This window comes from Cnephaeus nilssonii, assembly GCF_951640355.1.
Source record: "Cnephaeus nilssonii genome assembly, chromosome: 19".
NCBI lineage: Eukaryota > Metazoa > Chordata > Mammalia > Chiroptera > Vespertilionidae > Cnephaeus > Cnephaeus nilssonii.
Genome location: NC_137090.1, coordinates 11,402,247 through 11,473,603, shown reverse-complemented (window position 1 = coordinate 11,473,603; position 71,357 = coordinate 11,402,247). Strand labels below are relative to the sequence as shown.

Genomic DNA, 71,357 nt, shown 5'->3' with positions numbered 1-71,357 from the left:
TTCCAGTTTGCTGTCTTGAAACCTTGGCTGAACAGAGCTTCCAGGAGGCAGAGGGAAGTGGGTTAGGCGGTCTTCTCCCCTGCCCCACCCCACGAGAACCATGGTGTTCTCCCACGGGCCCTGCCTGGGAGGACAAGATGGTGCGCTGGCTGTCACCATCTCCTCCTTCCCCACCCACACACCCACCCAGGGGCCTCCGAGGGAAGCCATCACACCCCCCGCCCCTGCAGGAGTTTCTCGTCCCACCTGCCACCTTCCTCCCCAGCCTCATTAAGGAAGGCGGTTAACCTCAAACAACAGGCAAATTAAAGTCCTGAAGACTTCATAGAGGAGGAGGCCAGAGGGGGGATGGAAGGCAACGTGCCCGGGCCTCAGAGTTACCCTGTTCCCGATTCCAGGGCTCCCCTCGCTCCCAGGTTCAGAAAAGGCCGGAGGCTGGGGCAGAGCATGGCATCTCTGGGACTCTGGAGTAGACACGCCTGGGAAAGATCCCCGACCCCTGCCTCATGTCTCAATGCCCCCACCCCCCGCCGCCCCCATCCCCAGCCCCATCCCCATTCCTGCCAAGGAGCTGGGTCCTGGCATTGGGTCATAACAGAAGCCATAGAATTCACATTCTTAGCTCTGCTTATGAAGTCAAATAATTATTAAATCCCTACTACATGTCAGGCACAGTGCTCAGTGCTAGAAAAAGAATAAAAGGCAGGAGGGGGGGGGGGGGGGGAGGAGGAAAGGGGTGGGAGGGAAGGACCAGGCAACTTTGCTATGGATTCCCACCAGGAGATGCCCCCTCTTTCTGCAGCTGAGGAGGCCGGCCTTCCCCACCCCCCCCCCCCACCATCAGGAATAGCCATGTGCTCCTAAGCCCTGGGACACCCCTCCAGCCCCGCTCACCCAGGAGACCAGCCCCTTGATCTGTGAGCTCTGTCTGCCTCTTGTCCACAGCCCCAGTCCTGGCTCCAGTGGGGGTGGGTGGGGCATGTTCCTGAGAGGTAGAGGGGGCCGGCGAGGGAGCCATGAGCTCTGGGGAGAGTGCCCCAGCCCCTGGAGGAGCCATCGGGGATTAGGGGACACGACAGGTGGCGCGGGAGCGTCTCCAGACACTTTCATCTCCCCACCTGGGCTGGGGCGCTGTCTCTGCCTTTCAGCCTGCCAAGCCTCCTCTGCCTGCAGGCCTGCCCTCAGCCTCCCCGCTGGGTGGGTTTCATCCCCTCCCACCCACCCCCTCATTCCATTGCCCCCCCCCCATACCCGCCCCCCTTCTCAGCCAGCTCCTCCTGCCCTCCTGCTGGAGGCTGGCCCCAACTCCCCTCGCCCCAACTCCCCTCGCCCCACCGCCTGGACAAGGAGACATCTTCACGCCTCTTCACATGGAGGGCCACGTGCACGCCTTAGGAAGCCTGTTTCACATCACTTCGCCATTTTCCATTTTGCCTTCCTTCCCCCAGGTGACTCAAATGCATCTTCTGCCCCCAGGCACCGACCAGACAAAAGATGGGCAGGGGCTTCAGGCAGCTCGCAGGGCACAGGGTGGCCTCTGCCCACAGCAGGTGACCGGCTCCGTTACTCAGGGCAGCATCTTTCATTCCTCAAAGAGAGAAGGGGGGGCGGGGGGGAAGGGAGGTGTCTAGTTAGGAGCCACCAGCACTAATGCAAGCATAAAGTGCTCAGTGTGTGTCATGCACTTTGCCCAAAGTGCCTTAGGCCCATTAACTCACCTAATCCTAATAGCAATCTAGGAGGTAGACACTATTACCATTCCCTTTTTACAGACGAGAATACGAGGCACAGAGAGGTTAAGTCACTTGCCCAAGGTCACACAGCTAGGTGATCAGGGCAGGATTTGGACCTAGGCAGTCTGGCTCTCTGTTCTTGCTATGTAACTTGCTTGTTTAAAAACTCTTCACCGCCCAGCCGTCATGGCTCCGTGGTTGAGCGTCAACATATGAAGCAGAAGGTCATGGTTGGATTCCCGGTCAAGGTACATGCCCGGGTTTCGGGCTCGATCCCCAGTGTGGGGCATGCAGGAGGCAGCTGATCAATGAATCTCTCTCATCATCTCTCTCTCTCTCTCTCTCCATTCCTTTGTGAAATCAATAAAAAAATTAATTTTTTTTAAAATTTAAAAACCTTCACCTACAAAATCAAGCGGAAGCTCCTTGGCAGGACATTCAAAGCCCTCCCCGTGCTCCAGGCTTCCTCTGCAGCGTCCCCTCCCCCTGCACCTCCTTGGGCCTGACTGGCGGAATCCCACCTCTGCCAGATCCCTGGCTGTGTGACCGTGGTAAGCTCAGCGATGTACCAAACCCGCCGGTGTGTTTGTCTTGGCCTTCATCGCTGTCCCTGTCCCTGGGGTGTGATCTATACAATTTATATGATCTTGGCGGGAAGCGGGAGGCAGTCTCAGAGGCTTCCATTTGCCATGATGCTCGCACCTCACAGGCCAGGAGAACAGTGTGAAACGAAAGACTTGCCAACCCCTAAGAATGTCCCTTCCAGATATCCACGCAGGGGCCATTGACGTGACCAGCGGCTGGGTCTGTGGACCCAGAATCCCACTGATCACCTCCCTCCCAGACATGACAGCGGGGCCATGGCACTTCAGGTTCCCCGCTAACAAAGTCAACTTGGAGTCCGAGTCCACTCGTCCTCAAAATGTCTGAGTATTTCCTTCCCCCAGCGTTAGCGACCTGAGTAACGCAGGTCCCTTTCGGAGGCAGGGGCCATCGCTCCCTTATACACTGTCCATGTGCCTCAGAATCCCTCTACCTCCCTGGGCCTCAGCCCCTCGGCCCTGAAATGGGGGGTGATGGTACCTACGCTCAGCAGATGTAATGAGATCACCTGAGTCCAGTACCCACCAGGTGCCTGGAATTAGTAGGAGCTCCAAACAGGGCAGGGAGGGAGAAGATGGAGTTCTCAGGTGGGGAGGGGAGGTGTCTGGGTTGTTGGGTGGGCGTGGAGGGGAATGGTCTCTTGCCAGGGGTCAGCGTGGGGAGGAGGCTGTCACCCAGAGGAAAATGTGTTCTGGAGTGGCCTGGCCAGCCGCCAGCAGGGGTTCACGCTGGCACTCGGCTCCCAGGGTAACTGGCACCAGATCCTATCTCCCATTCCCATCTCCCATCCACCCATGGAGGGCTGCCTGGGACCAGACCAGGACCCCATGCCTCCCACCAGCCCCCAGGAGGCCCCAGACAAAGTGGGGAAACACTTCACCAGAGGCAGGGTGCCCCCCACTCCCCCACAAGATGCTGGCTGGGGCTGCCGGGCCCTGCCCCTGGAGGAGAGAGGGCAGCTCGCCTGTGGGTCCTCCCCAGGAGGAAGTCTGTGTGCAGAGGCCGCTGCGGCCCCAGCTCTGAGGGGCTGACCGCTGCGTTAGGATGGGGAGAGGCCTGGGCTCAGCCCAGGACGATCCCACTCGCTCCTCGCTGGCCCTGTCCCCTAGTCTGAACCAGACACACAGCCTCCCCCCGAGGGCCCCGCGGTGTTTCTGGCTCTGAGGACCAAACCGAACTGTTTCCCAATGTGATCAACACCAAGACAAAGTGAGAAAGAAGGGGCCTGGGGTCGCGGACCTGGCACCGGGCCTGGACCGCAGGTGCTCCCTTCCGCTTCCTCCCCGACAGAGTGGGGACACACTCCCCACGCTCCTGCCTGCGCCCCAGGGTTGTCGGGTCGAAGTGGAATCAGGTGTGTGCGTGGGTCAGCTGTAAAGTGCTCACAAACTCAAGCAGCCCCTCTTTGAGGTGAAGGGTGTCAATCAACCGCACATGCGGCCATGGGAGCAATTGCTCCGCCTGCTGATCTGGGTCGGATGGGCCTTCCTCACCCAGCAGCTGGCCCGCCCCCTCCAGCCTTCCAGAGCCTCCATCTTCCTTCCACCCAGGAGGGGAGGAGCCCTCCCACCATCAGGATTTAATTCTAGATCGTCTGTCCTTGCTCACACCCACCACCTCCCTCTTCCTTGAAGCTGGAACCAGTCAGATGGAGAGACAAATAGGAGAGAACCAGCCTCTGATTTGGGGACCCACTGGTCCCCCCTTCCCCCCCTTTGATTGCAAGATAAGGCCCAGGGCACAGGGAGGCAGAGCAGGTCTGAGATGCTGGAACCATCAAGAGGGAGTGGCCTGGAGCCTGCTCCCCACCCACCCGCTCACCCTGGGGGTTCTCTGAGCCTGGCTTTTGAGGCTGCAGCCAAGCAGGCTACCTGGGAATGGCTGGATCCCAGACACACCCCAGGGGCTCCCTCCTCCTGATTCCCGCACAGCAGCCCCCAGCCCAGCGCCGGGGCCTGGGGTCAGATGCAGGGATGATGGGGTGGCTCTCCCCACGGTCATCATCCAGCTCTGCCCTCCTCCCTGTGCCGAGGACCAGGATGGTGTGGGGAGGAGACAGCCTGGCAGGCCACCATTTCCTGGACCTGGGGAGGGGAGGAGGGGGCCAGATATTGAGAAGTAGGGGGGCTCTGGCTACCCCCCACCCCCCACTGAGGACCCTGCTTCCTCCTCAAAAGCCAAGTAAGCTCTTGGGGTGGGGGGGGGGGGGCAGAGAAAGAGTCCCTCACAGCCCTTGGCTGCTAGGAGAGAGTCTCCCCAAAATATTAGTGGGAGACTGAGGCAGGTAGAAGTAAGCTGGCGTCTCAGAGGGGCTGGGCCCAGGGTCCCGGAGAGACGGTCGAAAGAAACGCCAGAGGCCTTGAGCGTCCAGAGTCCCAGGGTGAGTGAAGGTCCTTGCATCCCGGAGCCTTCCGGAAGCTGCCCAGGGCCTCACGGCTCCATCCCCTCTGTCCCCTCTGTCCCCTCGAGCTCCGTGTCCTCCTTTCTCCCTTCCCTCCCTCCTTCCTTCTTTCCTTCTCTCCTCTTTTCTTCCAGTTATTCAAAGCATCGAGCAGCTCCTTGCAGCCCAGCCTTGGTAAGAGCTGGGGATCTCTGGTTCTGTCTGGCCCGGAATGGTCCTGTGTTGCTGTGCGGATCCAGCTCTCTGGGTTTCCATTATCTCTCATCTCTCCATCAAACTGAGGGGTCCCCAAGCCATCGCTGCTCCTCCCCCCTCAGATTAGGGTTCCCCAGAATCAGCGCTGCATGTCCCGCTCAGAGGGTCTCCCCCAGGGCAAGGGGGCAGGAGGCCCTGTCCCTCCCGCAGCAGAGGTGTGCTCAGACAAGTCTGTCTGGGGTGAGCGCCCCAGCCTCAGCCCAGATCCCCAGTTTCTAAAGGCAAAACAGTTCCCTCACTCCTCCAGGCTCCTCCAGCCAAGGACCTCAGCTGGGGCCCCTGCCAAGCTGGCAGAGCTGGGAATCAGGCCGCAGTGCTGGGTGGGGGAGAGGGTGCGAACCGGGAGCCAGTTGGTAGAACCTGGAGGAGCAGCCTTCCCAGGTGAGGCTCTGAGGCCCAGAGGGACAGGAGCCAGCGAGGCCCAGGCCACACAGCAGGGCAGAGGCCAGAGCCAGCGCCCAGGCCACTGGAGCCTCCTGCTGACCTGACGGGACTGAGACGCTGACGCTGAACAACCCCCCTCTCTCATCCCCAGTCCCACACTGGGCCTCAGGACAGTGGGGGAGGAGGAGACCAGGAGGCCACTGTCCCTCCATTCCTCCTCCGTACCCAGGCTTCGGAGGTGGAGGCCACCCTGCCCTTCCCTCTGAACCAATTGCCCCCCCCCCCAACCTGGGCTCTGGGGACCAGCAAAGAAGTGTCCCAGGGTGCCTCCAGAATCGGGGAATGGTCCCCAAAGGGTGGCTGAGCAGGGAGGGGAGAAAGAAGGAAAAAGGGGAGGAATACAGGAGGGAAGGATAGAGGAGGGAAGGGACCCCATGAGCACCCTCACATTCTCATGGCCGTTCGCTCCCTCCCACTTTTTATATTAATGTGTGTAAACATTCTCTCGCCATCAGAGACCCCAGTCCAATCAGGACTCACACTCCAACACACTATCATTCACTTTCAGAAACCATCTGGCAGGCTTGCATGCACTCACATAAACACCTTCTCACACACTTCTACATAGTCATGAGCTCTCACCCACATGCACACTAAGTGTGCATGCACACACAGCACACATGCCCACACACAGCACCCCCACAGGCACTCATGCTCATGTACACACACACACACACTCATCCTTCGGCTGCCAGGCCAAGCCCCCTATGCCCCAGGTCTGGCCAGCTCGGGGGTGCCCCTCCAGCGCATCAAGTACCTGATCCCTTGTGCATCCCCCAGGCCTGGTCTCCAGAAACATCCAATATTGGGGACCCTGCTTTAGCCCTTCGATTCCTGAGCTCCCATCTACCCAGTCAGCACCCAACTTTGCCTAGAATCTAGAACTGGCCAGAACCACCTAGGCCTGAGGGGCAGGAGGCTCCAACCTGGCACATATGTCCTGCCTGCCCCCCACTGTCTTGAGCCTGAGCCCCCAGCCCCGCCTGTCCACCCTCCCCCTATAGGAGGGGCCCTGGAGAGAGCACCTGGGGACACCTGTGCTCAGTGTCCTCATCTGTATAAAGAATGTGGTCATCCCATTCCACGCCCAGGATGGAGGTCAGGAGGCTCCCACGTGATGAGGGAAGGGCACGGTCAGCTGGAAAACATTGTGTCCAGCCTGGGGGTTAGTCATGCCTTCCCCATGGTCACCCTCCTCATAGCGTCCTTGGGAGCAGACCCAGGGCGGCCACGTCAGAACTGCAGCATCAGGGGAGACTCCAACCGGCTCTCAGCCCTGGGACTCCATCCACATACAACCCACCCACTGCCAAGGTTCGCCCCTCAAGGCCTGTCTCTCCAGGAGAGCCTGGGTCCGGGCTCCAGGTACCCTGGGCGTGGCAGGGAGGGAATTGGGAGCCTCTTCTGTTTGGGATGAAACTCCTCCACCTGACTGGCAGGCCCTCTAGAGACACCGGGGCCCCAAGTCCAGCTAGATCCCCACTGCCTTAGGGGGCAGGGGTAGGATTCTTGATCCCCTATTTCCCACATCAAGCCATGGAGGGGCTCCTGCAAGGCCCCCTTTCTCCTGGGAGCAAGATAGACATGGCTCCACCAGCCAGAGGCCACTGAGGCGGCCCGCTGGGTGGGAGGTCAGTCTGGCCCGAAAAACCAGACTCGGGGAGGGCCTGAAGGCAGCCCAGGGAGAAGTGGGAGGCACAGAGGCAGTGCCCAGAGCCCAGAGCCCAGAGCCCAGAGGGCACCAACCAGGGAGGAGGCACTAGCCAGAAGCTGGCTCAGCTTGTTGCCTGCAGACCGCCCCAGGGGCAATCTCAACTGGGAGCCTGGGGACGGGTGGAGGCCCCAAGTCCAGGTTCAGGGTGGAAAAGGCACAGATGAGGGCAGCCTTCAATGTAGGGAGGGGGGCAGATCACAGCCAGAGGAAGGGAGAAAGAAAAGGAGACAGACAGGGCTTGGTAGAGAGAGATGGAGAGAAAATATGGCGATAAAGACAGAAAAGTCAAGTCCACAGTCAGACAGAGAGCAGACCAAAGAAGAGAAGGGGAAGGAACGGCAGCCTGGGGAGGCAAAGGACCCGTCTGGAGCTGGTCCCTGACCCAGACAGAGCATCAGAGAGAGATGCAGAGCCAGGGGACCAGGAACAGAGGGAAGAGAGGGGAGACAGGGAGAGAAAGGCTGCGACAGTGGAGAGAGAAAGGCAGGACGGAGAGCCAGAGCTGGAGCCAGCGCAGGGAAGGGAGTGAGGGTGAGCGGCAGCCTGTGAGGCTCTAATTATGGGCGGGTGGCGGGTGGGAGCAGAGGGCAGCCTGTTTGAAGTCTGTGGTGAGAGGCATCAAAGCGAGAGGAGGGAGGCCAGCAGGGCGAGGGAGACAAAGGAAGGGCCACCCTCTGCTCAGGCCCACCTGGACCTCCGGTTCCCACCCCGCCCCGCCCCCAGCCTTCCTCCGCCCGGCTGCTCGGGACTGGCCAGCGGTCTGAGCCACCTCATCGTGAGCCCGGGACTCGGGGTCAGTTGGCCCTGCTGCCCTCCCGGCATCCCCAGGGGCATGACAGGCTGCTGGCCTCAGGGACTGCCTAGCTTGGGGACCAGCGCGGACTTCCCTCAGGGTGCCTATAGCTACAACCTTCCTGTCTCCCCGAAAATATGTCCTGGCATCTCCCAGCCCCCACTCTTGGGGTCCGGAGGTGGGCTCCAAACAGCCCCAGCACCAGTCTTGATTTGCCTTTCCTTGGTTCCAGAAAAGTCCAGCTGGATCCCCGACTCCCACCCAAGCAGGGGATTGCAGGCTCTGGGCTGCAAGCAATGTCCCAGGGTGACCTCTAACCGCCTCCTGCCTCAGGCCAGCAAGTCAGCTGCGCTTGGATCACCACAGGATGGCTCTGGCTTCTGCAAAGGACTTCTCTTTGCGCCCTCCCTCCTCAGCCTACTCCAGCCTACACCCCTCCAGGCCAGAAAGTCCTTCTGGTGGTCTTGCCCAAATCCTGCATGCGGCCTCTTCTTTCAGATAAAGGCCAGTGAGCCTCCACACAACAGCCCTAGAAACACTCACAGGTCCCTACTAGGGCCCTTCTCCTTGTTCTTGAGCTTTCTCCTTCCAGCTGCTGCTCCTTGGACCCATTCTCCCCAGCTGGATCTGCCATTGCGGGCGGGGGTGGAATGGGGCAAAGAAGCCAGGCTGACTTGAATAGGAATCCTGATTTTATGACCTCCTAGATGGATAATACTGGCATATTCTTTAAATGTTCTGAGCCTCCGTTTCCTCATCTGTAAAGTGGGTGCATTCTCCCGACCTTGAAAGGACATTGGCATCCAGCAGTCACTCAATGCAAGAGACCTAGAATTGTCCTGGAAAGCAGTCCCACGGGGGAAGGTTTTCCCCAAGGGAAAGACAAAAGAGCGTCCTCTTGGAGCAAAGAATAAACCCAGCACCTGGGAAGGGGCAGAGAGATGATTCCACAGCCCACCCCACCCTCCCCACACCAAGCACACCCTGTCCCTGGCATCTCACCTCCACGTGTCCTGTTACCGCTTCCGTTTGCCCCTCAAGTTTGGAGGACCAGGTCAGAGGTTTCCTCCAGTGTCCACCCTCTGTTGTCAGGGCAGTGGGGCTGCTGTCCGTTTGTTATATTGTCAGCATCACACCACCTGGAAGATGCCGGCTAGTCTCTGTGACTTTGGGTCCCTCCAGTATTGACTGAATCTCAGGGAAGCTGAAGGAACAGCCCCGCGTCCTCAGAGAGCTCAGTCACTTTCCCCGACCCCAGGGAAGGAGTGAGCCCTCCAGGGAACCACAGCTGCTCCGTCTGCGCTCTGTATCCGACGAGGAGGAGACACTGCGCCGCCCAGCCTGGGAGGAAGGTGACGGCAGGCTCGGGAGAGTCAGAGATGGACACCCAGGATGAGCCATGTCCAAGTGCTCTGACCCTCAGACTTCATGGGTGTGAGCCAAAACCCACCGTTGAATGTGACATAAATCAGGTTGCAACCAGGCAGTGTCTTCTAGATGTTTCCATAACATGGTCTCTCTCCATCAATCCAGAAAACAGAGAGCTGACCAAAACCATTCTTTTCTAAAGGCTCCTCCAGATTCCCAAATCTCTGCCACAAATCCACTCACACACCTACTCACCCACTCTCTCATCCATCTCCACCCTTCCACTCATCCTTCCAGCCTTTCTTCCTTCCACCTGTCCATCCTTCCTTACATCCAGCCAGCCAGCCAGCCATCTGCAACCACCTTACAGTTTATCCATTCAACCACTCATGCATATATCCGTTTACCTAAATACCCACCCCCTCCATTCGCCCACCCATCCAAACGCTGCCCACTCTCCCATCCACGTGTCCACCTGCTCACTTACCCACCTACCCACTCACCTACCAACCCACACATGCATCCTCTGCCCACTCACCCGGGCATTCTCCCTCTGCTCCATACATATGCACCCCCTCACGTCCATAGGTCCATGTCCATGTATTGACCTCTTCCATTGAAGGCAGCAGCCAGACCCCTGCCCTCCGTGGCCTCTTCCAGTCACTGGGAAGCCCAGCATATCCATGGGACGGACGGGGCCGGTGCTTCCCTGCCTCCACCGGAGACTGAACCGAAGGAGACAGGCCTCACTAAACCTACAGAAGAACGTTTTGCTGGAAAAGATTAAAATGGAGGGATCTGCAAGAACAAAGCAGATGCTAACCCATTTGGCAGGAAGAGAAGGGAGTTCCCACACATAACCCCCAAAGCACAGGATGGACTACAGGAACTGTGTATGGAATGGGGCCCTGGTTGCTTAAGGATGGGGTGTGACTCAGGGAGGGGCCAGGTCATCTCACCCAGCTCCCACTGGCCTGTCTCCATTCCGGAGTTTCCCAAGACGGCAGACTCTTCAGGGGTGGCAGGGGTGGGTACTGAGGGGGTAGAGGCCCAGCCACGGGAATTCTGAGGGGCTCACAGAGTGGTCCAAAGAGATCCCGGGAAGGGCAATGAATGGGACACGGCCCTCAGCAGGAGCAGGCCTTGTTTGCCGTGGCGGGTGGCTGGGTGCCCAGCTCACGTTCACATGCCCTGTCACACCCAGAATCACACACACACACACACACACACACACACACACACACACACACACACAGAGTTCCATCCTGGATCTATTACTCGCCAGCTGTGTGACTTTGGGGAACTTCTCAGAGCCCCGGTCTGAGCACCTCTGGAACGGGAGAAGTAGCTATGCCTGCCCTCCCTGCTGAGGAAATCCAATGAGCATCAACATGGAAGAACTCGGAGAACCATTCCTAGGTTTGCACAAGACAAAGAAAGCACGAGTCTCAAAGCCTCCGAGTCCTGGGGCGGTGACGCTCACCGTCCTAGTCTCGCTTCCTGATGGCAGCAAAGCCCCAGGTGGCTCTGCAGAAACACAATGAACAACCTAGACCCAATGTCATTCCCAAGTCTCCTCTGACCCCACACTGAGACCCACAGCCTCCCTCTCCAGGCGGGGCTGAGCCCTCACCAGAGGGGAGCCCCTCCCTCCCACCTGCTCTCAGTGCTCATGGGCCTGACTCGTCCTCCCCCAGGAAGGCAAAGGGAAGGAATGGAAGGTCAGGGCTGCAGTCAACGGTGTGGGAGGCGTGCAAGGGCCAGGAATAAAATATCCAAAGACAGGGGTGCCCACAAAGATGCCAGCCTGCCAAGCACATGCTGCAGGGACCCAGGGGAGACCTGGCCAGCAGTGGAAGGTGTGTGTCTGGAAGGTGTGGGTCCCAGGATCCACTTTTCAATGGGCTGCATCTCTGACTCCACCACAGTGCTGGGGGCAGGGGACACACACACACACACACACACACACACACACACACACACACACGGGGCGGGGGGGCTGGACAGGCTGTGATGAGGGCACCAACTCTGAGCTCGGAGGTGTTGGTGCCAGCCGGGTGGGCTGGCAAGAGGTGGGGAGAGGGCGGTGCGGGCAGCTAATCCCCCCAGCGTCTCCCAGACGCCCACAGAGACCAGGGTGAGCTCTTTGTCTGAGCAGAGACGACAGAGGGGCGGCGGGCAGGCGGCGGGCTCCTCCTTCTCTCCCCTGCCGCCAGCCCAGGACAGGTAGAAGCCTGCCTTCTGTGGGGATGGTCGGAGGGAGTGGGGCTGAGAGGATTAGAGGAGAGACAGGCGCTTACAACTGTAGGGTTCCCTCCTTCAATCTCAGAGGGCCTGTGGCTTTGGGTGGGGGGTCCCCGGAAGGGCAATGGGGCACGACCCTCAGCAGGAGCAGGCCTTGTTTGCAGTGGCGGGTGGCTGGGGGCCCGGCTGCATTCACATGCCCCGTCACACCCAGAATGACAGCACACACACAGCCAGAGCCCCAACTGTGCATCCACGTGTGTGTTTACTCACAGCCTCACACAGAGGCTACATCCAGGTGGATAATCACAGCACCCTGCGAGCTCACAGCTGTACCGTTTAAAACAGCTCTGGGCCCTCATCTACCACCACAGGCTGCCCCCAGACACAGCGTGCTGGGGCCACACGATGCCCTCATCCCCCACCACGGAGCAATGCCACGGTCACCCGTGTCCGTGGGCCGTCTCACACCTGCATTCCACCAGAATCCCGCCACACGGCCACGCCACGGTGCGAGGCCACCGGAGCAGGTCCCGGCACTGGCCCCGTCTCACAGCACCCAGTGGGTGCCTACCGCCCAGCAGCACACGGCGCAGGTGCGCCCCGCACACCTGAATGCAGCGCGTCGCACCCCTCGGCATCCCTCGGCACCCTCTCTGTGCGCCTGTTTCTTTTTCTCTTGTGTGATCTGTCCCCCAACCCTCCCACCTTCTCCAAACACCGATGCCCAAACATGTCACTCTCCTTAGAGAGCACAGAAAGGTCACCCCTTACTTCCTTAGAACTCTGCCCCCGGCCTACCCCTCTTGATTAAGAACAGGTCCCCAGACTCCCAGGCCAGGGCCAAGCCCCAAGAATAGCCCCATGCCACGGACATGCTGCGCCCAGGCCACGCCTGGGCAGGAGGAGGCAGACAGAGGTCTCCCCCGGGCCTGCCCTCCCGTACCTGCAGGAGCCCTCAAGCCCACAGAGTCTGTCAGACCTCGGGTGCCCTGGCTGGCATCGACACTCCCCGCCCCCGCCCCCAGCCCTAGAGATGGGCAGGGTCACATTTGCCCCTTCTCCTCCCTGACCCCATTCCCTGCCCCGAAGCCTGTCTGCCCTGCAACCCATGAGCCCGGCGTTGGCAAGCTGAGTCCCACTGTGGCCAGCGCCTCCAAGGATGAAAGACCTCTGGCTCCTCCAGAAACCAGGGCTAAATATACCCCTCATCAGCTTTCTTGTGCCTAACTAGAACCAGCTGGGCAAGACCCACCCTTCCGCCTGCAGGACAGGCCGTGGACCGTAAGAAGATGGACAGATCATCCATCCGTAGGCAGCTGCCTGGGAGCCATGCCCGAGAAGCGGAGCCTGGAGGTAGATGGAGAAGAAAGCCGTGTCTCTCAGCACCCCCCTCCCCAACCTCCCATCGCAGATGCTCCCTGAAACAGGCCACGTGAGAACAAGCCCGGCCCGTGAAAAACGGGCTACTTCGGAGCCTCGGTTTTTCTATCTGCAAAATAGGAATAAAACAGCACTGACACATAGTGCTGTTGTACCCGGTCAATGCATTAGCATAGGTCAAGTGCTGGGACGGTACCTGGCACACAGTAAGCACCCAATACATGCTGGTCGTTATTATGAAGATTTGGGATGCACTTCCCAGGGGGCCGCGCTGTCCTGAAGGTGCCGGGGCTGCACAATCTTGGACACACAGAGCTAGAGGCTCAGGGCTAGCCAGCCACCTCAAGTCAGCAGGGCTGGGGGCACGGGGCAGAGGGATGGGCCAGTGTGAGGCTGATCAGTGAGGGGCACAGGGAGGGGTTGGATGAGCCCAGGCACGGCCCCCACCGGCCGGCCCAAGGCCCGGCCACGTCCCGGCTCCCCTCCCCCGCCAGGACTCCGCCCCAGGCTGTGGTCTGCACTGTGGCTGCAGCTCCCACGCTGCGGCCCAGTTTAGCGGCTCCAGCCCTCGGCCCCAGGACAGCCCACTCTCCGGCCCAGTCCAGAGGCCTGAAATAGGAAGGAAGAGGGGCCTAAAAATAGCCCTAATTACAGAGGGGCCCCAGGGGGGTGGGGGGCGGAGGCTCCTCTCTGGCTCCTGGGCACTGCCACAGCCGGCTCAGGATCCTGCTCAGGCCCTGGGGAAGGGACCCCACCCTGGGCCTCCTGTCCCCAGCCCACAGCAGGCCTCCCAGTGGGACAGAGAGTGAGGGGGTGGGGTGGGGGGGAGGGATGGGTCAGGAGGAGAGCTTAGCCCAAGTTGATCCCCTCCACTCCTCCGGGGCTGAAACCGCCCACCCTCTCTGCTCCCCGTTCATGAGGGTCACTGAGCAGCTCCTGGCCTGAGAGCATCCAGAGAGGGCATTGCCCTCACTCAGCCTACCTTCCCTCAGCCCTAGCTCCTGCCCTGCCCCCCGCCCCACTCCCCTCAGGAAGCCTGCCTGGACCACCTCCACCTAGCTCTGGCTCAACACCAGGAGGGGCTCCCAGAAGTGGCATCTCTGTCTCCCCCATTCATTTGGCTCCTGAGGCCCCGGGGTTGTGTTGACCCATCAGCCTGGGGGCTCCCAGAGGGCAGAGAGGGGCCGCCTTTTCTACGTTTCAGAGGAGACAGAACACGAAGATGCCCAGAGAACCCGGTCCCACCTTGGGCAAGTGACTATTCTCCGGGTTTCCGTCTCCTCCTGTGTGAAGTGGGGATGCTAACCAGGACCTCCGCGTGCCGAGGAGGAAATGCTGTCCTGTGTCTGAACACCCTTGTCGAGATGTTCCCCCGAGGAGATACCAGAGCATCCACAGGGAGCTGGGCGCTCCTGGCCCCCTCCCTGGCCCTGCCCATATTTTGCTACTTGTTTTCCTCTATGTTTAAACTCACAGGAAGGCGTTGGACAGGGTGTGGGTGTTGTGAGGGTTAAAGGTGATTAATCATCCAGGGCTTTTGGGGAGGGTAACCCCTGCATGGAGGGACACATGAGACACTGGTGCCACCTGGTGGCTACAAATAGCAATGCGGCCACTGTGTTGAGAGGGAGGGAAAACTGGGACAGGGGTGTAAAAGGGAAGGAGGGAGAAAGAGAAAGGCGTGAGGGAGAGAGGCGGGGAGGAGGGAGTGCGACAGGAGAGAAGGGGTCATGGGCCTCCAGCAAGAGGGGAGATGCTGAAGATGGGGTCCTCTCACGTGTTGCCGCGGACCAGGGAGGCTGGCACACACCCCCAAACACTCGACGACAGCCTTTCAGAGGCTCCCAGAGGCCATAGAGGCCCCTTAGAACATGGCTCTGAGCTGTGAGGCCTGAAGGCCAGGAGGCCGAGATCCAACAGGTCAAACCAGGTGTTACCCCATAGGGACACCCCAGCCCTCAGGCCTAGACTTTGACTGTTGGCCCCGACTCCAGGGATGGGGTGAAGGGGTCCCCGTGAACCCTGGCCAGCTTGGCCCCATAGCTCCCCGAGGACATGCGGGAAGACAAACACACTCTGCATACATCGCCCACAGCACACACCTGGCAAGCCCCATCCATGGTGGACACCCATGATAGGCAGCTACGTGATGCAGATGGTTTGGGCCAGGTAGGTGGCGTGCTGGGGGGCCCCCCACCTCACCCTCTTCCCTGCTTCCTCTCAGGGGCGGGAGGCAGAGGGTGAGCTTGTTTACCACTTCTGCTCCAGGCAGTGGTGATGAGCTCAGACTGGCCCATTGCCCTCCACGGGCAGGGCCAGGCCTGAGTCATAGGGGTCAAATGACTGCGGAGGCTAAATGGCTCCCATCCCGCAGCCCCCGGGAGCTGCTGGACACCCCACCCTTCCCCCCAAGGTGGGCTGCCCTTCCGAAGCAGTCAGGCAAACAGGGAGTGGTGAGGGTCCCCAGGTTCAGCCGCTACTGGCCCCCTCCCCTGACCAGAGGACAGCAGGGCAGGTGCCCACCCCTCTGTCTCTGCCCAGCCAGACCCGCTCCCCTGACCACCCATCCAGGCGCATTCCCAGCCCTCTGGGGCATCCTAGTTCGGGCCAACACCCTCCCAGAAGGCCAAGCACTTCGTCAGTCACATGCAAGGCCCCAAATGCATCTTAGAAATAAATGAAATATTGAGGGAAAAAATGGTTGCATTGGAGATTATGGTACTTCCCCCAGGACCTCCATCTGCTCCACTGTAAAATGAGGCGGGGGTTCCATGTTCTGCAGGCCACTTCCCAATGACCTCTGCCCTTGGCCTGCAGTACCTGTGCCTGGGCTGCAGCTGATGGAGCTAAGAGAACCCCTGGCTCTGTGCCCCAACAGACCTATGGGCCTCGGGATTCTCTGCTGATCAGGAGACTCACATCCTGACCCCCTAGGACCGTGGTCGGCAAACCGCGGCTCGCGAGCCACATGCGGCTCTTTGGCCCCTTGAGTGTGGCTCTTCCACAAAATACCACGGCCTGGGCGAGTCTATTTTGAAGAAGTGGCGTGAGAAGAAGTTTAAGTTTAACACATTTGGCTCTCAAAAGAAATTTCAATCGTTGTCCTGTTGATATTTGGCTCTGTTGACTAATGAGTTTGCCGACCACTGCCCTAAGACAACTGGGTAGGACACATGGCAGTAATTCCATGTTTGTGGTGTATTTTCATCTTTTAAGTCTCTGCTAGTACTGTGGGACATTGGATTTGAAAGTCAATTCTTAATGAATTCAAATGCCCCCCATTTACTAGTATTTGAGCTTTGCCAAAGTGACAGCTCCCATGGGACCCTTGCATCCCCCGAAGGCCCCGACTCACAGAGCATCTCCCAGTGGTGCAGTGCATGCAGCCTTCCGCCGCTGGCTGGGTTTGGGTTGTTAGCCTTGTCTCTCACCAGGACCCCTGGCTCCCTTGCCAAGACTGGAGTCCTTCACTCTTTAAAAAAAAAATACATATACGGTGTGTGTGTGTGTTTTTATTGATTTCAGAGAGGAAGGGAGAGGGAGAGAGAGATAGAAACATCAATGATGAGAGAGAATCATTGACCGGCTGTCTTCTGCACGTCCCATACTGGGGATCGAGCCCGCCATCCAGGCATGTGCCCTGACCAGGAATCGAACTGTGACCTCCTGGTTCATAGGTTGATGCTCAACCACTGAGCCACACCAGCTGGGCTGGAGCCCCTCATTCTTGACACCCTCTCACCTCCCAGCTCTCAACCCTACACGGCCAGGTGTGGCACAGGCCTGTACACACAGGCAGGTTTGCCCCAGGTCCGTCCTGACTGGCATTGGGAAGGCCAGTCCCCAAGTGGGCATCACTGCCCCCACCTGTAGAAAAAAAGGGATTGGAAAAGATGACCCCCGAGAGCCCTCTGAACCTGAAACTCTTGGGTTTTACAACTTAACAACAGAAGCATCTGCTTTTGTTGCAAAACAGAGTGAGACCTGGGGAAAGAAAAAGGGCGAGAGCTCCCCCCCCTGAACACCACCCTCCCAGTCCCAAGCTGGCACTGGCTCTTTCCCATTGCTCCTTTGGCACTGCCCACTTCCTCCCGGCCACCCCCTGGCTTCACTGATCCCTCCCCCTCCCCCCTGCCAGTCCTCCCCACCCCCCTCCCGCAGCCTCCTGCTTCAAGCCCTGACAGTGCCCAGCCCTCCCCCATCCGCTCCTCTGATCTCCAGCCCTGGCAGCCCCTCTCCCCAGCTTGGCACTGCATCTTTCAGCCCGCTTTCTGTCTGCCAAGCCCGGGCATCGCCCACTCTCCTTGCCTGGGCACTGGGGTTTGGCTTTTGCCTCCTCTAACCTTCAAGCCTCAACACCGTCCTCGCCCACCTGCCCTCTGGGTGCCAGAGACTCACTGGCTCCTGTCAGTCAGCATGGCCACCTTCCCGCCTCAGGGCCCATCGGCACTTCCGGCAGTGCTGATGGTGGGGCCACTGTCACCCTTTGGGTCCCGAAGCGTCTCTCTCAGGGCGACGACTCCATTTACTCCTGGTGAGACCCTTGATGCTCCCTCAGGGGTCCAGGGGCCGTGGGAGTACAGATCACAGTGGGAGATCCCCAGGAGGACCCCTGGCTGATAATGGGGTTCAGGGCCCTCTTGTCAGGACTCTGAGCAGGAAAACCGAAAGCAGATCCTCGGCTGTGGGCCCAAAACACCCCAGGGCAACCGGCTTCTGCCCCAGCCCCTCACACACTGCAGGACCTGCTGCCGCGTTTCATACTGTTGACCTTCTCTTTCTTAAAACCCCTCTGCGTTGGGGGACATCTGTAATACTGTCCATATATATTTATTTTTATTTTTAAGGTCTTGCTAAGATCAGTGCCAAACTAAATAGATAAAAATAACGTTTCTCTTGATCATGAAAAACAAAACAAAACCCTCTGTCCCATGGTTTTTCATATGTCTCTTCTAGTCTTTTTTTTCCCAAAATGTATTAATTATCTCAGGTATATAGAAGTGCATAGATAATAGTACAGCAAACCTGAATCCTCACTACCCAGCTAAGAAACAGATTTTTACAGAGGAAATTGAAGTGACCTGTGCCCTCCTCCCCCCACAGGTAAGCTCGCTCCTGAATTTATCACTTATTCCTGTGAGTATTTTATCCGTTCACTACATGTACATGCATCCATCTGTAACGTCGATTTTTTTAAATGTTTTTTCCATTCTACATAGATGGAATCACATGATAGGTGTCCTGCTGCCACTTGCCTCTTTTGCTCAACATTGAGTTTTATCCTTGATGCATGTCCTCTAATTCCTTCATTTTCACAGCTGTGCAGTATTCCACTGTCACAACTGAGTTATCCATTCTCTTGTTAATGTTAATGGACCTTTAGATTACTTCTTATCTTGTTTTAAATTGTGAGAGCAATACATGCACATATTCTCACTGTAAAATATTCAAATAATATGGGACATCGAATAGATCAGTGGTCGCCAAACTGCGGCTCGCGAGCCACATGTGGCTCTTTGGCCCCTTGAGTGTGGCTCTTCCACAAAATACCACGGCCTGGGCAAGTCTATTTTGAAGAAGTGGCATTAGAAGAAGTTTAAGTTAAAAAAAATTTGGCTCTCAAAAGAAATTTCAATCGTCATACTGTTGATATTTGGCTCTGTTGACTAATGAGTTTGCCGACCACTGGAATAGATTATGGAACCCTGTCTTTACCTACTGACCATCTTGAAGTAGCCACTGCCGACCACCCGTGTGTGTTCTGCTAGTGCTTTTCCCAGTCTCTACAACAGACGTGTTTGTTCATATATGTGTGTATCGTTATAAGCATCTCCCTCATGGATGTCTGCACTTGGTCCCCTCTCCTGGGCACCCATCCTTCTAATTTCTCCCTTTCAGTTGCTCTCACCCCAACCCCTTGTCCATCATCTGCCTCTTCAATATTCAGGCTGCTCAGATCTGCAGCTTCAACCCTTTTATTCTCAATTTCCCTGGGATAGCTTGGTCTCCCCTCACTTCATCATCCGGCCCACTGACCTCCTTAAAGCTCTATGACCTTGTCCCTGAGCTTCAAGCACCTCCTTGTCCACCCCTTGGACAGTAAGACCTTCAAACTATCAGATTGTCCAAATTGGCCCCTTACCAGCTCCTCCTTGCCTTCCCAGAGCCTCCCTCTCTCCATCCCTCCAGCTCTCAGACCTGCTGACACCCTCTTCCCACCACCCCAGGCCTGCATGTCACCTCCAGACTATCACTATCACCTCCTAAAAGGCTCCCCTGTCTCCAGCGCCTCCTCACCATCGCCTTGTTGAGGGGAAGAGAGTTTGGGAACCGTTGAAGGGGGAAATCCCACATGACTCCCTTGTTCTAAAACCTCCAGTGACGCCCCAGTGTCTGTTGGATAAAACCCGCACACCCCAGCCAGGCACTCAAGGCCTCGTCTCCTCCCTCCCCAGGTCCCAGCAGCCTGCACAGGGCCTCACTGAACTCAGCGTTCCTCTGGGAGCTCCGTCAGCTCAAGGGCTCCAGACAATGGTCAGGGAGAGGGGGACAGGAGTTAATCCCGAGCCTCATGCCCAGCCCAGCCGGCTCAGCAGGCCCCGCGACCCAACCCGTGGGAGCTGTCTCTGCGTGGCTGGCTCCAGACTCCTCTGGACACGAGAAACAAACTGTTCTGCAGACGGTGGGGTCTGGAAGCTCCACTTGGTAGACAAAGGACAGTGCATTCTAATTATACTTCAATTAGCAGTTCACTCTTCTCCCACACTCCAGAAAGAAAAGGCAGGTTTTCGTCATGAGCGTCTCCCGCACTAATGGATGGGGTCAGACTCTGGTGCCTTGATTGCACACAGGCCCCGGGAGAAACTTCTTCACCTCCACATTTCCGGAAGGGGCAGGACCAGAGCCCACATTCCCCAGCAAGAGGGGCTCCACACGCCTTCCTTGGCCCTCAGGCCTGAAGCTCCTGAACCCTACCTTTGAGGTCCCGCACGCTGAGCCTTGTCTAAGAGACGTGGCCGCAGGGAGCTCCTAGTCTGATGGAGAGACCAGTTCGTCTCCTTGGGAAACACTCAGCCGATGGCAACATATCAAGGAATGCCTAAAATGATTTTCCTTCATCTGGGCTTTCCTGTAAAATATGGATGAGGGTTATTGTTTAACTAAACAGCAATAATAATCGCTATCATCTATTAAGAGCCTACAACGTGCTAGATGCTGCCCTAAGTCCTTTTATACATTATCTCAACAGTCTTTAAACGTCTCAACAGCCTTTTGAAGTGAGGCTATTATAACCCCTCTCTTCTGGATGAGGTAAGTGAAGTTCAGAAAGCCTGAGGTCACACAGATGGTACGTGGTGGGCTCAGAACTTGAACCCAGGGTCTTACTTGCAGAGAGTGGCTCCCAGGTGGCTGAGTGGTACAGGCTGCGGGCGGTGCAGCAAGTAAACAAAGCTTGATCAGGTGCATGTAACTGAGTAGATTCGAAACCCAGGAGAACGTTGTAACCAACCCCTTCGTTTGCCTCATGGAAACTGGCCATAAAATAAAGACTCGGCTTGAGGGCCGTGGCGCTGTCTCTCCATCAGAGAGGGCAGCATCCCACCTAGCCCCAGCTTTCCTCTCTTGTCTGTCTTTTCTTAGTCCTTCGCCCCCTCTCAGGCTCACCGAACCTGGCTGTGCTGGTGAGGCACACTGACTCTTAGCCACTGTGCTCTGCCTCCTTTCTGTTGACTTAAATCCTTTTTGTGGACAAATACCCCCAACTGTGCACGCTTAGTCTTTCCCTATAGAGCCTAATGGCAAAAAGGGCGGTGTGGGTGGGTCCAGGGCCATATGGAGGAAGGTGATGGAGAAGGGAGACAGGGTGAGTGGCTCCCAGGGCCCTTTGATGGTGGGGGAGGTGCCTGATGACAAAGGCAAGGTCAGGGACTGTTTTGAATCATTCTCAGGACAGAGAATTTCTTTCTGAAACTGGTTGATTCCTTCAGACCCGCCCAGAGATAGCCCGGGCATAACTGAGGGGCCAGAAAAGGCAAAAGCAAGGCCCAGTCAATCTGCCCACACAATGTCTGGGCACAGAGGGCAAGCGCTCCCTGCGCCCCCTCCGCACTCTGGGTGCAGAGACCCACTTCCCCAACTCAAGGGTTCTCTGTCCAGGACAAGCGTGGGCAGTGTCCCTGCAATGCAGACGTGGGTAAAGGTAGGACTCTTCGTTTCTCCCCAAACGCCCCGCCGCGCACTTTCCACCCCTTGTTAACACGGTTACCATGCGTGTCTGTTTCTTTCATCTCTGTTCTCGGGCAACTCCCATGATGTCAAGTGCTCAGGAAATCCAGAATCACTGAATAAATGCATGAATGTGACCTCAAAGATGGGGGAGGGAGCTGCTGCCTTTTTCGGAGAAGTCTTAGCCACTGCAGCGGGAAGGGTCCGAGCACAGGGGGCAAAGGCTATTGTGCCAATCCCTCACCCCAGGCCACGTTTATCCCTCCCTCTAGGGGGGACCGCGGCGGCCCACCCCCAAAAGGCTACCCACCCTACCAACCCCTCGCACCCGGCGTCCTGATGGCCCAGCCCCCTCCCGCCCCTCTATCCAAGGGACAGGCCACCCGGCTCTAGCCCCGCCTGGATCCGCCAACTCCGAGTTCTAGGAGGGGAACCGGGCTCCGGAGCTCCCACGTGGGGGCGCTGAAAGGGCGCGGGAGGAGGGAAGCGGGGCCCCTGCAGCGCCCTCTGGGTGGTGGAACCCAGACGGTCGGCCAGACTGCTGCTCCCTCCCCTCAAGGGTCTCCACCCAGCAGCCACGACCCCTCCCAGGCGCCCCGCCCTCCTGCGCCCCCCTCCGGCTCCCCTACTTCCTCCGTCCTGCCCCGCCGCGTCCCCCTCGCTCCCGTCGGCGTCTCTCCAGGTGAAAGACCCTCCGGTGGGAGGCAGAAGGTTCGCATCCCACCTCGGCCACTTCAGAGCTGGTGGCCGCCTCCGAGGCGCGCGCCCTCCCCACGCCGGCCGGGGCAATGGGCCGAGCACCCCACCTCCTCGGGGCAGAGTGGGCGCCCAGGAAACGTCAGCTTCCTGCCCGCATCCCGCCCTCGCTCCTCGCCCCTCTTCTCTGTTCTCTCCCCGCTTTTAAAAAAGATCCTTTCCTCCTGCGCCCGTTCTCCCCTCGGCTCCGCAGTCTTGGCCAAACCGCAGCCTGGAGCTATCCAGAGCGCCCACCCAGCGCCCGGGGCGCCCCGCGGACAGACCCAGCGCCTCCCAGGCGCACCCGCCTCGAAGGACCAGCCTACCCGGGGTCTCATCACCCCCTCCCGCGCCCGCCAGCACCCAGCGAAGGGCCACCTCCCTCCCTGGCTGCGGGGGGCCCCCGAGCCACCCCGCCAGGGCTGCGTGGACGGAGCGAGGCGGGGCGCGCCGGCCAGGGCCATGCCCGGGTGGCCGAGGGCACCGGGCGGGGCGGCGGGCTCCAATGCCAAGGCCGCGAACGCCAGCCGACCGACCGCAGCCCCAGGACAGCGCTGTAAATAGCTGCGGTTTCCATCCTGGGCCGCGCGTCCCTCCCGGCCTTCCGGATCTTTGGGATTTTCTCTCCCTTCTTCCCGCCTCCCTTTCCTCTGCCCCACGGCCCCTGCCACCTCCCCTCTGTGCACCCACCACATCCTGTCCCCACGCGGGATGGCTCCTTCGCTGGCGGGGCCAGGAACCCGGCTCTGAGGCCCAGGGTTCCAGAGGTCAAATAATCACCAACATGAAGTTCGGATGAATGGAGCACATGCTCTGTGCCGAGCTATTTACGCGTGAGAATTCATGAAATCTTGACCACCACCCAGTGAAGGGTGGCCCCAATTTGCAAATGGAGAAGCGGGCTCCGAGGTACTCCTTGGGTGCAAAGGTCACCCGGTTTGGACGTGTAGCCATCTCCCCCAGCAGAGAGGAAGGCTGTTACTCTGCCCGGTGTTGCTCTTGTGGGCAGAGGCCTCCGTGGGCGGTGGGAGGCTTGCCCACTGGGGCCTCTCGTCCGCCGCCAGTTCTCAGTGTCACCGAGGGCCAGCCCAGCCTGCCTCGGTTTCCACATCTGTAAAATGAAGGTGGTGAGCCCTAACCGGTTTGGCTCAGTGGATAGAGCGTCGGCCTGTGCACTGAAGGGTCCCAGGTTCGATTCCGGTCAAGGGCATGTACCTTGGTTGCGGGCACATCCCCAGTGGGGAGTGTGCAGGAGGCAGCTGATCAATGTTTCTCTCTCATCGATGTTTCTAACTCTCTATCCCTCTCCCTTCCTCTCTGTAAAAAAATCAATAAAATATATTAAAAAAATAAAAATAAAGGTGGTGAAAAGTAAAACCATCAGAGTGGAACGTGAGGGAGTAAGCGCACCGCCTCTGGGGAGTTCTCTGGGAGGCTGAGGGACTGCCACCTGGCATGTTGAGACCAACCCGCAGACCAGGGCTGGCTGTGTCAGCAGAGGGCCAGGCCGGGGACTCTGCATTTTAGCAAACGAAACCACCAGGTTTGGGATCCGCCAAAGAAGTTCCTGGAAGGGAGGAAGGTGGTGTGTGTGTGGCTGTCCTCCCTCAGACCTCCACACTTGCCCTAATTCATCGATGCCTTCACTGGCCTGAGCTCAGAAAGGCGGCATGTTTCTTAAGGACCTACTGTGTGCCAGGCACCCATATATGACAGCCCACTCTCAGAGAGCTCTTGGCGTGATCGCCTCCCCATCTGGCAGACCCGCTGGCCCTCTGGGAGAAACAGAGCAAAGCACCTTCTTCCGGGGGCCTGCAGGCTGGCACCAGGCCGTGCAGCTCGGTGAGCAGAGCAGGGGCTGGATCCGCCTCCGTTCTTGCTCTCGGCACCTACCTCTGCTCAGGACACAGCCTGAGAGTAGAGGAGGGCTGCGAGGTACATACAAATCATAGATACTTGGGAAAGCCCACCAGGAAAACTCGACGGAGGAGGTGGCCATTAAGCTGGACCTTTAAGGCTGGGTGGGAGCTCTCCAGGTGGAAAGGGAGGTCCAAGCAGAGCAACAGCCAAGGCCAAAGCATGGGGGTGAGAACTCAGCCTGTCCGGGGGCAGGGAATGGCTATGGAGCAAACCGGGAGGGGACACCCCTGCCCCCCTTCCCGTGGTCCCATCGCTATGCCGGCACTAACTGGACACAGCTTAGCTGCCGGCCAGCGGTTCCGTCTCCTGGCCTGTGAGATGCTGTAGGACAGAGGAGGCGGCCTATTCCTCTCCTGTGGCCGAGTGCCTCACCCAGTGTCCGTGATTACAAGAGTAATAATAGTTAGCAGGTATTAAATATTTACCATCACACACTGTGCTAAGTGCTGCGCATGCATTAGCTCATGTCATCCTCGAACAACTTTGGAAGTAAGTGCTATTATTAATCTCGTTTTACAGAGGAGGACTCTAAGGGTTGAAGGGGCTAAGTAATGTGCCTAAGGTCGCACAGCTACTTAGTGGTGGAGCTAGGACTGGAATTCAGGTCTCTCTGACCGCAGGTCCCTTGTTCTACACGGATGGATGGATGGATGGATGGATGGATGGATGGATGGATGGGAGGCGGGGCAGAACTAAGTGAAGAAGGGCCTTGAGTGCCATATTAGGGAACTTGAACTTTATGCCGAGGGCAACGGGGAGACATTGGAAATTTGTAAGCAGGAAGAAACAGGGGGGGGAGGGTAGGGCTTTAGAAAGATCACGTTGGCAACAGTGGGAAGGTAGCTTAGAGCCGATGACACAAGCAGGAAGCCATTTCTCTGGCAAATCCCAGTTACCACTTTGAGGAGCCTCCTTATTCCTCTTAGGGCAAGTCCTGTGTTTCTATGGGGTCTATTGGCAGAGGGGGAACATTAAGGAAGTGGGGCTCAGTGACGGGAAGGGGAGACAAGTTCCAGGGAGAGGCCTCTCTCAGGGCGGGGCAGAGCACCTGGAAGGGAGGAGCCATCCAGTTCCCCTCCCATTTCCAAGATGACAAGGCCCCTGGGCTTCCTGTCAGGCAGCTGGAAGCACCGGGTCCCACACACTGCCCCATTGTGCACCTGCCGCCAGAGGGCAAGCAGCCAATGGCGAGGCGGCTGTTGCATCAGAGCGATAAGCCCTGGGATCATGCTGGGGGCGGTGGTGTGAGAGGTCGGGTCCCTCCTCTGATATCAGTGGCCTTTCCCGCTGGGAGGGAGGGAGGGAGGGAGGGAGGGAGGGAGGGAGGGAGGGAGGGAGGGAGGGGAGTCTCAGGAAATGTCCCTGGGAGGTCCGATAAGCGGAAGGCAGAAGCGGGGCAGCTGAGCCTCCCTCACCTACAAAGGAGCCAGAGAGAGGACGGGCCTGCTGGAGGCGGCTGTTCAGGCTGCGAGGGACTCCCAGAGGGTCCCAGCTCAGAGCCGCACGCACCATGCTGCCCTGCCTCACCCTGCTTCTCCTGACGGGGTTGCCTGCCTGCACTGTGGCAGGTGACAAGAAACTGGCGCTCGGTGGCACTAAAGCAGGGTCTTTGGTCACCGTGACCCTGGAGGTAACTTTGGGGAAAGGCAGGGGGTGGTCTGTGGTGGAGGGCTAGGAGATCCCCTCCGTGGCTGCAGGAGAGCAGGCTGTCGCTGCAAGGCAGGTGGTCTGATTTCCCCCTGTAGGTAGGTTCAAGGCCATGGGCCCTCGCCTGACTGAGCTCTAAAGGGACCCATGCCTATGGGGGAGGGGGAATGGGGGCGGGGGAGAGAGAGAGTGGACCTATTTAACACCTGTTTAACATATATGTCCTAAATGCCTCGTGGACATTAACCCATTTAATTCTCATACCCACTTGATGGGGAAAGTACCATTTTCTAGATAAGAAAACTTGGACACAGAAAGGTCAAGTCGTTTGTCCAAGGGCACGCACCTTCAAAAGCACAACTGCACCCCTTGCCCAAGGTCTGCCTATGTGTCTGGGCATCAGAGGACATTTTCAGAATTTCAAAGGAAGCAACTTGGGCAGGATCTCACAAGGAGAACTCTCCTTCCCTGACAAATGCTGGGGAGAAATCAAGAGGTTTGGGACCCAGCACCTGCGTCCCACCCCATGGGGTAGGGGAGTCAAAGATCCTGACCTTGGGGAGCTTCTAGTCAGATGGGGGAGAGGGGCCACCAGACGGGAAGGCAGGACTGGTGCTCAGGGAAGACTTCCAGGAGGATGGACAGTGGGACAAGGCCAAGCCTGGCTCCTCCTAGTCCCAGGATGGTGAGGCCACGGGGCCACGGGAACAGCCATCGAATGAACAGCCATTCGTGGTGGGTTTCCTTCCTGGTTTGTCTGAGCGTGGAAGTGTGTGCCGTTGAGAAGACAAAAGGACGGGGAGGCCTGGGTTCAAGTCTCAGCTTCTCCACGGACTTCGTGTGACCTTGGGAAGGTCACTGCTGCTCTCTGGAGATCAGTTTCCTCACCGGAAAGATGGGGGGAAATACCTTACCCTCCCGGTATTTTTCACGCTTTACGGAGTCTGTGCCAAACATCAGGGGACCTGGCCCAGGCGAAGGGCAGCCGAGCTGTGACGGGGGCTCCCTCTGCAGCCACATGGAACATCACCAACTTCAACTGGTGCTGCTGGGCTTTCCCCCCCCGCCAGCACCTCCCTGGGCAGCTGGCCTACTGCTTCTTCTCCTTTATTCTCAACACCCCCTCCCCCTGCTTCCCGGGACACAGGGCTTGGAATATGGGAACCATTAAGACGAGTGAGGTGACGGGAGGGAGGGAGGCACTGCCAGGGACCATCCGATCCCCTCCCTAGCTCCCAGGCTCCCTGCCTGCCGTTTCCCTCAGCGATTGGGTTACATGGATAAGGAGAGGGCTTAGAGGGGGGCAGGAGTCCTTCCCGAGTGAAAGAGAAGGATGTCTCCTACAAAACCCGCCCCCCCAAACCCAGTGGGTGAGAAAGGTGAGTGTTACTTAATTTATAAATAGCCGTTCTCCCCAGCTTGTACTTGATGGCCGCCTTTTACCAGGGCACAGTGGTTTTCAGGAGCTTTCCAGAAATGGCTCCAAATCTCCAAAGAGACTTTTCCGGTTCCTGGCCAGGCGAGGCGACTCCAGTCCGAGAAGCTGCCCCAGCCACTGACGTCCTGCCGAGGAGACAGATGGGAAGTGACTGAATTGGTCCAAGTCTTAGAAAAAAATCCACTTCTGGTCCTAAAAGTTGGGACGAAAAGAACTATGAGGGGAATAGGGGTTTTCTGCACAGGTCCCTGCTGGTTCCTGGAGCTCAGGGCACGGGGGGGGGGGGGGGGGGAAGCGGGGGGGAATGGGGATGGAAGAGGGAGCCCCCAGTCCCCCTACTCCCCCAGCTCCCAGCCTCCTGGCAGGTGCTTCATCACTTTGCTCGCTCGCCCCGTCTTCAGCCTTCCTGGCAAAGGAGACCCCATCCTCTTCCCGCTGTCAGAGAAAGACCCTTTCAGCATTCTTTAACCCACACAGGCTGAGCCTCTGTCTGCCAGGCGCTGTGCCAGGCACCGGGGATGCAGAGACGTGAAGAAGGTCTAATGAATGTCACCCACTGTCACTCTCCCACCAGTGAGTCTCTCCCCCTCTAAGCAGGGGCCACAGAAGGAGAGAATTTTGGCCAAGGCGAATGGAGGAATGACTTCAATCCATAGCCCTGGGTCCAGAACTTTCACCGCATTAGCTCAAGAAAGAAAATGTCTTTGCCCAAAGTAGTGGCTCTACCCCAGGCCTCAGGCCACGGTCCTCATGGGAGGCCCAGGCTCTAGGGCAGGGTGAATCGGGGACAAGGGGGGGGTTGCCCGAGGAAGAAAGGAGACCAGGCTGGGGTTGGGAGGAGAAGCAGTCTCGCCTTGCCTACGGGGTACCCACCCTGAGTCCCTCAGCTGATCCCTCCTTGTCTATGTTGGAGAGGTGTCCCAAGGTGGAGCAGAATCCAGGCTCTGGAGCCAGACTGCCTGAGTTTAAATCCTGGCTCTACCACTTCCTGTGTGATCTTGGACAAATCACTTAACCTCCATAACGCTCAGTTTCCCATCTACAAAATGGGAATAACTCATAGTCCCTACTTCATGTGGTGGCTGTGAAGAGGAAATGAAATTATGACTGCTGTGTTTGAGCCTCTGAGGCAGGTGACGGCTTCAAGGCCTGGAGCCGCTCTCACTTCCTAGCTGGTGACCTTGGACAAATGATTTAATCTCTCTGCGCTTTCACCTGTAACATGGTGACAATGCCTGGCTGGCGTGGCTCAGTGGTTGAGCGTGGATCGATGAACCAGGAGGTCACGGTTCAATTCCCGGTCAGGACACATGCCCAGGTTGCGGGCTCCATCCCCAGGATGGGGTACACAGGAGACAGCTGATCAAGGATTCGCTCTCATCATTGATGTTTCTCTCTCTCTCTCTCTCTCTCTCTCTCTCCATCTCCCTTTCTCTCTGAAATCAATAAAAATATTTTAAAAAATAAATAAATAAAATGGTGACCATAATAGTACTTACATCATGGGGTTTTGGTGAGGATCAAGTAGAATTAATGTTAAAGTGCTTAGAGCAGAGCCAGGAACACAGTGGGTGAAATGTTGACTATAAATTATTATTACTGCATAATATTGTGTAATATATGCACAAGAGCCCAGTGCCAGCACAGAGCTTAGCTGCCCTTCCTATCTCCCCGCCAGCCTTCCTCTCGCTCTAACAAACTCTACTTTTTCAGGAAGGCGTTGTCCCCAGCATTCAGCTCCAGCTGCAGGAGGTGAAGAGGGACAAAGCCAGCCAGTTCTTTCCGCTGATGGGGAAGCAGGCGGGAGGTGAGTGACAAAGGTGGGCAGCCCATGGAGTGATTCTGAGTGGGTTGTTTCACCAAGCCCGCGCCTAGCTTCCAGGCCAGTAGGGGTCGCTCATGCGATGGGGTGGGGTAGAGTGTCCACATAAATTATCCAAACCAGGACACGGGAAGAGTGTTAACTACACCAGGTAAACTTGGGATATGTCTGGCATATGGGAATATAGTCACCCTAAGGGTAGAGGGCAATGTTTTGCACATTTGGTGTCATTACCTTCGATACTGTGGATGGATTTGGAGCTACAGATCAGCAACTAGATGTGACCCAAGCCACAGTCCAAGCTTTCTAGTTCTATTTGTTTCCAATAGAATTAATTTTTTTAAAATACTAGTATATTTTTATTAATTTCAGAGAGGAAGGGAGAGGGAAAGAGAGATAGAAATATCAATGATGACAGAAAACCATTGATCAGCTGCCTCTTGCACACCCCACGCTGGGGATCGAGCCTGCAACCCTGGCATGTGCCATGACTGGGAATTGAACCGTGGCCTCCTGGTTCATAGGTTGATGCTCAACCACTGAGCCACGCCGCCCGGACTCCAATAGAATTATTAAAATGAACCTGCGTTTCCTGAGAGGGCCCTCAATGTGGGGGCCCTCATCCAGACAAGGATATAATAGTCTGGACAGAGAGCAGTTTTTTTTTCTTATTGTTAACATTATATATATATATATATATATATATATATATATATATATATATATATATATATTTTTTTTTTTTTTTTTTTTTTGCACTTTTATAACCTGTCTATTTAGAGGAAATGTTCACAATAGTCCTCAAAGTTGGAATGCGCTTCAGGGAATCTATCAAGTAGAAATATGTAGCCCTGAGGTTGTACCTGAGCATTCATTGACGTGTCTGCAATAGCAAGAATTTAGAAATACATAAAAGCCTTCAGTAGGGAAATATAGTCACCCTAAGGGTAGAGGCAAATGCTTTGGATCCTCTGGAGCCAGATTTCCTGAGCCAGAACCCTAGCTTCCTGGTCAAAATATATTAGGCGCATCCATATATAGCCTTTGTGGCCATTGAAAAGGATGCGGCAGATCTGTGGAAAGTTACAGAAAGTTCTCCAAGATACTGGTTAAGTGGAAAAAGCAAGTTATATAACAACATGTATGACAGGAACCTACTTGTTTTTTAAAAAACGACATACTCACAAACATACATACACATGCATAGAGAAAGTTCTAGGAGGATGATTATCAAATTGTCAACAGTGATTATATCTAGGACAGGAAGTGGAGATGAGGGGGAGAGAGTAGACAGGGACTTTAATTTTTACTGTACAAGCCTCTACATTATTACATAATTCTTTTTATAGTGGGCAAGTATTCAAAGACTGCTTTTATAATAAAAAAATATAAAAATAGAGAAAACCAACTTGTGTTACCAAACACTTTTGGCCTTAGTTTCCTCCTTGACAAAATGAGTTTTAGACCGGGCCATTTCAGAGTTCTCTTCCAAATCCAACCACCCCTGGGAAGCAAGGGGTAGGAATATGAGAGGAACATTTATTGAGCACCTACTATGCTCACATGTGATTAAATCTCACCATAGTCCCTTCACCAGGGGTGAGGAAACTAAGGTTCAGATAAGGTCAATGTGTCTGCAAGGATGCCCAGGCGGTGCCAGGTGCCAATGACTCCCCACTCCTCCACACTGCCTCCCCGCAGGAGCAGCCAAGAAGCTCAGCCACACGAGGGCAATGGGGAGTGCCTGCAGTTCCACTGAAGACCCAACTCAGGCATCGGGCCCCGAAGAGCCCTGAGCCCTTCCCGCCTCACCCAGCCCCCAGGGAAGCGGTGCGGCCCTCATTCCTGCTTCCCTTTTTTCCAGGAATACCTCCTGTCCAGCCAAAGAGAAAAGTGGGTGAGTGTGGGCCAGACCTTTCCCTCAACATGCTCCCTGGGGAGGGTTGAGTCGTCCTGGCCTCTAACAAGTCAGGGAGGTGGGGGAGGATCTCTGGCCAGGGGCACACATGCCAGGCTGGCATTGCCAAGGGTGGGGCCAGCTGTGGTTTGGCCACATGCTCAGCTTCCTGGTTGTTTCCTCGGGCCTGGTGGTCTGTGCATGCCTAGGGAGTAGGTGCAGGGATAAGGAAGCTGGGATGAATTCGGTTCTGCCAAAGGTTCAAAATTACCTTGGGGAATTTTTACCTAAAGCCTAGAATTGGAAAAACGAATCTATTTCCCACCTTGCACCCTCAAGGACCTTAAAAGTGCAGATCTGAGCAGCCTAGGACTCTTTGGTGAAAAGGAAAAACAAAACCAAAAGAAAACTAACCAGCATTTACCCACCTTCTACCTTCCCACCCCTCACCCCCCCCCCCCCCCCCCCCCCCGTGCTCTCAGGATCAAGACCAATGCCCTAAGGACTCCACATCCTTCGAGGCTGCCCTCACTCACTTAACTTCCAGCCCATCTCTCCTTTCCTGACCACCTGCCCTGCCCAGACGGAGCTGGTCTCCCTGGCCTGGGCATGATGCTATCCTTGGCACACCACACTGTCCTCCTGGGTCACATGGCTGGGGTCCCTAGAGTGGAAACCCTCCCACCGTCAGGTAGCAGGTCTCCCACTTTCCTAACAGAACACCTGCTCCTTCCAACATAGGCTCTTGGGGATAAAGATGGGGGGAATCTTCTATTTTCCTCCAAGATTTTCTTCCTAAGTGTTTGGGCCATTCCATTTGAAGGGCCATGGGAGTCCCCCCAATACTAAAATGGAAATGAATGTCCCTCCTGCAGAATGTGGGCAGGAATGCTAAGTCATCCTTCAGTGAGCCGGTAACAGAGCCAGAGCTGAAAGCTGTGTCTCCTGTTTCCCTGTCCAAGGCACTTTCCACACCCCCAGGAGGGCCTTTGGGATTTTAAATACTGGCTCTCCACTTCCCTTCCTTTACAGAGGATACCTGAGGGTTGGCTCTGTCCATGCTCTTGAGGCACGTACGACTGAATAACGGAAGATGTGGCAGATGAGTCTGTAATTGGATCACCCTAGACGTCTACAGCCAGAAACATGAATTCGGGAAATGAAGGGCCTTGTGTGGAGTGACTAGGGAAGGCTCCAAGGGTGGAGGAGCCCGGCAACACCCCCTTAACCACCGTCCATGTACGAAACTCTTCCCAGCAGAGGATGAGGACGCGGGCCAGAGTGAGAGCAGAGCCCCCATCCATGCTTCCCAGAGATGAAAACCCTTCTCCATACCTGGATGCTATAGCTGACCAGCCGGCCAGGCCAGCTCTCTTCTCTGTGGGTCTGTCCTGTGCTCAACACTGGCACGTCCCACCAGGCTCGCAGTGAACACCGCGGGGTTCCTTCCAGGACTCTCGGTCTCAAGAAGCGGTCATGCACACACTGGCACTGTTGTCACAGTCTCATGCTGGAGGGACCTTGTCCTCCCTCAGCACTCTTATTTCATTGGATGAGTCTGCCCCCCCCCCCGCCCTTCTCTATCTCCTGTGCCCAGAACATAGTAGGGGCTCAATAAAGGAAGGAACAGTGATGGCTTCTTCTCCAGTACAGGGCAGAGGGCAGAAGTGGCCTGGGCTCTGCATCAGCAGTTTGTCACATCAGCAGGCCAGGAGGCCTTTCCCAGAATTGCAAAGGGCAATACTAACAGCCCTGGTCCCCACCCTTGAAGGGGAAAACGGGTTTGCAACACAGGTAAGGCCAAGAGCCCCAGCCTGAATGCAGACATACTCTCCCTACTCAGTCATGATCTCAAGGACCCAAATCCATGTGGCTTCTGAGTTGGAGAATTGGATCCCAGGTCCTTCATCAACTCTCTTGTATAGGGTAACTGCGTGACTATGGGGACACAGGCAATCAGTCATCCCTGGGCATTCAAAAGAGCTCCAGAGGAATGAAACACTTCCCACCCTCAGGGAGCCCAGCCTGATGGGGAGACCATTGTCCCTGCCCAGTGCTTTATAGGCAGATGAGGACCCCAGGATGCTTAGAAAGGGGTGTATCAACCAAAATAAAATCCTAGAGGGCAAACTTAGGTAATAAACATCAAACACCAAGGTGTTGAATGAATTGGGAGCTCTGTGGGTTCAGCGGTAAAGGAGGTTCATCAATTCACTAGGCTACATAACATTGACCATCTCTGTGTCCCTCTCCAAAGAGAAGGAACTGGGTGATGTTTTAGTGCATCTGATTCTTGGGGGGACAGGGTGGCACTAAGCTATTTAAAAGGAAGGGAAGAGGAGCCCTGGCCGGTGTGGCTCAGTTGGTTGATTAGGTAAGTAAGTTCCAAATGTCTGCCGCCACCCACCCCCACGCCCAACCCCAGCATCCTGGTCTCTCAAGAGGCTCCTTCCAGGGCACATGCCCTGGTTGTGGGCTCAATCCCCAGTAGGGGGCATGCAGAAGGCAGCTGCTCAATGATTTTTCTCTCACCGTTGATGTCTTTCTCTCCATCTCCCTTCCTCTCTGAAATCAATAAAAAATATTTTTTTAAAAAGTATATCCCAAAAGGAAACTCCACACCCATTAAAGAGTATGGAGTCCCCCTGGGAGTGAGGAAAATGTTTGGGAACTAGATAGAGGCCAGTATTGGACGACATTGGGATGTACTAAATGCTACTGAATTGTTTACCTTAAAATGGTTACTTGTATGTTATGTGAATTTTACCTCAATAAAAAAACTCATCACTTAAAAAAGAGAGGCTCCTTCCAGATCAAATCACTCCAGGAAATGTTACATTCTGTCTCTTCCTCACGGAAATCCCAAGAGGGAGGCTATGAAAAACCATGAAGTCAAGAAACATAACCTTATCCAACTTAAACTCGGTGTTTTCCAAGTATCCCTTTTGCCCTTAGTACTACTTTGTGTTTAATGGGACACACTTTGGGGGATGTTGGAGGCTTTCCCAGTAGAAACAGGAAGGGGTCTAGAGACTAATCTGGTTGCGCAGGGACTGTGTGTAGGGGAGAGATGAAAGAACACTATTCGATTGAGCCAGCTCATGGGGAAACCTGAAAGCCAGAATGTGAACTTAATCCACTGAGCGATGGGAAGCCATGTCAGTTCTTGAGCAGGAAAGTGACAAGCCATGTCTTTGACAGTAGAATAGTCACTTTTCCTGATCCCTTCCATAAGGCGGTAGCCAAGAATTCCAAGGCCAGGCAGGGGGTTCAGAAGCAATGTGACTGACAAGCTGAGATATGCTGAATGAGTAAACGGGTTGCAGTGGCTCCGAGGGCCATCATATGGAATATGAACAGTGCCCCCCTGGAGTTACACAAGGTGGTGTCCCTTTTCTGGGCACATCTGGCTTCCAATCACAGGCAAGCAGTTAATGGAACCAACAAGGCCAAACTGAGTCCCAGCCCTTTAGTTTCAACAGTCCTCTTCTTTGACTTTGCTGTTATCAAACCATCCTAAGACAATTAATGGCTTAAAACAGTGTTTCTCACAATTCTCCAGGTCGGCAGGACTCAGCTGGATGTTTCTGTACCATAAGGTATCAGCAGGGAGGCTGTGTTCAGCTGGGAGGATGTCATTTGAATTTTTGGTGCTGTTGGCTGTAGCATTCAGTTCTACACGTGGTCTGTTTAGTTCCTCACAAAACATTCAGTTCAACTCAACCTTCCAGTTTGGGAATACTGTATGTCAGCTGGTTTCCAAGAATATTCTGGAAGCTGCCAGAACATTCTGCCACATTTTTAAAAAATGTTTTTATTGATTTCAGAGAGGGAGAGATAGAAACATCCATTATGAGAGAGAATCACTGATTGGCTGCCTCCTGCACACTGCCCTCCCCCACCCCCCCAGGAGCCCACAACAGGGGCATGTGCCCTTGACTGGAATCGGACCCAGGACCCTTCAGTTCACAGGCTGATGTTGTATCCACTGAGCCAAACCAGCTAGGGCTTTTCTGCCACATTTAATTAGTCAGAAGTCCAGCCCACACATGAGATGGGACAAACTGGCCATCTCTGGAGGTGATGTACTACACCTCTTTTGTGAGATGAGTGTAGGTTTCTAATAACATCGGAACAGAGTAAATATAAAGTGAGCTCTTCCCAGAAACAAATACCCAGTTAAGACGAATTTCTTGGAATGAACATGATTTGTCAAGAACAAAGGTGTTTATCTCTCACCGATCATCTGGGGGCAATGGAGCCGAAGTTGTGCAATGGCTCAGGTTATTTTCTCCACTCCTGGGCACAAGTAAACAAACCCCAAGCCCCGAAGCAGTGGTGGCATGACCCGCATCTGTAAGGATTGCACAAGACGCAACTGATAGTTCAGCACCAGGGACACTATTCATCACTGGACAGTCCTTTGTTTCTTTCTTAGTAATGTTTATTGGTATTTGTTGAAGATGCCACAAAGAAAGGCAAAGATACTGCCCCCAACACTAGGAAGCAGTCTGAAAGAGGATGTCACACAAATTTGTATCAAAAAGTGCTGAGGTAAAACCAGTGATCCAACTGTCACTGCATGATCCCAATGCATAGCTAAAATAGTTTCTAAAATTCTACAACTCCTAGCACACATCATATGTAGTTTTTCATTAACAAGCAAAACCCCGGTAGTTTTCTACATATGTGTACCTGCAAGGCTGCAGGAAACTAATGTTCAAAGCCAGCGAGCCAGGCCTCCCCCTCGTTGTCATTTTCCCTCACTGAATGAGTTATCGGAGCCTGCACACACCAAGAACTATGTTTTTCGGTTTGTGAAGGCAGGCAGGAAGCCAGATCCCTGCTTTCTCAAACCAGGGTACCTGAATTCCTAACCCCCGTCCAGGAAAGGGCTCAATTTTTCAGCTATACGTAAACGTGTGCAGTTTCATTATGTGAATTTTAAAGAAGACTCAATACCTGTATTTTCAAAAGCAAGGATCACTGCTGAGCTGAGGTGCTTGATCTTAGCACCTCTCATAAACAGTCTCTTTAATGTCATTTGGCAGGCATGTGTAGGACCACCCTGAAAGTCACTTAGGTCCAAAAAGCCACTTCTCACTTGTTTCATATTCCAGAAGGAATGTGTACTGTAAGCAAGCTGTAGTCTATTTCCCTATACTGGCTTTTCATATGTAGTTCCAATCTTGACCTTGAACTTCATTTGAGGACATTCCTAACCCCAGCTAGGCCTGCCCAGAACTAAAGAGATAAACCAAAGCTGAGGACAAGTCAAAGCATCATGTTGCTTTATCAAGGGTACACCATGTTAAAAATTAAATGACTCATTATTCCCTGGTGAGAAATGGGAAGCCAGGGACAGAGGCTACCAGATAGCACTGTCAAGTATGGAACTTGGAATCTGAGAAGCAGGGCTCTCATTCCATTCCTGCATCTCAGCAGCAAGACCTGAGCCGCAAATTTTCTCATGTGGAAAAGGGATAGAATACCCACCTTGCAGTGATGACGTGTGAGGACTGAAGGAAACCACTAAGTAAAGGGACGATGCTTACTAAACAGTTTATTCCTAAATCAGCAGCAGAGCCAGAATGGGCACAGCTTTTACTTCCTGGGTTAGGTCTCTGGCCCCCACCTGTTGCTTATAGAATCAACTACAATCCTTTGTCCAAAAGTTTTCACCAGTTCCATTATTTTTCCTGCAGTGGAAGCCACTAGAAGCATGGGAGCCTGTGGCTAACGCAAGGAAATCTAAGTAGGAGAGGAGGATTAGTCAGGAGCCGGATCCAGGAATAACGCCAGACTTGCTCTTCTAATGAAGGAGCCTAAGCAGCCGAGATTCTTTCGTGCCGATAAAAAGGGAGCCAGAGGGGATAGACCGTTTTCCTGAAAGTTGACAAGAAAGTTTAACACTGTTCCTGTGACTTAAACCAGAGAAATCTTCCTTTTACAGTAGGTGCTTGAATAACACCATTTCGTTCAATGTCATTTTGTTCTAAGTTGACGAGATGCGGCAGGAACTTAACTCTGTTTATATCAACTAGCTATGGTACAACTGGTTTTGGTAACATAATTTCACTTAAAGACGCAGAACCTATTGATGTTAAGTGAGGACTTACTGAATCCTTATGTAAAGAAAGGGGGGTGGCAATCAGTAGAGGTTGGGGACCGGACTGTGCACAAAGCTTCAGGTGCCGTGACCTCTCACCATTCCATTCCCATGGTCAATATTACCGACTTCAATTGGCTCAAAATGTGAAAGCATAATTTCCCTTTGATGCAAATATCTAGAACAGTGAGATTTGGGCACACATCATATACTAAGAAAAATATTAAGCGTCATTTTATTTAAGCTTCTCTTCCTGCCACCTCCCACCCCCCATAAGTGACACACAGGACTCTAACTTTGCAGAGGAGGACCCTTAGCTGCCCGCAGGGATGGGTTCTCACCACTACTGGCCATGGTGAGCAAAACCACCCCAGCAAATACAAATCCCACCCTCCTCCTTCCCATCATATAGATAAGTGCCCAACCTCCCTTCCCCTGCACTGGGTAAACACTGCAGGAAAATAGAGCTACTCTCAGGAATCAGGCAACCCGAGAGAGTCAATGATGAGAAGTGATACAGCTCACTATTGGCTAATGAGCCTGGAGATGAGAAGGGATACACCTATTCCCACCTTCCCACAAGCATCAATTAATTGTAGCCCATCTATCCTAACTCCCTACTGATTCATTTGCCCTTGAAATCAGAGGAAAATGAACTTAATGAAAAAATGAATAATACTGACTAGTCCTTGCTCCACATACCTATTAGTTGGGACCAAAGGAAGGCAGAGAATTTATTCCACCACCTGGACAAGTTCAGAGTAAGCATACCCTCTGCAGATAGGCTGCATCACAGAGAAAAGATATCCCACAGCCACAAACCACATCCCTTGATAGTTTACCGTTAGAGAAAACAGATCCCAAGTGCATTTCCTATTAGTAGCAGATGAACTGCACCATCTTTGTAATAAGAGCTCCTGGGTGAAACAGACTTAAGCAGAGAACATGCTTTATTGAGTAGATATAGAACAGCACATTCTACCCCATGTGGGGAAGGGTTAGCTTCAATAAAAGGCCTTTACCCTTTAAGAAAACCCCCAGTGAAGTTGCTTTTGGATAAATTTTAACAGTGACACTGAAACTGGCAGGGAGCTGCCACTGAACATGCTTAAAATTAGCTCCCCCCAACCCACAGTGAATATTAAGTAGTGTACAGAGATGACAAGAGAAAGGCACAAATGACCAGAGTCGGGATTGTGGTGAGGGCTCCGCATGAAGACAGCAGTGTTATAGGCGATCAAGTTGGGGAGGGTGACATGTCATACATCAAAAGCTGCCCCAAAATAGCAGGTTATAATGGGCTAGAGAGAAATTAGAGGGAGCATTTCTTCCTTCACTTAAATACCACCAAAGAGAGGAGATCAGAGGAGAGGGGGACGGTGGCAAATCCCGAAAAGGAAATGGAGGAGTTCTTGGATGAGCACAAGCACTTTAGCCTAGAGGGAGGGTGAGGCACTGTTGAAGAGAAGCAAACCTTGGCGGGGTGGCCCTTTTGCCTGGTTGAGTCATGGGTGGAGATACTTTTCAATTAGTTTCCACTTCTCCGAGGATGTTCAGACAAAAATCAGTGCAACTTATGTGGAAGTAAAGGTGTGTATATCGACTGGTACTGGTGAAAATGGTTTTGCAGTTAATGAACCAGTTAACATGCAGCATAAAAGGGAGAACTGGAAATTATTTTGGCACCTGCAAACATAAAAAGGGGCATGGAGTCAAGAAAACCTTTACTATTGGGCACTTTCTGGTGAGGCAAAAGCATTCATTCCCTTCCACCAAGTAGTGGCCCACTGCCCACAGGTGAACTCAGCACAGAATCACCACCTCTCCCCTCTCCATCTCATTCAGATAGATGATATGCTGTTCTCAAGACTAATCCCTGGGTGAAGCTTCAAAAGTATTTGGCTCTGGTCAGCCTGATACTGATCAAAACAAGTCTTTCCATAAAAATGGAGGAAAATATTTAAAGTGAGATGAAATCCAAAAGGAATGGACCCCTCCCAGCACACATACTCAGAAGTGTTACCTCTTCCCTGCCCGTCCAAAAAACACATGTAAGGAATAACTGGAAAGGTCCCGGCAGTGGCAACTATATTTGGAGGTCTGGCGACCAGGCGGCAAGAAGCACTAGTACAAGTTTAGAAGACACAACACAACCTCATGGGGCTAGAGAACATGAGGAGAGAACCGGTGACTGGACAGGTACAGTACCAAACAGAACACCTTGGGTCAGTGCTATGAGGGACCTGCACTCAAGTCTAATATAGATCCCATCCGGGCAACCTCACTGAGGCCGAAACAACAGTTCCTCAGAACCAGCGTCTGCAGTGTACATGAAGGTCGGAGCCAGGACAGTCCTGAGGGGGATGGCCTTCCCAAAGGATACTGTACTTGCCAATCACAAGAGCAACAGAAATGACAGACAGATCCCTAGGGTACGGATTCCTACTGCTGGGGTTCGCTGGCTCAGAGCAAGAGGTCACTTTAAGTGCCCTTGGGAGGGGTCCATTTTAAACAGCTGGGATCCATGGTTTTATTGGAATTGGATCTCTTGGCCTCTTTGGCTATCCACTCATCAATCAGGTCCTAGAGGAGAAAAATGGGAAAAATTACACACATTAAACTAAAATGCCATTATATATGAATTCCAACATGATTGTCAGCAAAGGAATCACCAAGGTTTAATAATATACTAAGGTGTAAAAAATTATCTTTAACTTACAAAAGGCTTTACTACCTAATCCATTTCTTCCTACTACAGCCTTAGTAATAGCTGAAAATCATTATTCATCTTCCCTAATGATATATTTATAAATATGAGTCAACTAAAAATATTTTAAATGGCCCAGACTATGTGGCTCAGTGGATAAGCATCAACCTATGAACCAGGAGGTCACAGTTCCGTTTCCCATCAGGGCACATGCCGAGATGCAGGCTCGATCCTCAATGGGGGACAAGCAGGAGGCAGCCAATCAATGATTCTCTATCATTGATGTTTCTATCTTTCTCTCCCTCTCCCTTTCTCTCTGAAATCAATAAAAAAATATTTTTAAAAAATTAAAAATGGATTTGAGATGGCTTTCTGGAAGGAATTTAAAACCACTTTCACAAGCCCTGGAGTTTATTCATTCCCCTCTACAGATGAGTAATTTTCTCCAATCTAAGAAAATTATTGAATAATAGAAGTGTTGTACAACATACAGCTGCTTAACTAGTGCCATCCAAATGAGACAGGAGCTTACCAAAAGCTTCTGACAGGATAAGCCAATGGAGGCATCACTGCACACTAAAGAAATGAGTCCATATAAAAAGGTTCACATAGTCAAACTCCTTTAAGAAGGGACGGTTACCTTCCCTTAGGGCAGTGGTCGGCAAACCGCGGCTCACGAGCCACATGCGGCTCTTTGGCCCCTTGAGTGTGGCTCTTCCACAAAATACCACGTGCGGGCGCGCACGTACAGTGCGATTGAAACTTCATGGCCCATGCACAGAAGTCGGTTTTCGGCCTGGGCGAGTCTATTTAGAAGAAGTGGCGTTAGAACATTCAAGGGGCCAAAGAGCCGCATGTGGCTCTCGAGCCTCGGTTTGCCAACCACTCCCTTAGGGTGATTAAGGCCCCACTTTGCTCTTTAGGCTTCCAGGAACATTCATTAATGAGCAAGCAGGTGATAAAAACTTACCTGTCTCTTTAAAACTAGGTGTTTTCCTTTCCAATACTTGAGCATCTGAAGGGCTTGCAGAGTGCTGACAATGTCCACAGGATTCACAGCTGTCTCCTGGCTAATTTCTGAAACAGAAGATCTACTAAGAACCTTGCCAAATGCAGACTCCCCAATCAAGCCCCCTCCGAAAGCCCTCCCCCTTACAGGATGTGCAAATGGCCTCCAGATGGTTGGAGCATTTGATACTCAACCCAACCTGCTCAGAAAGTTTATGAAGCATTCATTTGACCAGTCCAAATAACTACACAAGAGAGACATTACAGCAAGAAACCACTCTTGGCCCCTACAGAAATCAAGTTCAAAGACCCATATTCAGTGGGCCTTCTGTTAGGTCCAGATAAAACACAGAATGGGGCGTTATCATTGCAGGTTACAAAGCATGAATAGAGCCAAGTGGAAAAGTTAAAATATTCAGTGGAGTTAACATCTTGGGTAACAACCATTCTAGAGTAAAAAACCAACCTTTGATAGAAATCTCTTTGCCTTGGAAATTATGCAGGTAACGAAGAAGCACTTCTTTCCAGTAACTGCGATAGCTTATGAGCCCCAGATCTGAGAGGGGACGTTCTGGGGACCCAACTTTTTCTTCCACTTTGGAAAGCAAATAACCTGCCAGGGACAAACACAGGCTTTTTTTAAGCAACACCATATCTCATCCTAATAGAAAAGAACAATGTGCCAATATGGAAGAAGTTGTATGGAAGTACTCTGCAGTATCAATTAGATTCAGACAATTTCAGTCATTCAATGGAATACTATATAGCTGTTGTAGAGTATGCTGCCTTTGTATAAGCAAAAGGGGAATAATGTGTATTTGCATTTACTATAATAGACATTGAAAAATTCTGAAAGGCTAATAGAAACTTTAATAGCAATTGTTATCTGTAGGTGTGAGTTGGGAACAGGATACATAAGAATTGGGATGGAAAGCCATTTCATTATATAGCTTTTATTTTTCAAATTTTGAACTTTAATAGATTATCGGAACTATACCTGAAGAGGGCATGAAAGCTCTACACTCTTTCCTCATACCTTGCCCTGTGCATCTCTTTCACATGGAGGTTTATACTGGTATATATGCCTATCATATCCTTCAATAAACTGGTAAAAGCCCTGATGAATTTTTCTAGTCCTGATATTGCCTTCCCCTAATGTAATCCAATTATCTTAAAAAGATTTTCAGTGAGAAACCTCTAAAGATGAAGAGCTAAAAAAGAAAGTTTCTCATCAGTCCTTCATGCTTTCTCTTTCAATGCTATAAAAAGTCTTTGCAACAAAGTACTAATACATGCTACAACATGGATGAATCTCGAGAAACTGATACTACATGAAAGAAGCCACACAGACAAGAGCACATACTATATGCTACCATTTATATGAAATGTCCAGAATGGGAAAATTCATGGAGACAAAAAGTAGATTAGCCCATAACACTGTAATAACTATGTATGGTATCACATGAGTACTAAACTTACTGAGATAATCATTTCATAGTTATATAAATGTCTAATAACTATGCTTTACACCTGAACCTACTATGTCAACTGTAATGGAAAAAATATTTAAAGTATTTTAAAAAAAGATTAGCCCTGGCTGGCCATTCAGTTGGTTGGAGCGTCATCCCATATAGCAAAGATTGCAGGTTCGATTCCCAGTCAGGTCACATACCTAGGTTGCAGGTTTGACCCCTGGTTGGGACATGTATAGGAGACAACCAATTGATGTTTCTCTCTCTCTCCCCCCCATTTGCTCCCTTTCTCTAAATCACATTAAAAAAAAAAAAAAAACAACAACAACAACAAAAAAAACATATCCTTGGGTAAGGATTTAAAAAAGTAGATTAGGCCAAAACCGGTTTGGCTCAGTGGATAGAGCGTCGGCCTTCGGACTCAAGGGTCCCAGGTCCGATTCCGGTCAAGGGCATGTACCTTGGTTGCAGGCACATCCCCAGTAGGGGGTGTGCAGGAGGCAGCTGATCGATGTTTCTCTCTCATCGATGTTTCTAACTCTCCCTCTCTCTTCCTCTCTGTAAAAAATCAATAAAATATATTTAAAATAAAAATAAAAATAAAATAAAAAAGTAGATTAGTAGATGCTAGAACTGGTGAGATGGGGAAATGGGAAATTAATCATTGCTAATAAATATGAGATTTTTTGGAGGGGAAGATGGAAATCTAAACCTGGATTGTGAAGATTATCGCACAACTCTAAATGTAGTAAAAAAAAATCACTGAATTATACATTTAAAATGGATGAATGTGTGGTATGTAAATAACACCTCAGTAAAGTTGTTTTAAAAAAATAGATTATCTCAGTACTACCTATGAAGTAGGTGGGGGAGACCCTAATCTCAAAAAGCCTCTATCTAAACATTTACCATTTAACACTATGGGGATACAGTCAGCAAAATTCAGTCTGGAAAATACTGGAAAATGAACCTGCTTTCTGCAACAACTAAATAGCAAAGAAAAAAAAGAGATGGAACTTTCAGATTAAAAATGTTTTACAAGCCACATCTATCAATTCCAATATATCAAATCTATCTGGATCTGAGAAACAATAAGATTTTTCCCCTAAAGAACAAAAATCACAATATAAGGGTATTTTGAATACTGTAATTTATAATATTAAGAACTTTTTTGGGTGTTTTTATATGTAAGAGACCTTATCTTTTAGCAATTATTAAAATAACTGAGGATGAGAATATAGGTAAACCAAGATTCCTGCACCGGCAGGGTCCCTCAGCCTGTCCTGCCTGCACCCTCTCGCAACCTGGGACCCCTCAGGGGATGTTGCAGTGCCCGAAGTGGCAGGCGGTGGGGAGGAGCCCCAGCAGGGTGGGCACCGCGTAGCTCCCGCTTATCCCAGCCTGCCACCGCTGCTGCCATTAAAGACACGTAATTTCCCCCCGCCTACAATTCTAATTTTGATTAAAGTATGTGGAATGGCAGTGAACGCAGTAAGATACAATTGATTTTCGTTATTCACTGTACTTATGTTCTAAAAAGTCCCTTCGAACACTAAGTTATAAAATACTGAATCATTGCTCCTAGGAAAATAGAATTAGGTTCCTACAAGCCTCTAGTCACATTTTCGTCAACCAATCAATATGTAACCTTTTTATGTATTTCTGTTTAACAACACTTCGTTTAATATATATTGTTGATACAGTAACTTTGAACTACAGCACAATAACCTATCCCGAATGAAGTGTAATACATATTTCTCTGTAATGAACATCAAAGCCTTTCTAGACAGTATTTCAGCACTACGTTAGGTGCCATTTAAAATCAGCAACAAAAACATGAAAAAGTGACACTAATAGACCGTAGAAAGAACACTTGATTATACTGAGAGAAACAAGGCACCTTGTTTGACCTCAGGTGGAAATGCATGGTGACTTTTTTGCTGCTACACACATATCCACAAATGACAGCAAAAGTATTGCTGCCAATAATCTGCCAAGAGTATTGATTTTTGGGGTTACAAATAAAGTTCTAGTCAGTAGACAAATTCCCAAATACAGAAGCCACAATTAATGAGGCCCAAAGCCTCTATCAGGTATACAGGCTGCCTCTAGAAAAGCCCTTACAAAACTGAAATCCCCAACGCTCACGAACAGATTTGATGTCTTATGCATGTATGGTCTGTTCATAAATCTCAAGCTTGGATCATCCTAACAACCTTACTTTATTCTCCTCTATATCTCCTACTATCAGCTACCAAGCTCAGGGTCCTGTATTCAATGTGTACCAGGCCAACTGATGATATTCAGGTTTTGCCGACTTGCTCCTTCACTTAGTATCAGTATACATAGGCTACACACCAGGAATTGTAGAGACCACAGGACAAAAAGACAATATTCACATGTTCCCTGCCATACGGAGCTTAGCAGTTTCACTTACTGAAATCAATGAGCATCTTGCCATAGCCCTGCCTCATGTACTGAGGCATAGTAAGGATACAGGATACATTGTAGTTGAGGAATGAATTCTTCTCCTAAAATCAAGAACAAACAGATGAGCAGGTCATACGGGTTTAAAACTAAAGGTGTCAGCAGTCCCACAGATACAAAATAAGGCTGCCTGCAAAGTATCTGGCTAACCGGTCCTGGGAGTGGCTGTCCGGCTCACAGCTGTTCCTCTCTTTAGGATGGCCAAAGCCATTAATCCCAGGGATTCCCCAGCTCTGAGACCTCCAGGCTCATCTTAAGGGGGCTGACTCTGGGCTCTTCATAGGCACAGAGCAGGGCCAAAAGGGTTAGACTGCAGAGTCAGGCTAGAGCAGCTCCCTTCAAAAGCAATTTTTCAAAAGGGGGCTGACTGCCTACTGGTGAAGGGAGAGATCCCCAACAGTAAGTCCCCATTCTGGAAGGAGGTCAAAAACAATCCAATCATATATTGTAGGATTCCATTTATGCAAAATGTCTACAACAGAGACAGAAGGGCTGGGAGGGATTGAGTGGAAATGGAGAGTGTTGCTTATGGGTACAGGCTTCCTTACTGAGGTAATGAAAATTGCACAACTCTGTGACTACACTAAAAATCACTGTACACTTGAAATGAGTGAATTGTACGGTATGGGAGTTATATTTTTAATAAATTTGTTATCTTAAAAAGTCATAAACACATTCTGGCTTTGAGTCTTTAAAGGCACTGTGGCATTATCATAGGAAGAACCCAATTTTTTTGTGTTTTGTTTTTTTCCAAAAAATATGGCAAAAGAAATATACTCCTGGTTTCGAGCTAATAACATGGAAGAGGGCAAAGCCAGGAGAGTTGGCTTGACTACAAGTTGTGGGTTGTGGGTTAGTAGGCAGGGCTCTGGCTGGTAATTAATAGGCATCTCCAACCCACAAGTCCAGAAATGAATAAACCAGAAGCTTTTAATAAAGAATGGCACATTTTCATTAAACAATCTTTGATATGGATTTTCCTTTTTTTAAAAAAGGGAAGGGCTGTCATCATTATCCAGAATATGACCTTTTCCTGTCAGTGATTTGCGTTCCCATGTGCCAACATCAATCACCCTGCTCCAACCATTAGCTTCTTAATCTCCAGATCCTGCTGACCTTGGAAAAATATCCAATCAGGTGACAGCCAGTGTTGTCCGCTTCTGTCATAACATAGAACAGGAAGGGCTCCACATCGTAATATAATGTTTTGTGGTCCAGAAAAAGCTTGGCCAACAGGCACAGGTTTTGGCAATAGATCTGGAAGCAGAAAAACAGAGTTCAAGTGTGGGCCAGTGACTCCTGAACTTATCAGATAAAGGCCTAAAATTAAAGATCAGACCATTATAGTTAATGAAGCAGAAAGTGTGTGTTTTGGCCAACAGAAGAGTTCTATCTTCTTTACAAGGTGAGATGGACACAAAACAAATTCCTTCTGAAACCTGTCAATGTACAACCACCCCACTTTCTTAGGTCACCACTTTTTACCTTGTTTTTCTTGCCATCCACTTCAAACACGGATATTGAACCTTTGCGATATATCTCATCACCAGGTGGGTGTTTCCACACACACTTAGCCTGCAAGAGAATGGAACTGACATCAGGGAAACAAGCCTTCCCAGCAAGATTGCTGCTCAGAAGCGAAAAGAACTACAATTTTAGTCAGCTGAGATGACAGATAGCTGAACACACTTGAGAACATGCAGCAAAACGATTTTTCAGTATAACAATTTAAGGCTTCTAAATCACTGTAATATATTTATGATATTTTCTAGCAGTTTGGAATAAGTTTTCTGGATTATATTCTGGCATCGTTTCAATCCAGGAGATTAAAACCATCTACTACATGAAAGCCAGATAAATAAAAATAGCTTTGCTTATTAGAAAATGCCTCGCAACAACAGGAAATCCTTAAGCAGCTTATTTCAAGCAGCTTAGAGTTGTTAAGATAGAAGTACTTTACTCTCACCTTTACCAATAACTTCTCTGGTTGCCCCCAAGTGTCCCCTTTGTTACGTAAGGAAATAGGAGCAAATCCTTCTGTGCAAAAAAAAAAAAAAAAGGTGGGGGGGAAAAGCAAGGCAGCCTGGTTGAGCAGCAGGAAGCTGGGACAGGCTGGGGTGGAGGGTGGCCCCCAGCAGCGCCAGCAGGGCACTTGGCCACAAGGGGGCACACGGTACCCCTTTCCTTACTCTCAATCGTTTATTTAAAGCAGTCAGCCAGCCATTGCTGTAAATCAGCAATTTTCAACCTTTTTCATCTCATGCACACATAAACTAATTACTAAAATTCTGCAGCACACCAAAAAGTATATTTTTTACCAATCTGACAAAAAAAGGTATAGTTTTGATTGATTTACAAAAAAAAAAATATATAGTAATTACCTATCTTTTTTGTTCCAAGGTTACTTTTTTAAAAAATCAGGCCTACACTTGTTTATAAGAATTTCTGGTACCAAGAATTAACCAATCAGCTCCGGCTGGTGTGGCTCAGTTGGTTGTGCGCTGTCCCATGCACCAAAAAGGCTCCCCATTCAATTCTGGTCAAGTCACATGCCGAGGTTGCTCATATGCTCAGGTTGTGGGCTCACTCCCTCGTTGGGGGTGTTCAGGAGGCAGCTGATCAATGTTATACTCTCACATTTCTCTCTCACCCCCCCACTTAAAAATCAATAACTATTCTTAAAAAAGAACCAACTAATCAGATGCAAACTTATTATGCAACCTGACCAATAAGATGCAGCTCTATTATATGACCTATATATCTATGGTTCAAGACAGGACATTCACACTGCACAGACGGCTATTGTGTTGCCTGTCTTTTTTGTATTTGACAATCTAAGGGGAAAGATGTCAGTGCCTCTGACTAAACAGTCTATTATTGTATGTTTTAAAAAGTTCTTGCAGCACACCAGTTGAAAATCACTGCTGTAAATAAGTGAATTCTTGAAAGGTTTGATGTAAATACATTTAGAAAGCATATGTACATATCCAGAACATTTTCCATTATATTTTATTGTGACTTTTGGTCAACTTAAGAATCATGACCCGCCCTAACACGTTTGGCTCCGTGGATAGAGCGCCAGTCTGTGGACTGAAAGGTCCCGGGTTCAATTCCGGTCAAGGGCACATGCCTGGGTTGCGGGCTCGATCCCCAGCATGCAGGAGGCAGCCAGCCAATGATTCTCTCTCATCATTGATGTTTCCATCTCTCTCTCTCCCTCTCCCTTCCTCCCTGAAATCAATAAAAATATATTTTTTAAAAAAAGAATCATGACCTAATTTGTCACATGCAAATCCAAATATTAACTGGAATTGCTTTGAGAAAGTTCCATCTATAGTTTGTCCCTATCACCACCACCCCTTTACTCATGTGGCTTTTCCTAAAAAACAGACAAACTAACACATTTGTTTAGAAACAGAAGCCAAACTGGGCCCAATTCAATGATTATGCCTGAAGCAATAGGAATCAGAAATATGGCTTAAAGTAGGTTTTTATTTCCAAATTTGGTTTTTGTAATTCATATAATACAGTAGAGATCCTCAAAAATTCAGAATGTTTACCTGACCTTCAGATTTATCTAGACCCTGTTTTCTCCACCTATTACTAGTTCTTGCCCTCTTTGGCTGTTTTACTGGTTAGTGCCACTAAATAACCAGAAACAAACAGAAAAAGTGGCAAAAATGGTAAGCAGTTCACATCAATAAAAATATCAGTCTTACTTTCACATAGCAACACCATATTTTAGGTTATCTCCATGGTCTACAATCACGGAGATGAGTCCTTCTGATACCATCATCCCCTGTGCCCTAGTGTCCCCTCCCCACCAGTCTTTGCCCATCACCTCCCCTCCAGCACTCCAGTCTCACCCCAAGTCGGGCATGCCAGAGTCTGAAGGGCCTCATTCATAGGAGTGGTTCTGGGCCACAATGTTATAGATTGTGTGCTTCAGAGCTGGAAACACACACCAAGAAACTATCACCAAACTGGGGAGAAGAATGTAAGAACAGAAACCATGGGAAGCCTGGATTATGGAGGTTCACCAGATGGAAACCTTGGAAAATAAAGATGGAAGGGGAAGGAGAGACACCCTAAAAGGCCTAGAGCCAAATTATGTCATGACTATAGAAACAAGGTAAAAGAAAGGTTTTCCTGTCTGAAAGAGTCATCTCTGTCCCTTACTCTTTCCTCGTTCCTACCTACTCCATGGCAGAAAGTCCCTTTAAGACTTTAATTCCACAAGTAGGGAAAGAAAGGTGGCTTAAAGCTGCAAAATAGCTAATAAGCATATTTGTCAACAATAAAATCAGATTCAAGTCTTTATTCCTAAAAGAAGGATGTTCAGAAACCAAAAAAAGAACTCAACAACTTCAGAAGGCACCAAAGGACCCATTCTGTTAATGAAGTCTATTTTCATCTAATTCGGAACACTTAAAAACTAAGGGCAGAGGTCATCCATACGCAAAGGAACAATGGAAAAGAGCGAACAGCAAGAAAAAAAGACAGGGAGATGTGTATGATGGGATGTGGATAAAGGCCATTGGCTGCTTTAAGTGCCACCCAGCACCAGCCAAGCCACAGGCTGTGTACCCTAAATGTGGCTTTTGATTTCCTATGCCTTCATCCCATTACTGTGGACCACTGAGAGATGCTTAGATAATTGTCCATTAAGATAGATGTCAAAATTTAGAGATCCTATTGCTTATTGCCAACATGATCATGAAACCCCAGGCAACTTACCATGTGTCGGCGGAGTATCGTTTGGCTCTTCATGTACTTCAAACAGAATTCACACATATAGAGCCGTCCCAGTCGTGCATATTCTTCAGGATAGGGAGAATGGTACCAAGTATCAAGCTCATAGCGACCGAAAGCTATTGTTTTAATCATGTTGCTCCCCTCTGTGATCTGGCCTTGCAGCCTTAACTTCTCCTGTTATAAAGAAGAAATCAGAAGTCAAAGGAGGTTTACAATTATAGTTCACCTTTGAACAATATGGAGGGTTAGAGTCACCAACACCCCGCCCCATGCAGTTGAAAATGGCGTTTAACTTTTGGCTCTGCCAAAACATAAATTCTAATAGTATATAGTGTTGACCGGAAGTCTATCAATAACATAGTCGATAAACACGTTTTTAGTATGTTATATACTGTAGTCTTACAATAATGTAAGCTATAGAAAAGAAAATGTTAAGAAAATCATAAGGAAAAGAAAATACATTTGTAGTATTTATTGAAAAACATTCACATTTAAGTGGACCTGCAAAGTTCAAACCCATGTCAACTGTAATCATCTTTGTTTTTGTAAACTTATGTGCATGCCATCGTGCTAAGCTATGAAAAAAAAGACACATTTGGCTTCTAAACTCATGAGAAACTAACTGAAGAGGGCTGGCTACATGGTCACGGATAATAAGGAAGGCTTAGTATAGGTTCCGGTAAAAAACAGCTTTTCTCTGCTACTTACACACTTAGGGTCTCCTCTCTTGAACATCAGAACAAGTCTCTGGTAAAATTGTGTTCGTACCAGTCTGAACCAAACTGAATTCTAAAAGGCAATTTACCACTGATATAAACTCCCCACCTTTTATAAAACATTCTAAAACAGAAAAAATTATCTAGAATGTGCTTTACATATTTCTAGCCCTATGTACATCTACATGACATACACCCACCCTCTCAACCTAGGTCCTTTAAAAAGTATTTTTGAAACATGTACAGTGCTTTAACTCTGAAATCTGAAGTCCAGGAAGCAGAAAATATGCTTGGATATCTACCTCCACTCAGTGGCTACAGAATTTTAAAGCATAATCCGATAGAGCACTGAGAAAGGCTAGCCTAGGAAATGCCCTGGTGCCAGAGTACTCCTAGAGAAAACTCGCAAAGCCGCCCAGCCCAGAGCAGCTAGCAAGCCCTGCCGCCTACAAAACTTTCAACAAGCGTATCAGAGGGTTTTTAAATGAAGTAGTCAATAAAATTTAAAGAAACAAAAAAGAGAGAGGAAGAGATTTACTTTACAGAGATCCCCTCAATCCATTTCATCAATCACAATTTTCATAAAGCAAACTTACTGAAAATTCTACCAACAGTACCAAAACTAAATGTTAACTGTTAATAAAAACCAGAACAGAAAACCAGCTTAATATGTAAAACTTGGGTTTGTCAAAAGATTAACTCTAAAATGTCTGACAGCAGCCTTTTCCATTATTCCTCTTCAATATTCTTCTTCTTCTTTGAGAGTTGTATTGAAGGGCTGAGGCACCCCTGAAAAGGGGAGTACCGGTTTAAGAGAACAACAGGGGGTATCTCCCAGTCTACAGGTTCTCAGAATTGCAAATTACTAGGGGCAAGGGGGTACCCATTGTTTTATCCAGCTACCCCCCTCCACCACACAGGTCCTGTCAGGAAATGAGGTGACGGGAGGAGGGGTAATTAATTTTAAATATGAATGGGAAGGGAGACAGTCTCAAATAAGGATAGCTGGGGGAAGGGGAAAGGGATTCAAGCAGCCAGGTACATTAATTCCCATCAAACTATTAATCATTTTTCTTGGGCGAACTGCTTCTCACAAATGGTCCTCAATAATACTCACCAAATAAATAAATAATAATAATAGTAATAATAATAATAATAATAATAATAATACTCACCAAGTCCTCTGAAGCGCGGGCTTGTGCTCTTCGGAAAAGATCCAAGTCATACTCGCTCGTCAGGTTTTCCAAGAGAGGTTCCCGAGTGTTCCCGTAGGTCTGCCTGTGTTCCTAGGAAAATAACCAGAGCGTGATACTCTCTGCTTCTCAGAACATCATCTGTTTCACTTCAATCAATGGCAAGCTATTTTTTCTAATGCCTACTACATGCCAGGCATTACACCACGGATTTGGCAGACATACTAGTTATCACCCATACTCACCCTGGGGAATCTGGAAAAGGAAATCTCCTACCACCTCTCCAAAAGGGAGTTTCAGTCTTCTCTATCTCTAAATGAGCACCTCATGGGTAAATGCTCTGCCTCCCCCTTTTTCCCTCTGAAAATGTGCACCACAGTATAAATAAATATAACAAACCCAAAAGCACCAGATTCCTAGAATCCTGAGATCTGGAAGAAACCCTGGTGGAAACTCCCTCATTTGGAAACAATACAAAACAAAAAAACAAATCTCAAAGCCTTAGAGTCCGAGATTTTAGATTGAAAGGTAAATCTGCAGGTAGGAAGGGGCAGTTGTATGAAACAGTGTTCTGTAAATTCTTTCCCTTGAACTTCTTCGCCATCATTACACGGCCGCCAAAGGCATTGAAGTATGTATGAAAAACAAGCTGGCCCCTTTGAAAAGTATTTTACTAAATACTAAGCAAGAACAAGAGGAAACAGTCAGAAAATTAGAAACATTAAAATAATCCAGTTTTAAACACGTATCAAACCTTACCATGGCATTCACTACAAGTATCCTTTCACTGGAAAGAAATCCTACAAGAGAAACTTCCCTTTTAAACCTTTGATTCTAGCCCTTCCCACTCCATCCTAGACTCCACCTCCCACCCAGAGAATAGAAGATAATGGCAGTTAGGAGGAGTGAATGGCTCATCCCAAGAACAACATTACAGATTTCACACATATACTGGCACATGAAGAAACCATTCAACAGTACCTGTATGCCTAGTGAACTTAAGGTTAACCTGGGCCCACCTGATGTATATCTTTTTTAATTTGGACTACATCTAAGTATTATTCTAGTTTCATGAACTTTTTTTTTTTAACTTAAAAAAATCCTATCCAGCATTTTCACCAGGAAGGTTGGGTCCAAATAACCTCACCTAAACAACTAGAAAGCAGATGTTTGTAAGATAAATTTCAGGAACTTTTACTGCAGACACTCTTTCTACCTGTATGATTCTTGGAGAATTAGCTCTCTAAACCCGTCTCCCATCTATAAAATAGGTGAAACACCATCCATCTTTGCTACAGATTATGGGAGCAACATAACCACAATGCCTAGCACAAACACTCAATAAATGGCATTATGTATTACCATACCATTACACCTCTACCCAATTTGTAGATAAAAACATTGAACAATACAAAGAGAAGAATACAACCTTGCAGGGTCCTTCCTCTACAAAGCCCACACAGTCGAGTGTGATGTTTAGCTCCAATTCACCCCACAACCCACAACTCATCTCACATTCGCCATCTCCATTTAGTCATAAGGTCATTTTCAAGACAGTGATGGCTACCAAAAAAGTAAATGCAGTTGGGCATATTTTTGTCTTAGTGAAGCCATGCTGACTGCCTAAGTAATCACAAGCCACACTTTTAATAATCTACTCTAAGTACTAAATAAGCAAACATTCCACCTCCATGAAATTAAAAAAAAAACACAAAAAACCCATCAAAGAAAGACTGAGAGATCACATGCCAAGATATTAACAGTGATTTATATTTTGAAGGGTAATTTTTATTGTAATTTTTCTTCTCCTTTTTTTGGTATTTTCAACAGTTAAACATTTGTTAATAGGTTTATAATAAAGTAAGTCTTTACTTAAAAAATAAAGTTATGCAAAATGTTTTTAAAATTTTTTATTGATTGATTGATTTTGGAGAGAGGAAGGGAAAGAGAGACAGACACATCAATTTGTTGTCCCACTTATTATGCATTCATTAGTTGATTCTTGTATGTGCCCTGACAGGAGATCAAACCTGCAATCTTGATGTATTCATCCGGACAACTGACCTCTAACTAACTAAGCTACCCAGCCAGAGTATACAAAAGTTTCTTGAAGAATTTTTAACAAAAAATGAGTAAATTAGTTCAAGATATTAAAATAAAAACAGAATTCAAAGCTGTACTTACAGTAATAACCAAATTTTATAAATAAGGCATTATGTAAAAAGCCAGGCTACATCCCAAAATGCTAACTCTGGATATTTTTTAGGTAGTAGGATTAATGTTTATTTCTGTATACTTTTCTTAATTGTTCTATATTTTCTATTACAAATGTACATTACTTTTAAAACTAGAAAAAAAAGTTAAAATACTACAAAAAGATTTATAGATTATATCACCAAATTAATACCTTTTATTATGTAGGAATTTTATTTTTCCATTAAAGTAAGTGGACTGACTATAGCTTATCTTGAGTATTTTCCCTTAAACAGACATCTCCATTATCATGGCATTTGAGAGGGTAAATTTAACCCTTTAAAGCTAAAGTAAAGTTTACAAACAACTAGAGGACTAAACTTTTTTTTTCATCTAAATTCTAACAGTATTTTGTTTTTGAAAGACCTCAGGTTTCCACTCATAACAGCCAGTTTTGGGGGATTATAGTAAACTCTAACTGCCAGAGAATAGTCCTTCTACTTATAGAGAATACCAAACAACAAATCTGAAAAACAGAAGCTTAGAAACCAAAAGAAGTTCATGCTAATTAGTTAACTTTTTCTCACCAAATATTTCTCCTTCTGTTCTTTGCTCAGCCCAGAATTTCTTTTCTTCCTGAGTTCAGCAACCTTTTCCTTATATCGCAGCTGCCTGTCTGATGGTGCCTAATAGGAAAAAAGGAGAAAAGTGGCCAGCTAGGTAGAAAACTCATTGTGTAATTAGTTTCAAAATGAAAGTGACAACAAAATGGGAGGCGGCGCAGGAATGTCAGATGTGTTACAACCACCATGTTAAAGCATTGGCAATTTTAAAATTCCAAATCGAGTGCCCTGTCAGTTAATATGCGTGCAGGAATGTACTTATTTTGATATTAACCCAAACAGAACATAAATGAAGGATGGAAGTCTCCACCAAAGCAAAAGGAAATAAAGATCATTTCAATTCAATAAGCATTTATTGACAGCTTACTGCTTTCCAAGTACTGACATAAAAATTTAAAACTGAGTAAGAACAGAACCAAAGATAGACTACAAAGAGAAGTGTAGCTACCATTTATAGAGTGCTTATTCCCCAAGCACTGAGGATAGGTACGTTAGATGTATGATTTAGCTGACTGCCCTGCCAGGTAGGTATTAGTCACTCCTTTTTATTAACAAGAAAATGAAGTTTAGGGAAGTTAGCTGACCTGTCCAAGACCACACTGCTAGAGTAAAAGAATCACAGTATTCAAATCCAGATCTGTTTGGCTCCAAAGCCAAACTTCTTCTCCCTCATCGCCATGCTTCCTCTGCTATCCACCTATAACCTAACCTCAAAAACAGATATCACACGATGAGCTATGTATATACAATATGTGACAAGGCCAAACAACATTCTGAGAACATTACAGTGGGAATGCATGAAGAAGAAATGCATTAATGGTAGAAGTTTTGGGAAGAATTTCTACAATAGCTGAGAGTTGTACAAGGCCTTGAAGGGTAAATACAATTTCTTCTTGGTATAGGAATATAGAGTTTGGGCAGAAAACCAGCAAGAGTAAAGACCAAAGGCATTCAGGGAGAAACAAGGAATTAAGTGTAACCAGTGGGTATGAATGTTCAGAAAAGCAGAAGGATTAGGGTAAAGCAGCATCTTGGGATCCAAGGGAAGAGAGAATTAGAAGAAAAACAACATCAGCAACAAATGTCAAATGCTGAGGAGAAGTCACTGGTGGTCTTGGAAACATTCTAGCAGAGCAGAAGCGTTTGAAGGTAAATTACAATTGGTTAAAAAGTAGATGCAAAATGAGGAAATAGAGCAGCAGGTATAATCTTTCAAATAACCAGGATTATCTGTTGTTGTTGTTGTTGTTATTATTATTATTATTATAAATTGCATGCTTCCTTCATTTATGATGTAGCAGTGTTGGTTTCATGAAAATTTACTATTTGAAAAACAAATATGATTCTGAGTTTGACTGAAGACCAGTTATTTAGACATAACACCATAGGAAACAAGAGGCATGGAATACCTAAAGACAGTCATGGGCAGAGGATATCCAAAACTTGGCTCTCAAACTGGGAATGGCCAGAGCTTTAACAAGGCCCATACCTGATGCCTGGTTGCATGCCTGTTGTTGTCATCTTGCCTGTGGGACAGCATCCTTTCTTCTATCTGCTTATCCCGGCTCTGTGCTCTCACCTGCAACCATCAACAACGTCAATAAATCCACCTGCTTCTACAACTATGTTTACTTAACGCAAACAATACAAGAACAAATCCCCTGAATTTATGTGGTACTTTTACTTTCAAAGGGTCTTCACATTTATTAGCACAAAATCTGTAAGATATAGATAAGGCAAGCTTCCATTCCGTTATCTCAGCCATTAACTGAGAATCAGAAGTGAAACAATTACAACTAAATCATGATAAAGCTAAGAATTTAAAGTTTAATTGAGGACTCTGAGCCTGGACTCTTTCCACTGTACAATGAAAAAGAAACAGTGCAAGAAACAGAATGAAGAAGTACAGAGAAAATGTTAGATACTGGGATCAAGTCTATAGGGAAACTTAACTATGTAGTTATGTTATCTTAGACAAATCACATCATCTTTCCAAGTTTCAGTTTCATCTTCTGGTATGTGAGGACTCAATATACAACTGCCTATTCAATTTCAACAGTCAAACTCAGCATGGTCAAAACAGAAGACTGACATTCTCCCACAGATCTGCTCCACCCAAATCTTCCCTACAGCAATAAAGAGCAATACTTTCTAAACAAATGATCAGGTCAAAAACTTTAATGTCATTCTTGATTCTTTTTCTCTCACACACATCGAATCCATCAGCAAGCCTATTAGGCTGCCCCCCTCCAAAATATATCCAGAAACCAACCAATTTTTACTATCTTCACTGATAGAACAATACTCCAGACCACCACCTACTGCCTGAACTTTGGAGCAGCCTTCCAACTAGTCTATCCTGAGTCAACTCTTGCCCCCTCCAGTCCACTCTCCACACACTAGCAAGCTGTGATTCTTGAAAAGGGTTTATGAAATTACATCACACCTTGGATAAAGCCTTCCAGGTGCATCCCACAGCCATCAGAATACAAATATACTCCTTGTGCCAAGACCTACAGGTCCTTTTGATCTGGATCCGGCTTCATTTCCCATCATGCTCTAGTCACAGTGGCCAACTTTTGGTCCCTCAAAACCCAAGTTTGTCTCCACCTCACAACCTTTGTGCTTGCTCATCCCTCTACTTAAGATCTCTCATCCTAAATCTTGACACAGCTGCCTCTTTGTCGTCACCCATGACTCAGATCAAATGCCAACACCTCAAAAAGGGTTTCCTAACGACCCAAGCAAAAGCAGTGCCACACCCCTTCATCACCCCAAAGCAGTCACTTTCTGTGTCTTTAGTCTTTTTGTTTCTCACATTTAACACTTTATTAAATTCTTATTTACTTAGTAATTTATATGTTGATTTGGCCTCCCACCATGAGAATGTAAACTCCTTGAATGCGGTAGCTTTTTATCTCCTTCACAGAATCCTTAGATACCAACAACAGTGTTGGGCACATGCAGTCACAGAAATCTAGGACTGAATAAAAATGGTCATATCACTGAGAGCAATCATTTACCAGGAACTTAGAGTAATCATGTACATGCAAGTATTTTAAAAATGTTAGAGCTTTTAATAAGTGTGAGAACTTAGTCTAATCTTTCTATTTGGGATTCTAAATATAATAAAAATATATGTATCTTTCAGAAATTCTCCTGATCCTCCAAGCACATGTTCCAGTGGTAAAGATGGATTATGCTGAGCCTGATTCCCCTTGAAAGAGGAAAAATTCAAGTAATGCTTTTCTTTCTTCAGAATTTTATTCCACAACTGAAATTTTTATTTTTAAAAAATAAATTGCTAAGGTAACATGCTCATATTGCTACAGGCCAACAATCTTAAGTTATAGCTTAGGAAGACTTTTATGTAAAACCATTGACAGTATCAGATCATTCTATTTAGAAACAAGAGGTAGAGACAAGTCTCCAAAAACAGAGATCACAGCTATTTTCAGAGAAAGAAGGACATAATGCCTTGTCAGCTTTGATATCGATGTTGGTAGAGCTGCTCCTGTTTTGACCTGGTCTCAGACTAATGGGAAGATAATGGGAAGACCTACCACTTACTCTTACATAGAGCAGAAGAAACTGGCTATACAAGAGAATTGGAGTGAAAAAAACAAGTGCCCTCAATCTTAAAATCCACGTAAGCCTTGGCAGTATACCACGTTGCTGAAAGAATGAACACATAAAGAAACCTTCCATCCTGTGGTCAACTTGTAAATGAGAGAAAAAATTCCTGAATCGGGGAGAAGTAATGTTAGCTGGGGAATCTAATTTTCTCAGGATGAAACTGCCTCAGACAGGAATAAACCTGTGATCCTGAACTTATTAACAAAATAACAACCACAAATCAATACTCTGGTTTAACCAGCTTGGATAACCTGTCCAAATAGTATCCAAGCAAACCATTTAATTAACAATATTCTCAACTCTTGCTTCCCATAGTTAGTTTCCTGGTTCCATCCTTGGTAGCAGCAACCCACACAGAAACATATAAAATAGGATCTTAGGTTCTACTTCTAAATTCATTATGCTAAAATCCCAAAGGTTATTAAGACTACATTTTTCAAGAATTTAAAACAAGAATTAGCCAAGAGTAGATGTGATTGAGAGTAACAAAAAGGAAGACTATTCCACAGAAATAGAAAAAAATTATGAAAACCTTTTTAAAAGCAAAATGTCTTCATAGATTTACAAGATGAGAACCTAATGCATAAATATTGAGACCATATATTTATGCAAATCTGTACTTAATGAAAAAGGTCCCTAGAAGTCTTTGTAACTTTCAATGAAAAATAATTCATTAGAGGGTGATGTTCCAAATATTCCATAGATAATCTTATTAACTTCTTTCAAAGCATTCTTTACATACTATAATTAATTCTTTTATCTGTCTGTTTAACTATTGTTTTTAAAAACACAGTTGTTTTATATGATGTTTCCTCCACTAGAATTTAAGAGGGAGGACCCTGCCCACTGTCCACACTGGATCTCCACTATTTAGCAAAGTGCCTGGCAAACGGTAAGCTCTTGTTAAGTACATGTTTAGTAAATGAGAACATCATTACCTTGCACTCGTCAGCTGAGAGGTTGTGATAGAGCGGGCATCCTGAGATGGAGAAATGTCTCTCATGTTTTCCTGTAAGATGTCCTGTTAAAGGAGGGGAAAACTTAATTTCAAGATAGAATATTTAAGCTTAGAAAGTGGTGTTTTTCTCCATAACAAACCTGTTTTTTTGCTGTGTAATTTTTATCTAATATATGTCTGGTCAAACAGATTGAATCAGACAGACTGAATTCAAAAAAGGTAAGTGCTCCTAAGGACCATGAGTTGCACCCACAATAAATTCTTTCCTTCCACAGGTTGAATGTGGCAATATTTGAAGATACTTGTTTATGTTCAATATAAATTGTAATTCCTTCTGTTCCGATGATGTATTTCTCAAATTCCAAAATGTCATAAAGCCATACACTTATAATAAAGGCACAAAATCACAAGCAGGAATATTCTCTTTTGACAGAATTTAATTTTCCTATGCTAAACTGACCAAGTCATAAGGTAACAAGTGTACTTCATATTATGCAATTTTATCCTACCTGATGAACTTCTTCCAATAATCAACAGAAACATAAAAACGAAGAAGGAAATGGCTTTTTCTATCATATAAGTAAATATATTTGATAGTTTTGGACCAAATTAAATATATTCCTTATTTGGGTGCTGGGACTGGTTTCATTTAAAGATTTAGGCTTCTTCCATAATCAAACTTTTAAACAGGCAGTTTGCACAAGGCCCTCTTATGAGGAGAAAATGTTAGGAATAACAATACAAAAAGGCTCATTTTACCTAAAGGGGCATCTCCTCATTTTTCTATTTTTCATGTGGTGAAAACAAACAGGGAATTGAAAATTATTTCCTTTTTAAACATCTCCTCAACCAAAAGGTTAATAAAACACCTAAGATTGAGAGGGATGGTGAGATAATTCAAGTGGCATAAAAAGATAAATTGGCTAAGTTAAATCACTAGTCTACAGATATCTTGACCTTTCTTTCATAAAAAAAAAAAAAAGATTTAATTTTGAGTAAATGAGACACTGGGATTTAAAAAAATTATACTTCATGGGAGAAAAAGAAATTTAAAAATTTTACTTCATAATTTATAGAATAAGCTTTAAAGTTCTCAGGGAGATGGGAATATATGATATACAGACTGCCATTTCTCTGGAACTGTAAAATACTAGTGGCCCGGTGCATGGATTTGTGCACATTGAAAGGAAAGTAATTAGAAGAAATATTTTAATATTGCTATTCGCCCTTTCTCTATAATAGAAGTGTCAACCAAATTCATGATCGACAATGACAGATTGAAAATGACAGATCAAAACACACGCGTGTGATTGGCGCCAGCGAGAGCTTTATATGTATCGCGCATGTGCGAGTCAACATTTATTTTTAAATTGCCAGTGTGCATCATATGTACCAGTTCGTCAGATGGTGGGTCAGATGGTCACTTAGTCTTTTATATATATAGATAATTTTTAGGAATCCATACATTTTATCTCGGGCACAAAAACTACCCCCAGTGGTCAAACACGGTATATAAAATGTAAAGTATCACTGCTACCGCAAGCCTTTTTAGATATTATGCATTTATAACTTCTGAGTAAATTATTCATGTTTTACTTTATATGTAAACTAAAACTAATTTAATATGTCTATATTAAAAATTTAAAAAGGACAGCAGCTGATCTATTGACCTAGCAATTCCATTGCTATGAATTTATCCAACAGATTTTCTAAAGACACCAAATACACACATACAAGGCTATCCATTACAGTACTAATCAAAATAGGTAAAAATGAGAAATAATCTAAATGTCAATCAACATAGGACAATTTAAATAACTTATGAACTATCAATACAATGGAATGCTCTGTATCCTCTAAGTGCTAATAATGTAAAATACCCAAGATGTCAAACCAACCATTGTATATTTTCCTTTTTATGAATACCAACACAAAAGAAATATGTGTACATATACGTGTGCTTATACTATATGTGTATAGAAACTAACTAGAAGCACTCATAAAAATTACCAACAGTAGCTTTATATCTGGGGCATATAAAGGAAGAATTTTTACTTATGTACTTCAAGCCTTCTTACAGGGTTTTAACTTTTCACAGGCACATAATATTTTCATACCAAAAAATTTTTTAAGTTAATGCCATCGCTTTGCCTATGATAAAGAGTAGAATAGGATCAAGAATAATTTTGGAAGCTCAGGTTCATACATTTCAAACTCTGCCAGTAAAATAAAACCAAGTCAAAATAAACTTCCCTCTGACCCAGCAAATTTATATTTACCCTCTGGTCTACCTCATTAAGGGGGCTAAGTCCTGGGCATAACTAACACACAATTAGACCCCTACTCTGAAGTCATCTGCTCTTCTCCATTCTGGTCACTGAAGTGCAACTCAAATTGCTTAAGCATTCTCCTGCCCCAGACCTGATGCACTGCTGTTCCCTCTAAGCTTATCACTTATTCCCCTGATACTCATATGGCTCTTCCTCACTTTTTTCAGGTTTCTCCTCAAATGTCAAGGTATCAGAGTGGCTTTTCCTAATCTACTGTGTGTGCACATGCACAAACAATATTCTACCCTCTTTGCATGCCATACTTATTTTCCTCCATAGCACGTATCTCTAGTTGATGAATATATCCTATTTAATAAAAGAGTAATATAAAGATTGATCATCACTGCAACACACAATATAGCTGCCCCCATGTGGTCAAAGATCCTGCCCCCATGTGGACACAAGATGGCCACCACAAGATGGCCAGCAGGGGAGGACAGTTGGGAGGCACCTGGCCTGCAAGGGAGGGCACTTGTGAGGGACCAGGCCTGCAAGGGAGGGCAGTTGAGAGGGACCAGGCTTGCAAGGGAGGGCAGTTGGAGGTGATCAACCCTGCAGGAGAGGGCAGTTAGGGGTGACCAGGCTAGCAGAGGAGGGAAGTTGGGGGCAAACAGGCTGGCAGGGGAGCAGTTAAGCATCAACCAGGCTGGCAGTGGAGTGGTTAGGGGGTGATCAGGCTGGCAGGCAGAAGCGGTTAGGGGCAATCAGGAAGGCAGGCAGGCAAGCAGTTGGGAGCCAGCAGACCTGGATTGTGAGAGGGATCGGGCCTAAACGGGCAGTCGGACATCCCTCCAGGAGTCCCAGATTGGAGAGGATACAGGCTGGGCTGAGGGACAACCCCCTGCCGTGCACGAATTTCGTGCACCGGGCTTCTAGTATATATATATATATAGCTATCTGGTTTGCCTTTCCCAGTTAGCTACCTCCAAGAGGATTGGGATTTAGACACAGTCACAACTATATCACCAGAACTTTATTTATTTTTAAATATGTTTCTATTGATTTCAGATAGGTAGGGAAAGGGGGAGAGAGAGAGATAGAAACATCAATGATGAGAGAATCACCAATCGGCTACCTTCTGCACGCCCCCTATCAGGGATTGAGACCACAACCCAGGCATGTGCCTTAACCCAGAATTGAACTGTGACCCCAATTCATGGTCAACCACTGAGCCACACCCGCCAGACATCACCAGAACTTTAAAAAGTATCTGACACATGGCAAATATTCAATTATATTTGTCAATATTGAATGACTTGTTAAACATCCTACCTAATAAAGAGGGAATATGCAAAATGACCATCACGCCATCACAAAGATGGAGGCACCCACAGCGGATGGGAGGTTTCCGTACCACAAGATGGCTGCGCCCACAGTGGAGGTGGGGTTTCCATAACACAAGATGGCTGCACCCACAGCAGAGGCCGAGTTCCCGTAATGAGCCTTAATGAGCAATCAGCAGGAACCTGAGGCTGCGTGACACTGGGCCGGGGCAGGGGACCTGAGGCTGCGCTCCCCGCCCGGTGGGGCCGGCTGGGTCTGGATCTCGCCCAATGTGGGTGGGGCTGGCTGGGTCTAGGTCTTAAGCGATTTTGAGGCACCGCAGGTGGGCAGGGACTTGACTCTGGGTCCCACGGCGCACCCCAGACTCAGACAGGAGGAAGATTTTCATATACATTTTACTAATTTTCTTTCATCTGACACTTCTATTATAGAGAAAGGGCAAATAGCAGTATTAAAATATTTCCTCTAATTAATCCCCTTTTAATGTGCACGAATTTCGTGCACCGGGCCATTAGTCTATATATATAAAAGGCTAAGTGACCGACCATCTGCGCACTGGCAATTGAAAAATAAATGTTGACTCGCACATGCACGATACATATAAAGCTCTCGCTGATGCCAATCACCCACAAACGGCTGGTACATATGACACACACTGGCAATTTAAAAATAAACATTGACTCGCGCATGCTCGATACATATAAAGCTCTCTTCTCTTCTAATTAATTTCCTTTCAATGTGCACGAATCCGTGCACCGGGCCACTACTAGTATATATAAAATAAAAGTACAATTTAGGGATGCATGGATAGTGACTAGCAGATTCCCTTACCCTCTTAAAGTACATTAGCTATCTCTTGCTTGTACTGTGGGTTTATATGATGACACCTATTCTGTTTTTCATTATTTATCCCAAGGAAATTGATTTAGGCCTGAAACAATTATCTTGAATGATAACTATTACAGCATTCAGAGGAACTTTTGCTCTATTTTATGCATTTTTATGGTTAAATTTTTTTTTTGAGAAACTGCTAAGACCAGGAAAATATCCAAATAAATATAATACTAGAAAAATGCACTAGTAGCCTGCATAGCAGCGACTTACTCTGTTCTACCTTTTTTTCTGAACCTGGTAGCCACATTCAAAGACTAAATCTGAGTAATGAAAGGCCCCTTATCTCCCAATCAGCACCTTCCAATTCTAGACAAAAGCTTAAGTCTAACATTTGCACCTAAGCTCACCTAGAGAGTACAAATAAGGTTTAAGCCATGACAAGAATCCCTCAGTAAGGATTCAAAGTCTGTCATAAGAAAACAATAAAATATTCATTATATGAGAAGAAATATTTATCTAGTTTATATTTACTAAATACACAAAGCCACAGGACCAAAAACCACTGAAGTCACAAAAGTCCAGAGTTTCATCTGTAGTCTTTTAGTTTAATTGCCTCTTGATAAGTAATCTGTTTTCCTCATTTAACAGCTATGGCCATATCACCACTATTCTGCACTAGCTTATACTCTATTAATCCGCATTAAGCTTATACCATGTACCATACAATGATATTGGGAAATAACTGGTCTTCTGTTTCATTTTTGCTAGAAAAAGGAGAGACTTTTTCAATGGGAAAAGCTCTCAATTTAAACTGAATAGTGCATCATAGTTAATTTCCAGATCTATTATTATGGACAATAGGCCACGAAGCAGAAATGCTTTTATTCAAGTGGGCAATTCATTGTTACTCTGAGCAAGTGGTCACTGAAGAGCCTAAGAAGCTAGATCACAACGGAACACTAAACATTTCTGGGTGATTCTAATTCTGGAGGGAGAGAGAACCACAGAATACAGGGTGTCATAAAGTTGGGGCACACTTACCTAGAGAGTTACAGCCTGGTGTAGGACACTTCATATTAAAGTTATAGCTTTCATGGAAGCGACGGCGCTTGGGGCGATGAGAGAGATCGCTGCCTGAGTCTTTCAGGGACATGTCCTTGGCAATGCTCTCATCATGAGACACGTTGGGGCTGGAGATATCTATGTCAGACTCAGAAGAAGGTGCGTTTCCAGTTGGAGTTCGAGGTGGAGACTCATCATGATCAGCTGCATTTTTAGTTTCTAAAATAAAAGCAATTGGTAGAACTTGTGGAAAGGTTCATTTAGTTAGAGGTTTACTATTCAGAAGAGTTTATGGTCTTCCCAGATCTTCTATGATTTGACCAGTAACTTTTAGCTGTTTATCTGCTACAAAAGCTAAATGAAAAACAAACAAAAAAATGAACATTGTTCCTTTTGTGCAACTTTAAATTCTGACTAAAATTTAAATTTGGGGTTTCCCTAATACATTTTAGTTACCTGTGTTTCTCCTAAGCCCTCAATCATGGCTAATCAAAACTGGATGGAAAAAAATTATTTTAAAAGCATTACCATCCCACTCTATTTCTGGGAGATACACAGGATGGAAGACAAATGAAAATGTTTTGTCTTTCTGGATGACACTGAACAGACTTGGTGTGAAAGTGTGAATAGACTTGACTCTTGGGTTAGCTGTTGGTAATCTACAATCCCAATTCCAAACTCTAACTTAGGAGTTGCAGCCCCGGCCAATATGGCTCAGTTGGTTGATGTGTCGTCCAGTGCACCAAAAGGTCACAGGTTCCATTCCTGATCAGGGCACATGTCTGTGTTGCGGGTTCAGTCCCTGTATGGGCAGGAGGAAACTGATCGATGTGTCTCTCCCATCCTCCCTCTCTAAAATCAATAAAGTAAAAAAAGAAAAATGTTAAATCAAGGCTTGCAAACCAAATGCCTCCAGGGGCTGAGCAAGGCCAAACAGAAAGATGACTGTCCCTCTCCAGGGACAACTACCATTCAGCTCTAGCCAATTATTACTGTGGGTGAGTGGCCACCTAGTGTTCCATAGATCCGGCTGCTCTGGACCGCAAGAATATTCTAGTACCAAACTGTCCTCAGCAAGATATAAGAAAGGAATCAGGCAAACAGCATTGACGTAGCTGAAATTTTGCGAGTATTAGGCATCTGCAGTGGCTCCAAGCCTTCCTTATGAAGAAATTGACCACACCCTCTCTGGAATGGGTCCAAATCATGCCATACCCACTCACCTCTATCTGAAAAGTCAACCACTTGCTCAGTTTCTGAGCCAGACGAACGAGTCTGCCGAAGTGGGTATTTTTTCGGAGTCACTGGGGTAGGCTGCTGCTGACTACGGGTCACTCTCCTGGTAGAATAAACAGGCTCCTCAGCGCCAAAAGACTGCAAATTTCGAACAGGGCTGGAATCTGAAAAGATAATGTAATACTTAAAGAAAAAACAAGGAAGTCTATTTCCCATCCATATGATTCATTAGCATGTGGGCCCTCCTCTTCATATTTCACAAAATCCAACTAATCTTTAAAATATCTATTTTATTAAATAAAACATAAGCAAAAGAGCCTCAATCAGGCATAGAGATGAAATACTGTGTAGAATTAATAGTTTAGGTTCTGGAATCACGGCTAAACATGATTCAATTCCACTCTACCATACCAACTAGCTGTTAATCTCCCCAAGCCTGTTTCCTTAACTTTAAAAAGGAAAATACTAGCAGCACATTCTTCATGTTTGTTGTGAGGAATAAGTGAGATAACTTATATAAAGGACTTAATGTGATACTTGGTACATAGATCTAGTGCTTTATAAATAATAGTTGCATCCTCTCTTTCTTTCCTTACTCTAACCCACCGTAACAGATATTCTATTACTAAAGGTATAACAATACACAAATATTTCCTTTCCTTAGGGGTCTCTTTTTTTCTTCCTAATTGCCCTTTCTGAAACCCGGAAGAGAAATAATAGATTCATAAAGGGTAATGCGATAATACAGCTTTTAAAATTGTTTTGGATGGCAAAACCTATTCTGAAGCACCCAACAGTCTTCCTACGTTTCCAAACTGATGACACTTAAAAAAGGAATGAAAGAAATTCACACCTGAAATTAAAGCATATTTTAAACAAGGAGAAAATTGAAAACCTCAAACTTTTGTGTAAATTAGCACACAATTAGGTTATCAGTTTGCATACCCCTAGGGGTCTGCATTTACAATGCAGTCTACATTTTGCTTTAGAGAGGGCCGCCTTCCATAGACTACATTGTGAATGGTATTCCCAGAACTCTGTGGTCATGAAGTATAACCACCAGAAAGAAACCCAGAGCTCATGTATTTCTTAGCTGTTTTGAATACTTAAAACTTTTAGGTATCCAGGGCATGGCCAATTAATACTTTCTAAGAACATTATGCCCTTTGCTTTAAATATACTGTTCCTTCTGCCTATAATAACACTTTCCCATCTTTCAACTTGTAAATTCCAACTAGATCCTGTAAAATTTCCATCTGGGAGTCCTGCCATCATCTGGCTGCTCCATTTCTTGGCTCCCATAGTAATCCATGCAAACCTCTCAGAGTCCTTACCACAATGCATTACAATGATCACTTTACATATCTATATCTTGCACTAAACTGAGCAGTCCTTGAGGGCAGAAACTGATTCTCCCATCATGGAATTCCAGTTCATAGGATAGTACCTGAATTATAGTAGCCATTTATCAGTATTCCCATTGTGCTAGAAATAAAACTTAAAAACTGAGAAATCAAGAGACAACAGCTATAATTCAGCTGAAATTTAAATTAAAAAATAAAGTTAGGAACAGTTAAGAGACTATTCCCACTTTCTTGCTTGAAAAACTGATGTTTTTCTCTCACGCTCACAGCGGTAACCAAATCAGCACTATTTAAGTGCTCAAAGTATACTACATTTCCTCCCTTAATATAGTATCACTTACTGATCATCAGCTTTCTGTATTAACTGCAACCTTCTTTCCTCCCCAGAGAATCCCAGAGCAGAGCCAAGAGGGGTCAGGGGTACCTTCCAAATCTAAGCAGCCCAGGTGGCTAACTGCACTGGAGGAACTTTTAAGACAGAGATTCTCTATTCTCTATACCAAAACGAAATGTTTGGGTATTTACAAGTGATTATTGACTCAACTATCTATATCTATTGTGTATCCAACGGTATTATGGAATTAAACATGGTTTTAGAAGTATTGAGCCCCCGCCAATTGTCAAGAGACTACTTTAAGTCCCTAAGTCTAAACCATTCTAACAGAAAGTGACATGATAACATTCCCATTTTACTGATAGGAAAACTGTAATCTTAAAAGGTTAAATACTCAAGACATTCATGTACTACACGTCCATTATACCAGACATAGTTCATTTGGGTCTAAAAGTTAAGACAGCAACCCCAACAGAACCAAACCATTTTGGTATTTTTTTGTTGAATTTTCTTTTTATTGTTGACATTATTACAGATGTCTCCCATTTCCCCCTCTGCCCACCTCCACCCAGGCCCCCAACAGAACCATTTTTAAAGACCTGATACTTCTGTTGTCATTTGCTCTGTATTTCCCCAGATTCCGTCATCTACATCAAGCCACAGGACAGTTTCCACATTAACACAGTGTGATGACCAGTCAGCAGGTTGTGAGACGTGGTCAGGGAGAAGGAAGCCTTTTACCTTGGGAACTCTGGCTCAGCCGGGCTGAGGAGCGGGTGACTCGGGCAGATCTCCGAGATGTGCCATCGCTCTCTGAACTGTCTGTGTGCTCGAGATCTGTAGAAAAATCGGAATCTTCGGTTCCATCGGAACTACTGCCTGCATTCCTCTGTAACACCATAGATCCAGACATTAGCACAGAAGCATTTACTCTGTGGGTTTGTATTAACACTGGAAATAAAACGAACCGTGATGCTGAAAACACGAAGTTCAAACCTAAGAAAGAATTCAACAGTCAACTTCCCTTTATTTAGAACATTTAAATAAACAACCTACAAATAATGTATCCTTATTAAATAAATGAAGAGAATTAATTTTTCCTGTATTAGGATTAATTCTAAAACAAGTCCATTTGGAGGTCAGTATCATAAACTGGAAATAAAAGTATCCAACTCAAAATGGTCTGGCTGACATAATAGCCATGCATTTATATATAAAGTCCAAGGCAGTGAGAAAAAATGTTAGTGCTTGACTCCATTTAACTTTAGGGAGTTTTTGTTCAAAGTCTCCATGAACAGCTAACACTTTTTTTAAAGCCATACACTAATTCAAAATATCATGGTCAACTCTGATCCTAAGAGAATTTAAGCAGAAAAAGAGTAAAATTCTTCTTTCTTATATTATCTACCTTTGAAGCTTCTCCACATGAATATCAAAAGGGCTTAAAAAGGGAGGCAGCTTGCACAAGAAGACTTATAGGCATTCAGAAACAGAGTTTTTATTGTCTTTTCAATTAATAATTATTTGTCAATTATTAGCCTCCAAAGGCATAATTACCCATAAGGATAACTTTTATCAGTTGGGCATTAACACTGTACATTTTTTACTAAACCAGAAAGGGAAGAGCTTTTGCTAAAAATACAAAAATACAAAGCTTCACACTACAAGTCCCCTATTTTTTATTCAAAACCGTTAGGGCCACTTTTGTTTAGAATGCATAATTTTTTAGATAAACAGACACATTATAATATGTAAATAATCACACTAAAGAAGGCATGCAAAAACTGCAAGTAACCTCAGGACAGTTTAGGTCAGGTTTTGCCACCAAATAAGTAACAAAGAACAAACTTACATGTTTAAGAGCTCTTTGTATTTGGGGAGACTGTGGACCTATTCCAAGGCACCAATACTATTCCTGCATTTGGTGAGCTTTAACATAAACACCTACCAATGTAGGTCATTTTAGGAGACATTAAAAAAAATGCAAGTATTTTATTTGAAAGTTTCTGTGAAGAGAAAAATTTCTGCAGAAATGAGCAAGATACCACCCAGCTTTCCAAATAGTTCAAGGGTAATCTGCCCAGAAATGAGCAGACGCCCCAGAATCACAGTAAATCAATAGGATGGGAGGGGAGGGGGGAATCAAAGGCCATCTAGTCCAGTTACCCAGATGCTGGAATCACTGATCATCTCTGACCATCCTTTCCTGGCTTGACCTCTTCTCTCTGGCTTTCCCTGATCTACTCCCACCCTACTCCAGAGCAGAATTACTTGCTCCCACACTTGCCTTCTATAACTTTGTATATATACTTCTAAGTAGAGAATTTACTAGATCCCTCTACAGTTATTTATATGCCTGTTTCCCTGCCCCCCCCCCCATCAGATTTTTAAAGCCAATGATTATGTTTAATTTTTGAATCCCCAGCAACCAGCACATAGCGAGTAGTCAATAAAAATTTGATGAATTATGCCCTGCGGTGTGGCTCAGCGGTTGAGTGTCGACCTATGAATCAGGAGGTCAAGGCTGGATTCCAGGTGGGGTTTAGATATGGATCCCCAGCAGGAGGCAGCCGATCAATGACTTTCTCATTATTGATGTTTCTCTCTTTCCCTTCCTCTCTGAAATCAATGAAAATACATTTTTAAAAAACTGTTGAATTAGATTTGTTCTGTAATGCTGGCACAGCCATTGGCTAATTGAGTTGCTTGGGGCAGCTGTAAAAAGAAAGGATGGGGGTGATCTCCTAAGTCCCATGTAATTTTGGAAAGTTTCTGATTTTACGAAATGCATTTTCTAGGCGCTGTCCAACGAAGCCAATACGGAAAAATTACGGCTTGGATGCAACAGGTCAGAGTGGGATCCCTTGGGAGTGGGCGCTGGTTCTCTATCACCCAGTCTCTGCTTTGTTGTGCCCCCCGCCGGGAAAGGAAGGATGCTCCAAAACCCCGCCTCTCCATTTACAGCGTCACCAGCCCAGAGGGCGGGGACTCGTGCCACCCAATTGTAGTCCCGCTAAACCGCACCCCCACGGGACAGACTGCCAACCTCAGCCAATCAAGAGAGGAGGGATCGTTCTCTACAGCCAATCCGAGAGCTGCGGGGCCAGGCTCAGACACCTCCCCCGCACGCGGGGAGGTAACCGTTGGGCCCAAATGGGCGGTGTCACCAACCAATCAATATGCTTCTAGACGTTTCAGCGACCAATTAACGAGAAGAACGCCTCCGAGCCAGGCAAGCAGAGGGCGGGAATAGTTGCTAGCACAGGCCGAGGCCAGCGTCGGGCCCACATTTTTCTGTCGGATATGGACTGGAGGGAGGGTTGCTGAGCTAGACTCGGGGGGGTCGGGAAGTTGGAACCCAGGGGCTGTCTGTGGAGCGTGACCAACTGCGTCACGTTGCTCAATCGACTTGTCCTTAGACACCCGCCATCCCTCCGGTCCCGTTCCTCTCACCTTCCTTCGCGGCATTGCCGGCGGCTGCGGCCCGACGGTTCCGATTCGGGCAGCGGCGGCAGCAGCAAGAGGAACGGTAGCTCCGGCGGGCTCCGTGGCGGCCTCTGTAGCAGTCCCAATCCTGCGGACGATCCCAAGTGCCTCCTGCTTCACAGCGTCTACAGCCTTCTGCGCAGGCGCCGCGGGCTGAAGCGCTTTTTCCTTCACTTCCGGCTGGGGCTCGCGTCATCTGACGCTGTGGGCCCGATGGGGTCCTGGGAGTTGCGCTGTTTCTGGTGAGGCTGGCGAGCGCCATTTTGGAACTGGGCGCCAAGTACAAACCGGGGCCAGCCATTTTTACTTAGGGGAACGGCACCCTTTTGTGTGGGCGTGGGTAGCCATTCTTGTGTGGGGCTGAAGCCTGACAGTTGAAGGTAATGGTTCTCATCTTTACCTTGGGCAAAATTTCCTTTCCCGGTAGCTGTGATTTCTGAAGTCGAGGAAGGAAACCCCCAGAATTCATCAGGTTGTTGATATTTAACCCCTTCTTGGCCTAGCTGGCTGAAGGACGTTTCCGTTTATCCTATAAACTCAAAAGTTGAGAAGGGATACTTTGCAGAAAAAAAAAAAAAATATTTTAAGAGCCATCCTGTGTCTCCGCGTGGTGGGAATGAAGGCTTTGTAGAAGAAACGAAAGGGCAGCGCCCATAAAATGAGGAAGTTTCTTGTCTGGTAAAGGAGACATTGTCCTTGCCTTTAGCGAACAGCAAGTGAGTTAAGCCATTCAGGTCGCGGGGAGGAGGCAGAACCATTTCATTCTTCAGGAGCTGTAGCTCCAGAGAATTCCCAGTTTAGCTTTGTGGTGAGCACCCACCTCCGTCCCCCATTCTGTATGAGTTTAAGAGGCCTGGGTGAGGTGGGGATGGGGGTGCCGTACCAGAATCGGAGAAGCAATGAACCCCACTTTAACCCAAGTGATCCCTGGAAATCAGAAGCTTGAG

The 71,357-nt window shown here is 48.0% G+C and overlaps 2 protein-coding genes across 6 annotated transcripts; one reads left to right on the top strand and one right to left on the bottom strand.

The window, feature by feature from the left end:
- Window positions 1-25,329: 25,329 nt before the first annotated feature.
- On the top strand, window positions 25,330-30,522 carry TAC4 (tachykinin precursor 4; the record flags this gene model as incomplete). Its single annotated transcript, XM_079798650.1, has 3 exons — window positions 25,330-25,449; window positions 28,618-28,711; window positions 30,428-30,522. 3 exons carry the CDS (start codon window positions 25,330-25,332, stop codon window positions 30,520-30,522), a joined length of 309 nt encoding a protein of 102 aa, XP_079654776.1.
- Window positions 30,523-34,564: 4,042 nt separating this feature from the next.
- Window positions 34,565-70,917, bottom strand: KAT7 (lysine acetyltransferase 7). Of its 5 annotated transcripts, none has more exons than XM_079798249.1 (15): window positions 70,378-70,917; window positions 67,666-67,920; window positions 65,214-65,390; window positions 63,970-64,209; window positions 58,461-58,543; window positions 55,376-55,465; window positions 53,851-53,949; window positions 51,053-51,163; window positions 49,144-49,335; window positions 45,892-45,981; window positions 45,523-45,663; window positions 44,357-44,450; window positions 40,914-41,060; window positions 40,410-40,516; window positions 34,566-39,315 (listed from the first exon to the last, which is right to left on the bottom strand). In XM_079798249.1, exons 1-15 carry the CDS (start codon window positions 70,709-70,711, stop codon window positions 39,214-39,216), a joined length of 2,262 nt encoding a protein of 753 aa, XP_079654375.1. In that variant the 5' UTR covers window positions 70,712-70,917; the 3' UTR covers window positions 34,566-39,213. The 5 variants fall into 5 exon arrangements, with proteins under 5 accessions (XP_079654377.1, XP_079654375.1, XP_079654376.1 ...); XM_079798250.1 differs by having other exon boundaries at window positions 67,666-67,761; window positions 70,378-70,915; XM_079798252.1 differs by having other exon boundaries at window positions 34,569-39,315; window positions 67,666-67,813; window positions 70,378-70,527.
- Between the last annotated feature and the right edge of the window lie 440 nt (window positions 70,918-71,357).

Bases quoted from the DNA above. Each gene is read 5' to 3' on its own strand.
- KAT7 (XM_079798249.1), bottom strand. From the start codon at position 70,711: ATGGCTGGCCCCGGTTTGTACTTGGCGCCCAGTTCCAAAATGGCGCTC. The intron at 53,950-55,375 runs GTATGGGCCTTG...TTTTCCTATTAG, and splicing joins GGCATGCAACCAGGCATCAG to GCACCATCAGACAGGCAGCT. The intron at 49,336-51,052 runs GTGAGTATTATT...TCTTTATAACAG, and splicing joins CCCGCGCTTCAGAGGACTTG to GAGAAGTTAAGGCTGCAAGG.